Here is a 65385-nt window from a genome sequence, read left to right as displayed (position 1 = left end):
AATACAAGTCGTCTTGGAAATACCACTTTTAAATGTCTTATAACACATGGGCAAACACTCTTTGATATCACGAAGGTAGTTGAAATTTCACCATACGTAGAACCATCTAACAATAGTAAGATCAAAAAAAAAAAAAAAAAAAAAAAGAAGCAAACCTTTGGATAAATTCTTACAAAATTTTATTAAACCTTATACATGTGTAACAACACTCTAGTTCTCAACAAAATTTATAATTCTTTAATGATGGATATTCTCATCCCATTAATATTTGCATCCAGCTCCTTTTAGACTTCTTTTACAATTATTCACGTTCTGATTTGATGTCTTTGCAATTTGTATATTGGTGGATCGTGGATCCCATTCAGCCATTCTTCCAAAACCTTTTCAATTAAGAAATTAATTAAACACAAAGATGGAAAAATTAAAGTGCACATTTGTAACTTTTCTTGAAAAATTGGTTAAATATAAAGATACAAATCGTACAGAGGCAAGGAAAATACAAATGCAAATTGAGAAGGCCTCAGCTTTGCACCTTGCACTTTGCACCAATGGCCATTAATATGAATAACAGAAGAGATAAAAATAAAATAAAAATTGAATCTTGAATAATATAATTAGTTTATGTCTTGCTGGAGAAGCTGATTAGTCCTTCGTTATATAATTATAAATTTCATTATTTGTCATACTGCATGACCAATAATTCGTAATTAACAATTACAGAAAGAATTGGTGCTCCACCTTTGTGAGAATACGGATCACTATCAACCATCGTCGTTTCTTGCTAGCTAATTTCAAAATTCCCAGAATCCAGGATTTGCATACAGTACCAAGCTAGATATTCGATGTATTAATTAATTTGGTGAGTTCTTATGCACAAAACCACTTTAATTTAATTAATTAAATGATGCATATGTTCCACCGAAAAATTAAATAAACAAGAAGAGCCATTTGCATAACATCTTGATTGGCTATATCCAATTTAGATGAATCCGAAGGTCTGGACTACTTATTTTAAATCTTGCAGCCCTCATTAGATGACAGTTTCATTGGTTCACCTAACAGTACAAACCAATGGTCCAAATATTTCCTTCTCTCTTCAACGGCTCGAACCTCATTAGATGACAGGATTTGCATACAGTTTCATTTGCGGTAGAGACCTTATCATTCAGGGTGCCTGGTGGCAAGTCGGGAATGGTAATCTGGTTAATATTTGGCAAGATAAATGGATCTCCTCTACCCAAGCTGGGATTATCCACCCTATGGTACCCGTTACTAGTTCTGCCCCTTCCTTAGCTAAGGACATTATCAACCGCACTGATAGCTCGTGGAATCTTAACCTGGTTCGTTCCTTTATCTCCTCTGAAGAGTGTTCAGTTATTGAAAGATTTCCTTTGGGTGATCTTTCTTCACCTGATCGTCTTATTTGGCCTTGGACTCTCAATGGGGATTTTTCGGTTAAGTCAGGTTATGCTTTCCTAAGTCTGCCGAATCAGGCTGGGTCTATCTCCCGTCAAATGGCCCACCGGTCTCATTATGTTGATCCATCTTTTTGGAAGCTGATTTGGGGTCTACACACCTTGCCTAAGATAAAAATAAAAAAAATAAAAAAAATAAAAAAAAAAAAAATTTTAACGAAAAACCCGCAGTACTATTTATTTTAACGAAAAATCACATTTTTACACTAAAAAGTCAAACCTGATACTATTCATTTTACATTTTATTTTATCCTTATCGTTAAAACTCAAAGTTTTCAAACATTTTTCATTAGTTTTCTTTAAAAAAAAATTATGTGGCAGATTGCTAACAACTATCTTCCTACAATGTCCGGCCTTTCCCAAAGGCGTTCTTGTGCTTCCCTGCTGTGCCTGTTATGCTTGGAATTTACAGAAACTGCGGAGCATTCTATCTTATTGTGCCCTTGGACCAAGGCTGTTTGGTTTGCTTCTCCCTTGAACTATCAAATTGATATTCAGACTATCACCACATTTGACCAATGGTTTGTTGCTCTGGCTTCGCTAGGGGAGGGTATCACCCTTAATCAAGGTCGCATTCTCTCTACCGTTGATTTCATATGCTGGGAAATTTGGAAGGCCATGTGCCATATTTGTTTTAACGACTCTCCTCCCTCTCTTTCCTGTACTATCTTGAGGGCCATGACATCTATGGAGGAGTTCTATGCAGCCAACCCCTTTAAACCTCTCTAACAACCTCTGATCACCCCTGATGTTGTCTCTGTTCCCTGGCAACCTCCTCCTCCCTCCTTCATGAAAATTAATTGCGATGCTTCTTGATCTAAGGACTCCATCCGAACTGGTTTGGGGGTCGTCATCCACAGAAGGATGTGTCCAAAAGTTTGGGTTTCCAGACCCCCATCCGCTCTAGTCCATTGATACCATATTTGTTTTAATGACTCTCCTCCCTCTCCTTCCTGCACTATCTTGAGGGCCATGACATCCATGGAGGAGTTCTATGCAGCCAACCCCTTGAAACCTCTCCAGCAACCTTTGATCACCCCTGATGATGTCTCTGTTCCCTGGCAACCTCCTCATCCCTCCTTCATGAAAATTAATTGATTTGCTTCTTGGTCTAAGGACTCCATCTGAACTGGTTTGGGGGTCGTCATCCATAGAGGGATGTGTCCGAAAGTTTGGGCTTCCAGACCCCCATCCGCTCTAGTTCACATCCTGTCCATTGATGGCCTCTCCTGCCCACACTATTTTTTTGTGGATGCTTGGTTCTTAAGGTCAGCGACGCAGCAAGGCTGGTGGTCTTCTTTATCTGCCTTTAACTCCTTGCTTCTCCGTACTTTAGTTTCCTCTTTATATGGTCCTACTGTTTGAGAGATTTTTCTGATCGATACACGAGATGGTACCCCACGTGTCATTATGCAAATGGTAGGATATGTGTGCTAAAAAGTTAATAACTTAAAAAATAAAAGTTTTCACCACTCCTATTAAAACACGTAGTATACCACTTGTGTTCCCGTCGCAATTAAAAATTTCCCCTACAGTTGGCCGCTGATCTAGTCTTGTATTCCTTTTGGCTGTTAATGAAAAAAATATCTTTGATAAAAAATAAAAAATAAAATAACCAAGGTCATATTTACTTAATTATTGGCCACCTTCTTTAATTATTGGGGTGAGCCGCTATATATAGGAATAGTGTAATCTTTAATTTCTTACAAAATATTTCATACACTATGTTATTAAACAATCAAGGTCATATTTACTTACACAAAGTAAAGATTATAATTAAATACTTAAAAAATTATGATCAGATCAATTAGGAAAAAGGGGGCGAAGTTAGTTGATTTAATTCTCTTTCCTTATTTTTTTTTTATTTTTAAGTTTTTGGATTTCCGTTAAAGAAATTATATTGCCAAAATATATTATAGCAGTACTCCAAAGTGAATATATAGAAATGATTCCTTGCGTTGCTAAAAAAATAGTGCATGGATATAATTCTCTATGAATGAGGATTCTCTCCGGATCCTCTTTGTGAGGATTTTGATAATTTTTAAATTGTGTTCGTTCATCGTATATCGTGCGGTCAATTTTTGTCAGATACTATTCATATTTAATTTTAAATAAAAATGTTTAAAATAATTTTTGATCACATGATGTACGATGAACGGATACGATTTGAAGATTCTCAGGATCCTCATTCAATTTGTTGCATGTTTGGTAGGTGTCCTCTAGAAGATGATGTAGTACTCTAGCTAGCTACAATGCACAAAGAAAAATGCAAGAGATACCAAATTTTTGGAAAATAATTTTGTTCACCGCACCCTCAAGTGATGACGATACTCACCATCATGTTTATCATCGTTAAATGAGTTTAAATTTCGAAATCTATATAGTTGATAAACACAAATATCAAAATTTGAACTCATCCAATGATAAAATGTTGAACATTACCACCACCTGAGAGTAGTAAGTAAAAATATACCCAAACTTTTAGACCATATTTTAAAGACTACATGATGTGACGATTGATGATTGAGCTCATTTTTAATAATTACAAGAAGAAATTAAACTACCAATAGCCACACCATGTGATTTACAAATAATGATCTAAAAATTTGATCTCTTAGCATCACTCTTGCACAGATGGTTCCTGGCAACACTACTAGTCTTATGATCCTTGGAATTTAGAATCTGACAAGTGTGTGCTGCATGCATGGATATGGATTTTGCTCTAAACATCTCTAACTTTCTCCAACAAACACAACCAGTATGCTGGCCTAAATTCAGTAAACAAGAAATCAAATCAATAATATTTATCCTTCAGAAGAAGATATGATTTACAAAAAAGCTACGACGTGGTGGCAACGAAGCTAGCAACATTTAGAAACTTTAGAAATACTAATCACGAATATTTATAAAAGTCCAATTTGAGACTTTTTCTAGTTAAGTGAGACAAGTACAACGTAATAAGAAAATAGTTGGTATATATACTTTATATATTAAATTGTTTTGTGTCTGGATAAGAACACTTTTTACTTACTTTCAGGCTTCCCATTTAGGCATTAGTATATGGTTTGCTTAACTGTATTGGTAATAAGAAGGCAACAAGATAAACACCATGAATACGACCATTATTTCTCCAAATTAAGCTGCTAACACAATCAAGGATCCAAAACACGGGACCCGTTGGTATTCATAAACTCGATTAGGGAACTAATTATAATTCATACCAGTGTTTATTTAGGTAATTGTTGTATTTAGATGACAGTACAAAATAATCTACTCGTACTTTTTTTTTCTCTAGATAATTGCAAGTTAGCAACAAACCATGAACAACCAACTTTAAAAGACCAATCGAGTTTTTTTTTTTTTTCCATGACAAACTATATAATATATTACACATATATTTACAAGAGTGATGTTGTAGATATCATCTTTTTAGATCATATTTGACGGTTAAAGGTTGGATTTCCTTTTTAGGTCATTAAAAATAGAGTTGCAATATAGATGCACCATTGCAATAATGGTGTCACAACGCAACATGGTTGTACTATATATAGTCTCAAAAGATGATCTTTCTAACAGTAAGTTTACAATATAATCACATGAATAGTTTGGGGCACTATCATACAGCTGACATTCTTAATAATAATAGTCTGATCCAATATCTTAATGTATATGATGTTGGATTTCTATTTGTTCATCTCGGGTTCGAAACTCCTCATTCTCCTAACTTATTGTAATAGTTTCAAATCTTCATTCTTTCTTTAATAATAATAAATTAAAAATATTAATAAAAAATAAAGAAAAAAAAAACTGACGTTCTTATTTCATGCAAGTTTTCTCATTACAATGAAGGTAGTTGGTCAGAAACACACAATTCGGCGTCTTGTGTCTGTGAGCTGAATTTGACATCTACACCTAAATCAAATGCTAATTAATACTCATGCATGTATACGTTTTGGTTGATTGGTTTACCATTTTATGTCATGTCATTTTCTTAAGAAAAATTAATTAAGCTCAATTAAGAATGAAATTAATTTCAAAAAGGTCAGATGAGGTCGTTTTATTTTCTACCGACAATGGTTGGTGGAATCCAAAGATACAAGCCACAATGGAATAAACCCAAGAATCAAGTGAATTTTATCAGTGCACACCAAAAGTGCGTATTTAATATTACACAAATAAAAAAAACTGAGAGGTTTCAGGTTTGAAGTTCCAAGTTGACAAGTCTGCTTGGCTATGGTTAGGGAAATGTTAAAATGACTCTGTGAGTCTTCCTGACCTCTGAAAGGATTGGATAACTATGACTTGCTACCAGTTGTCTCATTTTTGAAGAAAAAAAAATATTACACAATTGAACAAAAATCGTTAAACTATTTAACCTAATAGGATTTAACGATTCTAATTTCGATGTATAACTTAAATGTGCATTTTTAATGTGCACAAAAGAACAAGGATCCTCTTTGTGGGGACACAGGAGATCAATCAACCATGTCCCTTCATCGTACATCATGCGGTTATAAATCATTTTAAATTTTAAATTTAAAAGTGAATATAAATAGTACCTAATGAAAACTGACCATACGATATATGATGAACGGATAAAATTGATTGATTTTCCGGATCCCCACAAAGAGGATCCTTGTTCAGCACAAAAAACCTAAAAAATCCAGACGGTCAAATTTATTTCCATTAAATTTAAGGAAAACTAATGAAAAGGGCTTGAAAACTTTGAGTTTTAATGATAAGGACAAAATAAAGGATAAAGTGAATAGTACCACGATTGACTTTTTAGTGTAAAAATGTGGTTTTTCGTTAAAGTGAACAGTACCGGGTGCTTTTCGTTAAAGTTCCTTTAAATTTAATGGTGCTTCACATCATGCACAAACCCATGACCCATATTTAATTTTTCTGGTCTGATCCATGACCCATCTTAATTTCTTCAAATAAATTACAACCCATGACCCGGTTTTTTTTTATATCCTCACGTGCAGGGGATGCAGCAGCTGACCTTCTCCTCTGTCCTCACACGTGCAGAGGATGCAGTAGCTGACCTACCACCCTCTACACAACCCCACTCTTTTTCTAGCGCGTGATCTGCACTATCGAATCTTGATATGCTCTTCCTTCGCGCTTTGCCGTTTCCAGCCAGAGAGCCAAGAATGCTCGCTGTGTGCTTTGAATCCCCACATGCATTTATGCCAATCAGAATTGTTTTTCAGTCGATAAAAGTAAATTTCATTAAGAGAGAAAGCTAGTATAAGGTAAGAGCAAGTCCACCGGAGTGGACTTTGTCCAGGACCCAACATAAAAACAGGGCCAACACCCTGTCAATCAAGTCCACCCCTTCATGTTGACTGGTACCCAGCCCGAGCTGGGCTCTGGACCAGCCCAAAAGAGACTGAGACAGAAGTCGGGGAGTTGGCCTGGCGCGTGCGCTTCACGCAGGCGTGGCGCGAGTGCCCAACAAGGTTTCAGAGCGCGGGCCCGCGTGCAGGCGCACTCAGTCCCCCCCCCCCCCGAGTTGGCGACGTGGCTTCCTTTATGCCGTTGGATTTCCAACGGCTAGTTTTCTAGACCGTTGGATTTCCAACGGTAAAAAAAATTTAAATTTTACTTTTAAAATAGACCGTTGGATCAAAGATCAACGGTCCAGGTTTTTTTTCACAAAAAGTAAATAAAAAAAAAACCCAACGGTCATAAATATGACTGTTGGCCACGTGGCAACTCCCTAGCTCTTGGATTTGAATACTTTTCAAATCTAACGGTCCAGATTAATTAACTATATTAAAATTCATTAAAAATTATTAAAAAATACAGAAATTTTTGAAAAATGTTAATTTTTTTCCTATAAATACCTAACCCTCATCTTCTACCTTTACACCACATTTCAATATTTTCTACACTTTCTATACTATCTACAGTTCAATATTTTCTACACTTTAAGAGAAAAAAATGTCTTCGTGGAAGCTCATTGAAGATGTTACGTTGTGTGAATGTTGGGTTCACACTACTCATGACCCGATTATGGGTAATGAGATGGATAAGCGAGAAATGTGGAGCAAAATTATGAAAGCGTTTTGCGATGTACATGGAGAAAACGCCAGAACTAGTCAAGGTCTTCAAGGTCGTTGGAAAAAACTCAACGCATCCTTTACTTGTTGGAAAAACGCCATCTCTCATGCTTCCGGTAACCTCCGTAGTGGGACAAGTTTAGCGGATCAGGTGACAATATTTTTATTTATTTATATGCATTCCACTCACATTAATATTTTGATTTATTTAATTTCGTATGTAATTTTTATGTTATTTCTTATGTAATTTTTATATGCATTCCACCCGCTTCAAAATTTTAATTTATTTAATTTCTTATGTAATTTTTATTTAATTTCTTATGTCATTTTTATGTAATTTATATGCATTCCACCCGTATCAATATTTTGAATTTATTTATTTGTGTTACACCTGCATTTTTTAACACTATGTTATCCCACATTTTTATAGACACTACAAGCTCAAGCATTCTACAATTCAAAGAACGGGAACAAATCATTCACTAGATGGGAATGTTGGCAAATTGTCAAAGATTGCCCTAAATACAAAATTGTGGCAATTGGTCCAGAAGTTGTCATGCACGGTATAGGTCTACATAGTTCTCCAGAACCAGACATGGCCGAACAAGAAGCCGACACATTTCAAGACACGGAAGGGACGCCTGAACAAGTGCCCGATACCCAACCGACTCGTCAGTCCCTCAGGCTTCCAGGTAAAAAGGCATCAAAGAAAAAAGGAAGTTCTTCCAAAAATGACTACACTAAATATATGGAGGAACTTGCTCGCCAAAGTGAACTGAACATGGCACGGGAAAAGGCTAGAGATGAGGAAAAAGTTGCTGCTATGGCAGCAATATTAGCAGCTACTGAGGCCCGTGAAGCGGCGGCTGAGAGACAAAGAGAAGTAGTTAATCGAGAGAACGAGCTGGTTAGAGAAGCACTTCATCGAGAAAATGAATTGCTTCGAGAAGAAAGGATGGCTCAAGCAGATCGTGACACTATGAGCAAGTCTCTAGTAGGATTGTCTCCGAATTCTAAATATTTTTGGACATCGGAAAAAAGAGATGTCATGCGAAGGAGGCGTGCAAGAGATGCGGAAACAAGTCAAGGGGGTTCTAGCTACACAAATCATGGCAACCAAGATCCTAGCATCACATATCCTAACTCGAGAGACTTTGTATAATTTTTATGTAATTTCTTATTTTTGTAAAACTTTATTTAATTTCTTATGTTTTTTCTTTTTTTAGGTTTGAACTTTATTTAATTTCTTATGTAATCTTTATGTTATTTCTTATTTATTTTTATTTAATTTATTATGCAATTTAATGTAATTATTTATTTTTAAACTTTATTTCTTTTGTACTTTATTTAAACTCATGAAATAAGATTACATAAACTCACCAAATAAATTTAAAAACAAAACACACTACATAGAATTACATAAACTCACCAAATAAATAGAATTACATAAACTCACCAAATAAACTTAAAAACAAAACACACTACATAGAATTACATAAACTTAAAAAAAAATACAATGTATTCTTCAACCACAAGCCTCATTCTAATTATCTTCGCCTTCATGCAATCCCCACTGGTGCTCAATCAAGTCATTCTGGCGGGTTACGTGCCAGTATGGCTCTTGCACATTAGTGTACTGCTGAACGATCAATTCATTGTAACGTCCATCGCGTTCCAACGGCTCGTGTTGCACTGGATCCTTGGTCCGGTCATGAGCACAATAGATACGTGTTCTTGAGTTGTTCATCAGATCCGGCTCATATCCATCGACGGCATCATAATCATACTCATCTTCAACAATCATGTTGTGGAGAATAATACACGTCATCATGATGGATCGAAGAGCCTCGACATCAAACATTCTAGCTGTAACCCTGATAATCGCCCAACGAGCTTGCAGGATACCAAAACAACGCTCGACATCCTTCCTACACCCTTCTTGACATTTTGCAAAGTGTTTTTCCTTTTCAGTCTGTGGATGTGGCACTGTTTTGACAAATGTTGACCACCTTGGGTAAATGCCATCTGCAAGGTAGTATGATCCCTCGTATTGGGTACCATTAACCCAATATGTGCATCTTGGCGAGTTTCCTTGCAGCAGTTCGTCGAACACTGGGGATTGGGCAAGGATATTTAGGTCATTCTGAGCTCCTGGAACACCAAAAAAAGCATGCCAAATCCATGTATCAAATGAAGCCACCGCTTCCAAAATTATGCTTTTGGCTCCTTTTCTGTCGCCATATGCTCATTGCCACGCACTTGGACAGTTTTTCCAAGTCCAGTGCATGCAGTCAATGCTTCCAATCATGCCAGGGAAGCCTCGCATCTCACCCTTCCTCAGAAGCCTGCGCATGTCCCTTGGCGTGGGTGTCCGGAGGTACTCATTGGTGTAGAGGGCTTCAATTGCAGAGCAAAACCGCATCAGGGACTCTGGAACAGTTGTTTTTCCCATCCTCGCGATCTCATCCACTTGATCTGCAGATGCTCCATATGCAAGTATTCGCAAGGATGCCGTAATTTTTTGCTCGGGAATAAGACATAGAACATGAAAAGCATCCTCTTTTTGCACAAAGTATGGATCATGGTTGCAAATATCACTCATGATTTTGTTGAACAAATTTCGTTGCATTCTAAAACGACGTCTGAAAATATGATCAAGGAATATGCTATTGGGAATAAAATAATCTTCCAATAGATTTTTACCTCGTTTTTCCCTTTTTCTATCGAGGTTTGCAACACGTCTTAGTTTGGCTATCTGACCCACGGCGGGAATGTGAGGCCTTCTGCCTTCTATGGTGATTATCCTCATCCTCCTTCATGAAGAAAGCCTCATCTCCACCTCCACCTTCCTCGAGATTGGCCAATTCTGCCTGTTGTGCCAACAATCTTTGTTGTTGCTCCTGCAACTGTTTATACACCCTTCTTGAAGAAGACATTGTAATAAGAACTCAAGATTTGAAAACGATGAACAAGGATTCTGAGCTAAAAAGAATGATTGAGCTTGGTGTGAGGATGGATGTAGGGATGTAGGGTTTATATGGACAAAAAAAGAAAGGATGAGGTTCTGGACAATGCCACGTGGCACTTCGTGATTGGTTGAAAATCTTATCGAAATCTTGGCTAAATTATTGTAAACCGGATATGACACGTGTCGTGTCGGGATTGGTCGAAAATATTATCGGAAATCTATCAACAAAATAGTACGTTCAGATAATGACACGTGGCATGACGTGATTGGTTGAAAATCTTATCGAAATCTTGGCTAAATTATTGTAAAACGGAAATGACACGTGGCGTGTCGGGATTGGTTAAAAATCTTAGCGGAAATCTATTCACAAAATAGTACGTTCAGATAATGACACGTGGCGTGACGAGATTGGTTAAAAATTCTATCCGAAATTAAAACTATTTTTTTTTTATTCTTTTAGAAAAAATTTAAAAATATTTTAAATGGGCTGGGTGCCAGCGCATTTTGTAGGGATAGAGATCGTTTGTGCCAGCGTATTTTTTCACTAGGTGCTAGCGCATTTTTTTAGGGGTGGAGATGTCTTGGCCTATTACTGTTCATTGGAGTCTGTTACTGTTCACTTGAGTGGATAAATGCGCTGGGTGCTGGCGCAAAGTCCTTAGGGGTGGACTTGCTCTAAGAACAACTCAAAAAGAGAGTCCAGAGAAGCCAAGCAAAAGCCCAACTCAATACAAGAAAATTACAATGAAATGGGCCCAGAAAAGCATAGACATGAAAATGTAAAGCAGCCACCTCCACCAAAACAGCACCACCGCCATCACAAATCTGTTGCCATCACCTGGAAGAAGGGCCGAAGAACCAAATGGATGAACAGAAAATGGGGGTAGCGCTGAGAGCGCTCCCATAATCCTACCAAATAGTGCAAAATGCACTTTAAATGCTACGAGCCACCAAAGTGCTAGGAAGAGACACCCAATGAAACGAACAGTAAGGGTGGATGGTTGTAAATTCATAATGAGGAGCGATATTTGGAGAGAAGCAAGGTATAGAAGCCAGATCTGAGATAAACTCAGGGACAACTGAGACCAAGCTCAGAGCAATATGAGATACAAAATACTTAGGGAGAAAAAAGCTGAAAACTAAATGCATAAAAAGTAAATCAAAATCACCAACCATGGTGGTTTGGAGAATTGAAAAACGGGATGAAGTAGGGGGAGGAAGGGGGGATGGGGAGGTAAGGGGAAAACGGAGGGAGATAAGGGGAGAAAGGGAAGAATCAGAGGGTGGAAGAAAGGGGAAGAGGGAGGAGGGCGAGGGGGGATAGGCACTGTTGCCGCCGACCCTAAGCAGGAACAAGGAGTCGATGGCTGAGAAGGTTTCAAAAGTTTAGGGGTTTCTGGGAGAGAATGAGGGGCACAAAGTCATAGGCTGAGCATCTGCTAATCAGAATTGGACGACTGCTTTCGAGCTCGCGAGACCCATCTCATTTATTAACAAATAACGATAATAGACAAGATTCGAGAGCTAAAGATAAAAATAACAAGAAAAATGTTAAGGGGATTCTCTCGGAAGTCAGACTCTTTATGAATTCTCAGCCGCCTTTTGTTTTTTAACATTATAATGTTAGTAAGGAAATTTACGTTAAATTATAAAGTATTAGAGAGTCCGTAGAGAGTTTCACTTTTGAAATAGACCACTTAGCATTTCTCAAATAATAAAGAAATAACCAATTAAACAAAACTTAAGAAATTGTAAGAGACTTTTTCAAAATTGGACTCTTCATGGATTATCTGCCACCTCATGCTTTTGTCACAATATTTTATAATGTTGGCACATAATTGATGTTAAATTGTGAGGCGACAAAAAGTGCTTAAAAAGTTCCACTTTTAAGATAATATCCTTAGCATTTCTCAAAAGACTTATGCAAGTAATAAAGAGTTAATACTACTTGGAAAAAAAATTAAGAGTTAATACTGCTCTTAAGGGTGCCTTGATTTTCAAGTCTTTGGTTGAGTTTCAATTACTCAAGAAAACAAAATGAAAATAATATTATTCCAAAGTCAATGTTAACTCATTTTGTAAATACAGATAATGTTATATCCGATAAATTAATGAATTTGTAATTCAAGTAATTGAAAACGTTTATGCATTCGAAATTTTATAATGGATTATTCGGTTCTTTTGTAAGTGCAATGAACATTGCGTTGTTTATTAAATTTCAGATTAATGGTCTTGGTTGGATTACAATATAAAATATATGGCTTAGTGTTAGGGTAAAATTGGCAATCCCTGACAAAATGCCTGAGTCTGTAATAGCTTAGACTTGTTACATATTTACAATTGTAATAGTTTTAGTCTAGGGAGGTTTCTCACACTTTCAATGCGAAGATGTTACTAAAACACGATACTCATCCAGGTACGTTTGCATGCATGCATCCAACTACATTCATCTGATATCTCATGTTATCGTATTTGGGTTAGGACTCTTACCCTTTGTGGGTTTTATCTCTTTAGAATGACTTACCCTTTCTACATTAATTATTAAAACATGATTTCAAAATAATCTGATTGCATGGGAGTTATCTAAATGGTTTGCCATCCTTATCAATTTAATTGGTGAGGTGCCGTGAGGTATACAGGAGGTTAGGGTTTTGTTTTGTTTAAAAGGCAGCCACACATGCATATATTTGGGCGTTCTTTGACAAACAAAAGATAGGCAGCAGCTTGGCGTTTTTGGGAATAAGAAAAAAAAATATTTTTGATATTGCTGCTGTCTTGTGGTTTCAATAGCATGTGTTTTTAAAGAGAAAATATTATTTTCATGCTGATTTTCATTTGGTTTTTTAAATTGAATATCAATTATGGAAATGAGCTTTGTGATTTTCGTAATTGATTGTTTTTCAAACAAACACTTCATCATATAAACATTCTGCATGATCGAGTTAGCATCCTGCAAAGTTCGAGGGAAAGGTGATTGACGGCTGCGTTAGTGTCGTGCCACTTCAACTCGAAGACTGAAGAAAGATCGAGTAGCAAAGCGCGGAGACAAAGCTGCCAACTGGTATGAGTGTCTAGTTGATGAGTTTTGTAAGTCTTTATGTATTCTTTCTTTCTTAGTGCTTCCTGGCTTGGTAGCCCGAGGATTTTCCCAGTGGTGGGTTTTGCCTCGTAAAATCCTACATCCCGTGTGCACATTTTATTTATCTTTATAATTGCATATGTGTAGGATAGTTTATATGTGATGTGAATGTGGATTAATTTGAGAACTGAAAATTAAATTGAAATTTGAATTGGACTTTTAAATTGGAACCTATTCAACCCCCTTTAGGTTAAACTAGTACCATCCTAGAACTTTCAATTGGCACCAGAGCAGGTCACTAAAAATACCTAGTGAGATCCGTGGGTAGTCTAGGATGAATCGTGCTATGGGTTCAGTTTCTCATCCACCACATTTTGATGGTGACAACTATGCTGCGTGGAAGTAAAAAATGAAATCGTTTTTATGGGCGCAAGATGACAAGGTGTGGCTTGCTGTTGAAGAAGGTTGGGAACCTCCAACGATTGAAGAAACTAATGATAAAGGAGAGTCCTCTGTGTCTATATCTAAGCTTAAGCCTAGGAAAGAATGGAGCAATGATGAGCGTATCTCTAGCACTTTTAACCAAAGGGCTTTGAATTCTTTATTCACAGCAGTTTCGCCTGAACAATTCAATTACATAAGTAAGTGTACAACGGCGAAAGAAGCTTGGGACATTCTTGAAGTTACTCATGAGGGTAACTCAACTGTTAAAGAATCCAAACTTCAACATCTCATCACAAAATTCGAAAATATCACAATGTCTGATGATGAAAGTTTCTCTGACTTTTATGCTAAGCTTAGCGTAATTGTCAATGGCTGTCACAATCTTGGTGACAGTATTCCTGAGCATAGGATTGTGAAAAAGATCTTAAGATCACTTCCTATGAGGTTTCATGCTAAGAGGACAGCGATTGAGGAATCGAAAGATCTAAACACCTACAAGCTTGAGCAATTGATTGGGTCTCTGCAAACGTACGAGTTAGAGCTTCCTGATTCCAAGAAGATGAAAAGTATTGCTCTCAAAGCTGTCAAAGAAGAAGAAAGTGATAGCTCAATTGAAGACTTGTCCGAAGATGAATTGGTTGAATTAACCATGCAAATTAGAAGGTTTCTCAAGTCTCAAAATTCCAAGGGTCGTGAGCAACGAACCAACTCAGGTTCGAACTCAAAAAACTTTCGTTCTCTAGATGTCTCACATGACAAAGCCTCTAGATCATCTAGAACTAGTGAACATAGGAGTTCTAACAATAGGGTTCAGTGCCATGAGTGTCAAGGCTATGGACACATTGCTTCTGAGTGTGCAAACACTATCAAGAGAAAAGAGAAAAAGAATAGGGCAATGAAGGTCACTTGGAGCGATAGTGATTCAGGGGATGCATCTACGTCGGAATCTGAGAAGGATACGATTGCGTTTATAGGAACTGTTGATGGATATGACACAGAAGGTTCATTTGTTGAAGAACCTGACCTGGAAGAAGTCTTGAGAAAATATTCTGATCTCTATGACATCAGTGTGCAAGTAAAAAAGGATAACTCTAACTTGAAGAAGAAACTTGTATTTGTTGAAAGTGAAAAGAAAGAAGCTGAAGTTGAGCATCAATCTCAGTTGGACAATGGAGAGAAACTGCGAGAGTCGTTGTTAGAGAAGATTCACATTCTACAAACCACAATTAACACTCTCTCGTATGATAAGAAAGCTCTTGAGGACGAAGTGGTTGAGATGAGAAGAAAAGTTCAGGAGTTGAGCATAGGTTCGGGGAAAATTGACAAGATGCTTAGCTATGGAAAAAGTTTTGGAGACAAAGGAGGTCTAGGATTCGAGTCTACAAAGACTACAAGTTCCTCTTCTGACACCAGATTTGTCAAAGCCTCTGATATTCCTAGTTTGAAAGTAGATGACGATAAATGTTTAGGTCTTACTCCCAAAACATCTACAATCTTTGCACATGTGTCAAATCCTGTCAAGACTTCAATTAATCCTAATAAACCCAAACAATCTAGGAAGTTCATTCCTATATGTCATTTTTGTGGGATCCCTGGTCACATCCGGCCTAAGTGCAATAAGCTTAGAAAGAAAAATTCTTCTCAAGAAAAAGTTTCAAGGAACTTTGAAAAAGAAAATCTTAAGGAACAATTTGTGACTTATTTGAAAGAGATTAATCGGATTGCAAGATTTATATCTGTTCCAAGTACGGTAGTTCCAAAAGTAAGACAAGTTTGGAGAAGAAAAGAGAATCAAAGTGGTGTACTTGTCAATTTATCTCCACTTTCAAGTTGTTTATATTGACTAAGCTCTCTCTTTGCAAATATTTTCATTAATGCATGCTTGCATGTTCATATAGCATAAATACTGCATTTTTTGTCCTTCTTCTTGTTAAAAAATAAAAATAAAAATAAAAATAAAAATTTTAAAAATGTATGAGGAAAAATGGAAAAGTATGATTTCATATGAATTCTAGCTTTGTTCACTTGATAACATGACCCTAGCATGATATGTTTGACTCTGTTGTGGACAATAGCCCCTTGTTGATAATATATCAATGTTAATGAGTTGAACATGTTTAACTTGAGTAAAACCCGCACCCATGTGAGCTTTTGTGCCTAAATATAGTGTGTGCATTTTTCATACACTCTTATTTTTTTCATGTGTGTGATCTTATGTGTTTTGCTTCTCTAGAACTTGCTTTGAGACCTCTCAAAACTTTGTATCATATATTATTCTATTTTGGAGACGATAGTAGGCATTAGGACTTACCATCATTGCCATATATGCCAGTGCCTTATATGTTTTCCCCCAGTTAACCCTTTTGAGCCTATATGTAAGCCTTTTGTTCTTAAACCTACATTTTCCTTACCTAGCCTCTTACATTAAAAATTCCCTACCCTACTAAGAAGCTAGTAGAGTACGTTTTTCAAAGGAGAGAGTTCAATGTTATTTAAAAGTTGAAGATGCAAAATTTTGTGAAGAAAGCCAACAACACATGAAAAGCAAAAGAAGAAAAGAGGAAAAGAAGTCACTATGAATCATAAGTGAGCTGCCAGCATTATAAGAAATCAAGTGTGTTGGTCTAAATGAAGAGCAAGAATCATCTGAAATGAATTGTGCGGTTGTATGTCGTTCATGTCTTAAATCCAACCGCTCAATTGAGTGCTAAGTTACCTGGTTCGTTGTTGTATTTCTCTCTTGGTTTCATTTCCAACTACTCTATTAGTTTCTTAGACTTTGTGTTTCCTATATCCTTCATTTCTTTAACCGAGTACCTGAAGCCCCATTACAACCCTTCACAAAGACCTACTTGATCCAAAGAAGGTAATTTTTGATGTGTGGAGATGAGATCAATCTGCAAGCCTATGGTAGAACATTCATGTAATGATCTTTTGAGCGTATACACTTACCCCCAAACACTTTGAATGAAAATTCGAGCGTATATCTTGTGAGCTTAAGGGTTAAAGTTAAGTTGGTCCTGTAAGACTTAATTACATTTGTGTAGTATCAACTTTCGGCTATACTTGCAACTACACTCATACATGTTATATTTTAGGGACAATGTTAGCTTGTGAATGAGGATTCATAACTACATGTGTTTTTGCACTCTTTCATTCTTGTTGGAACAATTATATGCTTCTCATAAAAAAAAAAAATATATATATATATATATATATATATACATATATATATATATATATCATATCATTTGCGTGCTGCATTTCATTATATTTTTTAAAGCATTTGTTTAGGGGGAGCTTAACAATATGAAAGATGTTCGTTTCTTTCCATGTTTATTCTTTTGATCATTACTTTGATATTCTTTTCCTCCCAATTTCGTCCCCACTTTTATTTTATCACATTTTGTTTTGTTCCACTTATCTTCCGCTGACTGCACCTGATGGTTAACTCTAAGGCCTTTGACCTTTCTAGACAAAAAGGGGGAGAAGTAGGAAGCCTATATTTAGGGGGAGAAGTAGAATTTCGAGAGCCTGGTTGTTTTTGGTTGCTTGCTATTATAGATAAATGCTTTCATTTACAGCAGCATATATCTTTTGTACGTCACAGGTTTTCTTGTTTGAGTGTGTGCAGGTTACAGACTTCAATGTTATGCATGGTCGTTAAGTTTATTAGTTGTCTGTAATACTGTGATAGAGGATTTTGTCTAGGAAATGCCAAAGGGGGAGATTGTTAGGGTAAAATTGGCAATCCCTGACAAAATGCCTGAGTCTGTAATAGCTTAGACTTGTTACATATTTACAATTGTAATAGTTTTAGTCTAGGGAGGTTTCTCACACTTTCAATGCGAAGATGTTACTAAAACACGATACTCATCCAGGTACGTTTGCATGCATGCATCCAACTACATTCATCTGATATCTCATGTTATCGTATTTGGGTTAGGACTCTTACCCTTTGTGGGTTTTATCTCTTTAGAATGACTTACCCTTTCTACATTAATTATTAAAACATGATTTCAAAATAATCTGATTGCATGGGAGTTATCTAAATGGTTTGCCATCCTTATCAATTTAATTGGTGAGGTGCCGTGAGGTATACAGGAGGTTAGGGTTTTGTTTTGTTTAAAAGGCAGCCACACATGCATATATTTGGGCGTTCTTTGACAAACAAAAGATAGGCAGCAGCTTGGCGTTTTTGGGAATAAGAAAAAAAAATATTTTTGATATTGCTGCTGTCTTGTGGTTTCAATAGCATGTGTTTTTAAAGAGAAAATATTATTTTCATGCTGATTTTCATTTGGTTTTTTAAATTGAATATCAATTATGGAAATGAGCTTTGTGATTTTCGTAATTGATTGTTTTTCAAACAAACACTTCATCATATAAACATTCTGCATGATCGAGTTAGCATCCTGCAAAGTTCGAGGGAAAGGTGATTGACGGCTGCGTTAGTGTCGTGCCACTTCAACTCGAAGACTGAAGAAAGATCGAGTAGCAAAGCGCGGAGACAAAGCTGCCAACTGGTATGAGTGTCTAGTTGATGAGTTTTGTAAGTCTTTATGTATTCTTTCTTTCTTAGTGCTTCCTGGCTTGGTAGCCCGAGGATTTTCCCAGTGGTGGGTTTTGCCTCGTAAAATCCTACATCCCGTGTGCACATTTTATTTATCTTTATAATTGCATATGTGTAGGATAGTTTATATGTGATGTGAATGTGGATTAATTTGAGAACTGAAAATTAAATTGAAATTTGAATTGGACTTTTAAATTGGAACCTATTCAACCCCCTTTAGGTTAAACTAGTACCATCTTAGAACTTTCACTTAGTACATAGGACCATTAGCTGTTATCCGTTATTCATTGAAGGCCATGTGACCCTAATTCTTTCGGGCATAGACCACCAGAAGGTAAACTAAACAATATACATTATTTATTGTAAGAAATAAACAAGTAAATGACCTTTAATTAATTATCAAATTAAATAGTTAATGTAGCTTAAGATAAATTGAATTGAGAGCATTTGTAAAATACTATTCTGCCTTTGGCATGGTCTACAAATTACAGTGGCTAGTGAAGAACGTCTCAAATTGAGTTTGGGAGTTTTCGGACAATACCTCTTATAACCAGATGGGTGAGAGAAAATGGATTTAGAGCCCCTCTAAGTACCGGTAAGAGAAGTATATAACTAGATTAATAACTAATTGGTATTAGGACAATAACTAACGACATAAGCTCAATAGCGGACTTCTCTTAAAGATTGCTTCATCAATTAGCGGCAAAAAAAGCAACAATTAGAGAATGACTTAACCTGCATCTAAGATGTTATTATGGTGATATTTTAAGTCAATCGAGTATTGTCACGTGAGGAAATTAAACACATAATAATACATGATTAGCTATATGTATTTAGAACCAATATAACATCGTGAGGAGATAAACCTTAGTAAAAGGAACTTGACCAGTTGAAGGCCACACTCACCAGAGCTGGGAGTCAAACCATCTACAGGGTGAGTTGTGCCCGCCTGGGCCTAGATAGTATCCAAATCCAAAAAGATCATGAGTTAAACCATCTAGCTGGTCAAGTTGCCATACCCAAACCCTTACGCAACCTTGAAGGACAATTAAGTCACAGAAAAACAAAATTCTCAGAACCAGACAAGAAGTCATGGCATGTTCACAGTTACCATCCAAAAGATGGAGGAGGATTCTCTCTCCTTCCCTCTCCTCCTATTTGAACGGTTACTGTTTAATCACGTCAACATCTTATATTAATTTTTTTTATAGAGATAATACGACGAAAAAACAATATGTAAGAAGAGGGGATGAGAATAAAACAAGGGGAGGAAAACTAATGAAAATGACTTGAAAACTTTGAGTTTTAATGATAAGAACAAAATAAAGGGTAAAATGAATAGTACCAAGATTGATTTTTTTAGTATAAAAATATGATTTTTCGTTAAAGTTCCCCTCTCCAAAAGAGAGGGCATTTGCAAGACAAGAAAAGTATAATCTAATGCAAATTGCGTTATCAGACAAAAGTAATTGCAAATTTAATTTAATTAACTAAAGTTGGAAATTATTGTTTTTTGGTTGGGGAGTTTAAAGTATTGATGTATTAAAAAGGGGTGGGATTGGTGATGGGATGATAGGGAGGCCTGAGGCGCTTCTTCTCTATCTATGGCGGTCACTCTCTTACCCTTCTCTCTCACCGGCTACCTAACTTCTTCCTTTCACACTCCCAGTCTTTGACCGAGAGCCACCGAGTCGAACCGGGTTGACTCTCTCTCTCTTTCTCTCAATCGGTATTGGTTTTGTAGACGGAAAGTTTAGAGCTTGAAGGTGGAAGATAAGGCTGCGTTAGGTGAGTTTGTGAATGTTTGGTTGGTTGGTTTATTGAGAAAGGTGATTTATTTTTGTTGGTTTTAATAGAAAGTGTTTGATTGGTTTAGAGGAAGATGATGAATGGGAATAAGAATGGAGGCGGAGGGGGCGGAGGGGGCGGAGGAGGCGGCGGAGGAGGAGTGGGGTTTGGCGGGATAGTGAGCGACTACATTCGGAGGCACCACAGGCACGACCTTAACGACCATCAGTGTACATCTACTCTCGTCCGGTACATCAAAGCCCCTGTCCATCTTGTACATCTCTCTCTCTCTCTCTCTCTCTGTATCTATCTATGAAGCTGTAGGATTTTTATTTATTTGATTAGTTTTGATCTGGGGTTTGTCTATTGGAGATGTAAATATCATGCATGTCACAAATAGGTAGGTGGGTGTTCATGTTACAATTGGATTTGGAGTTTAATGTAGGAGTTGTGGCATCAGTTTGTGAAGATGGGGTTACTGGGATTCGACATTTCGGATTGTTTTTGCTCTATAAAGTTTTGTTCTTTTTCCTTAGGACATGTGTGATCGCATTTCTGGAGAGCATCTGAGCTTTAATCTGTGGAGTTTGTATTGGATTCCTTAATGTTTTTGCCTACATTGATGTGGGGTGTTGATCGATTAGATCATTGTAGCTCTTTAATCACGGTGTCTCTGCGTGTGTAGTTGTTAAGAAAATTGGGGAGAAATAGAAAAAAGAAAGGAAATTTTGATTGCTTTTCTGGTATTTTTTTATGTTCGATTGTTTCCAATGGAAGATTAAGGTGTGTTTGAGAGAGATTCTCAATGAGTATGAGCAGTTATCCCTTTTTGGTAATGTGAATTGTTTTGTTTCTCTTCAGGTTTGGTCGTTGGTAAGACGATTTGATCAGCCACAAAAGTATAAACCATTTGTCAGCAGGTGTGTGGTGCAGGGGAACCTTGAGATTGGAAGTCTCAGAGAAGTTGATGTTAAGTCTGGGCTTCCTGCCACTACAAGTACTGAAAGATTGGAACTTCTTGACGACGAGGAGCATATTCTTAGCATTAAAATAATTGGTGGGGATCACAGACTTAGGGTATGGAGACCCTTTCCTTTTATAATTCAGCACATTCTTCTCTTTTCCTTTTATTTGGTTGCACATTTCTCAGCATGCAAGCTAAAAGGTTAACTAGTTCGCAAGATTTTAATATGAAGTTCTGTGTTCATCGGAGTCTCTGCATATTAGTCTGAAGTTTTTGGGCCCGTTGAACGTGATCACATCAAAATTTAATGGAAACAGTAAAAGATTTCCTGAAACAGGTTTCAGCTTTGGCTGCTCAAATTTAAATTTACGGTGTTGATTCTTTTTTCCTTTTAATCAGTGACCACTGGCATCGGTCTCTAAGTTTAATATTGGTACTTGATGGCATATATATGGTTGAATTTGGATGATGTTATCGACTTGAATCTGACTGATAATGTAAGATACATATGAACGATTACACATATATCAATCCTTAGGGTTAACCATAAAACTCTCACGCTATCTGCACTAAGCAGCAACGAGGCCTCTGTTGACTACAGTAGGCCTGTATACAAGCCTCTGAGCCGAAAACTGATCCTCATATAATTTCTGGATCAGTGAGTGGATCTCGTGAACGGAAAATGTGGAGCCCTTGTTTTTTGGTGGATCCTTTTGTTCTGCTATTATGCAACCAGCCTATATATACTTAACTTGTTCTTATTATTTTTTCCTCAGAACTACTCTTCAATCATCTCCCTCCATCCAGAGATCATTGATGGAAGACCGGGGACTCTGGTGATTGAGTCATTTGTAGTTGACATTCCTGAAGGGAACACCAAGGATGAGACCTGCTACTTTGTCGAAGCCTTGATCCAGTGCAATCTCAAATCACTTTCAGACGTCTCAGAGCGACTTGCGGTACAGGACCGAACTGAGCCAATTGATCGGCTCTGAAAATTGGAACCGATAACACGTGTTGGAGGCGAGAGAGACTGCCAGGGATGAAGCTTCCGAGGCTTTCGTAACTTGGAGGTTTGGGAGACGGACAGGCAGTTGTACACTTCGATTTCACACACACGAAACGCCCTCGTATTTTTGCTTGCGTCGGTACAAAATTAAATTGTTAAACTTCCTGTGTGTAGGATCGTAAGAACCACAGCTGATAAAGGTTTCTGTAACCCTTTCGCAAATGAAAAGTACAGGAAGAAAAAAGGGACGGGGTTCTGTTTTGGTGATATGATTTTGGTCGTGTACATATATGCCGAGAGACGGCGTCTGTACACTGCTTTTGGATGCTTTCAGCTTCTGCTTCTTGCTTTTCTTAACCTCTTGCTTCTCTTCTCTAATAATGTTACCAAAGGTGGAATCCATTGCGGAGGCGGCGGCGGCGGCTTGTCGGAATCGGAACAATTCCTCCTGAATATGCTTACGTTTACGTATGAAAAACCACAACCCAAAAAATTATGTTACGATCATATGAAACATGAAAAAAAACAAGACAAACTCGAAAAACCGAAAACGAATAATCAAGATAAATTGAAATCTGGTTACGGATCTTTTTCCAATTGAGAACAACTTCAACTGGGAAATGTAATTTCTACTAGACTTAACAGCGAGTTTCCTTAAAGAGTCACGTCATTGCACATGACCACGGTGGTAGGGCGGAGGCGGCGGACCGCTCTGCATCATCCCAGGGCCCATTTGAGGAGAAGATATAGGCATAGTTCCGGGTGGCATGTACGGTTGATTATGCATCTGAATGGGCATGGACTGAGGAACTGCCGGAACAGTTGGTCCCCACCCTGCAGAAGGCTGAGGCATCACGGCCTGATCAGTTGGAGCATATTGAGCCCCGTTGTATGGAGGCACCGCGGGACTCATCTGATGAACCGGCTGTTGTCCTAGAATTGATGGTTGTGCGGTCACAATTGGAATGGTAGGGATCGTATAGTCTCTGCTCCGGTCATTGTTCACCTGTAATCAGCATGGTAGGGGCAGAACATTAGGCGCAGCTTGTCTGCCGATCTCATGGGGAAGTTGAAAAACAAAAATGAACTCCAAAGAGAAGGGCAAATGACTAGTCCAGGAGAGAACTTCAGGGAGTACGGATATTTAGGTTACCTTTATGCTAAGATCGGTATGGCGTGAATATGAGATGTGGAGCTTGCAAAACCCTCCATCGTAAATGCAATGCCCTTCTAAGGCTTCCTTGGCAACAACAGCTGTCTGAACATCTGAAAGCCGTAACATAATTAGCACCGTGTAAAATCAGCAGTTACTTCAACAGGAATTGTAAAAAGCAGCACCCGTGTACACCGGTAATAACAAAATAACATTCAACGAGCAAGGCTAAGGTGGTTCAATCAAAGTCAGTAAGCCCTAGGTTCAAGAATCAAAATCTGTGAGGGTTAGGTTCAACCATAGACATGTCAGCTGGCTGGTTCCCAATTAATCAGGTCAGACCAAACCCTTCCAGTTTTGAAAACCATGAAAGAGAGGAAGTAGAAAGGTACCTGGATACTGAATCAAAGCCTGAACCCCTCCGTTCTTATCAAACATGGCGATCTTTTGAATAGGCCCGAAAGCAGAAAAGACCTAGTGGCAGGAAAAGGAAAAGATCAGTTTCTGACTGAATCCACATGGTTAAAAAAATACAATCATATTTATAAATTAATCAGACATACCATGTGTAAAACGTCCAAGGTGACAGCATACTGCATGTTTTCGATGGATGCAAGAAGGACGTTACTCTCCGATTCTAGCTTTTTCCCATCCAATCCCACAATTAGCTGTATTGATTAAACAGTGAACTCTATTAATAGAGGTACGATATAACATGCCCCAAGATACAAGTTTACATCACAATTTTGAACTAGTCTCAAGTATTTCCTAGAAAGAGCAACAGCAGTCGAATTTAATTCTTCCTTTCCCCAATTTATAGATATGTACCTAAAATGCCTCGTAAATATATAAAACATTTTTATGTGACATGCATGCCAAGGTTGCGGAATGGATACTCTATGAACAAGGGCCTTCGTACAGAAATGTATGCCTGCTTCATGATATAATCTAATAAGAGATTTTTCCCCCATCAATGCATTACCTGACCACTTCCATCTATGGCTGATGGAGCAACTGGAAGGTTAGGATTAGTGTAGTCCCTGAATCAGGAAAACGGTTAAAGTGAGAACAGTGGTCACCAACATAGAGATAAAGATGGTCCAAATAATAGAAAACATTTATTATTTCATAAATAATTACAAGAAAAGGAAACATCATAAAGACAACAATGTAGGAGGGTGCAACATAAAATTAGGAATTATTTCCAAGGAACAGGAAAAACAAAAAACAAACGTGAATACCTGCTTCGGTGACTTTGAAATTTCACACTCAAATCAGTGTGTCCAGAATATGTTATCCTGAGAGTACATGGTCCCACATACTCGGGGAGCAGATACCTGTACCAAATGAAAGACGGACAACACAAATTAGAAAGAATACAGGCAGAAATGAGCCATCATCACCGAATATCATCTAAAAGCAACATTTATGACAACTAACTAATAGAGATTATAGCACTAGAACACGCCCAAAAGTTCAAAAATCTGTTTTCCTACATAACAGTTGTGCCCTACAGGGTGTCTAATAGCCAACAGGTGACTAGATCATATACGTGTGAACCAATTTAGAATCTCATACTTGATACCACGTAAAACAACTAACACAACTGTCACCTAGGGATGATTCTTGAATCCAGTGCAGTTTTGGCAGAAGTGGCAGTTTCTGCATCTGAAAATTGCACCAGTGCCTGAAAAGAAGAATACAAAATGAGATAGATAGAGAGGGAAATGGGAAGCCGGTTAGAAATTTAAAAGAAAATTAACTCGTATAGACCTGGAATCCTGCAGTCTTCTCAAATGTAGTTATCTTGTGCACAAACCCAAAAGCTGAAAATACCTGCATCACTAGAATAATATTCAGAATAATATACATAGGGAAATACACTTTAAAACAAACTTTCAGAGATAAGCCCTTGAAAAATTATTGTCAATTAGTAAATAACACACATTTTATTTTCCAGGTACTGTAAAACATCTAAGAAACAGATTATACTATCTTCAAAAAACAGCTTCACATATGAACCATAAAAAATGAAAGCAACAAATTAACAAAAAAGATGCAGGAAACTAAAGGATTATCTATTAACTAAATCTTTTAATATGAATTCAACTAACACCAGGGAGACCTTCTTGCTAGTGGTGCACCACAATTGTATCAAGTTTAATGTGATGTATTCCCACTCAATAAAATTATAGAAAAAAAAAACAAAGTGATGAAAAATATTCCTAAAATATTCAACGACCACTTCCTATTGGGGTGAAAAAGATAAGATGATTAGAAACTTATTCTTAATGTGGTAAGCAAAATTTTTTTTTCCCAACTTTAAAAAGCTTACAATTATTATTCTTTTCTTTATGAGCAAAACTTCTTTTAAAGCCTATTAAAAAACAAAAGCGACATTGATTTTATTTTTAGGGAGTATTCTTAATCTTTCAACTAACATATTTGAAAATCATTATCCTATCTACAAATTATAACAGAACTTTACAACTTAGGAATGGTCTACAGAACTATGGGGCCACGGAATTCCAGTTTAGTTAAGGAGAATAAGAGCAATGTCATTAACCTTTTAATTGACATCGTTAAAGCATATAGCCAGTTTTTGTATAACATGCTCCTAAATTTACACTTGGGGTGCAATTAAACACTTGAGACATACTATAACATAAAAGTGTGAGACAATCATGCTGACGAAACAAAGCAAAAGAAACAAATTCTACAAAACGAGCATGTATAAATAAAAAAAGGGGATATGCACGGTGCACAAGAGAAGAAATGAAAGCATTCCACGCTATTAGAGTGGTAGGATTAGGATCATGAGGAGGAAGAGTAGGGAAGAAAGAGGCAGTGTTAAGAGAAGGAGAAAGGAGACAAACACTCATGTGCTCTTTCTCCCGATGCACTAAGCTGCCATTGAAGATTTTCTCTTGAAATGGGCCTGCTGATCCATTCACATTCATGTCAAACAAAAGCACCCCAGAACAAGAGGATTTACAACCCAAACACAATACCTTAATGCTAACATATTTGTACTGAAATGTTTACCTGTTTAACTATAACATGGAAGCAGGCAAAATTGCTTACCAGGTGGAAAATATCTATGCTGACAAGGCGTGCATCCGCACCTTCTATTGTTACCAACAGTACATTTCCTGCAACATCTGCGGCTGTTTTGTTGTTCACTATCTCTTGCCTATTGGAGTACTGTAGGTAAACAGTTTTCCCCCTTACTTGAGCGGGTTCTGAAGATGACGCATAATATGATATCATCGCAATAGCTTGATTTAAATCTGCCTAAAAAGTTCATGAAATATTAAAGGAAAATGTTAATCAGTAAAACTTATATTAAAAGCAGAATGATCTACAACCAAAAACTGAAATTACACTCACAAATTCAATAAATGCCTGATTACGGTTTGCTCCAACATTGCACTTTGTGTTGACAACTTTACCAAATGGCTTTCCCAGTTCTATCAGTTCCTCCTCCGTACACTCCCACGGCAAGTTCCTTAAATGAAGGACCTTAGATGGTGGCTGAGTGTACCGGAACTGTGGCTGACTGGACACAGAAGCCATTCTGTATACCAACCCGTCACCTACAAAACAACACCAGATAAATACTCAGTTCTTCTGATCACCACACGCAGATGCATTTCACAATTAGATTCTCCGTCACTAGAAAATGAACTCATTACTCTTCAACTTAACTACACACAATGAAAAACGACACTTCATTCCCATAATAACAACCTAATGTTTTGAAAATTAGACATCCATTAGCTCACCAACATTAAGTGATTACATCACAAGCATTAAGTGATGACGCGGAAAAGTGAAGCGCGTTTTTGCTCTCATGTCATCACTGGAGCTCTGGATTCCCCAAATCGACTCCTTTTAGTCAAGTTAAACCCTTAGTTTGATTGGGTAAAGGGGCTGATTTGGATATCCAGAGCTACATAAATGACATGGGAGTGAAAACCCAGTTCAATATTTGTCCACGTCACCACTTATCGCGGGTGACCTAACAGATGTCCAATTTTCAAAACATCAGACAGCTATTTGGAATGCTTTAAAAGATAGTTATCCGTACGTAAGCCGTACATATACATAGGGGGAGTAACTATGAATGTACATATTTGATTGTGAACATTTGTAAATGCATATGCAAATCAAATTAACGAAATTTTCAGGACAAGAAAAACATCAATGTCCTCAAAATTCTACCTTGTTTACAATAATAATTCAAAGTGACGAGAAAAACATCAAATTATTCAAACCATTAAACATGAAAAGAAATGCAAATAATAATTCCAATATCCTAATTAAGCTAGCAATAGCAAACACATGCGAGTAGCGAGGGAAAAATAAAAAAACGCAATAGCAAAATTTGAGACGAATGAAACAAAACTAACAGATGGAAATTGCGAACTGAAAATTAAAAGTGGTGAAAAATCGAAAGGATTAAAGGAGGGAAATTGGGTACCCGAAGAACGAAACAGGAACCAGAACCTCGATAGATTGTCAGCAAAATTAGGGTTCTTCCACCTGCTTAAATTAGCACAGCAATGTTTATGTTTTCAGGGGAAGAAGGAAAAGATAGATATATGCAGAAATTGAAATGTCGATATATATAACCTCGAAAATTGAGCGTCGAAAAAAAGAAAATGGGCTTCGAGCCCATTTCAATAAACGAAAATAATATTTTCGAACCCATTTGGTAATGTTTTTTCATTTGTTTTTCATTTCTGGAAAGTATCTGTACTATTTAAACTACGTCGAAATTTTGAATAAAATCAAATTTATTTCTTAAAAAACACAAGCGCTTCTTTCAGAAAATATTCCTTAAAAAACACTAATGCTACTTTCAAAAAGTATTTTCAGGTACGAAACGTTTTTGCAAATATATGGTATTTTCTTAATTGCTTGCTATAATGTAGCGCGCACACATTATCTGTGTGTGTGTGTGAATAAAAGAAATTAAAAAGATGTCGTAGAGTATTTTAGAAAATTATGAATCATATTATTAGTTTATGACCTACATTGAACCACTTCGATTGTGATGCAAGGTTATTCACCACCCATACCTAATCCTTCATATCCCGTTTCTTTTCATGACAAGTAAACATGAATAGATTTGATTCATTCGTATCGAAAATTCTATAGTGCTTTAAGAATATCTTATACTCTGAGAATTTTAAGTATTAGATGTTGATCATTGCATCTTTGACTCAAAATCTAACGGTTAAAAATCACATAATACAAAACGACTTTTGAAGTCCACTTAAAAATTCTAGTTCTCGGAAGTCCTTTACCCGAGGGCTCCACATTTGAGTTCTACTCGCAGCTGTGGCTTCCGGACACCGTTTCTTTGTATGCAATATGCATGCAACTTATGCTTCTCAAAATCCCTTTTGTTCTTCCTTAAACGCGAAATATAATACAATATCACTCACTCAGAGTGTACAAATGGCGGCCCCTTAATAAGTTAGTGACTTTCTAATGGTCTTGATTCTGCTGTTGCAGCACACCATATTATATAGTTTTGATTTAATTAACCACGAGACCAATCAAGCTAATATATTCAACTTGTCTGACCAACAAGAACGTCCTTGTAAGGAGTAGGAACTGGTTCTGCAGCTGCGTTTGGATTAGGTTCTACATGATGTAAATGATGTTCATCATCGTGACGAACTGATGATCTTTGTGATGATCTCCTCCGGTGATCTTCGAGGATAAGCGGAACCTGGCCTTCCCTTTCGTGAACAAGCCTCTCCTGCGCGCCTCCCCGAAGTTTCTCGAGCCTCAGTCCATCGCCCATTTGTTGCATCTTGAACACCTTCACGACATTTGCTAGTCCTCCAATCAGGAAGAACAGGCTTCCTCCCATCCCCAGCCACACCCAATTCCTACCCTGCACACATTAACCAATACATTAATTATGTAAACAATTTATGATAATCACAATTATACGAACTTAATAAAGTTAAGGAGTAATGACTAATGACCAGTAGCTGTAGGCCATGAAGGAACAATCCATGTTGCTCACGGCTGTTGAGAATTGCACCAACTGTGAACAAGACACTCCCAATCAGAAAAGGGATGTGGATACTTTGTTGCAGTATTTGGACATGCCCGTCTGCCCTCTCGTAGATTTGGCATGAATTGTGGATCGATCCGAGCAGCCACAAAACAGGACCAGCAATGAGCATGTTCTTCGCATGCCTTTCAAGCTTAGAGTATCCATATCCTTTCTCCGCCTACAATTGCGACAATACGTAGCACTCACAAAGTCACAAACAAATGAATACATTGCAATGTACACAAGATATGTCCAACAATATCAAAGAGTCTGTCTAAATAATATGAACATGTACTCAATACGAACACTTGAAAATTCCACACTCATTAGATCATCTTGCCCCCATTCAGTGGTAGATGTTGGCCTATTGAGTGGTGTAGTCCACTCCAAGGTTCTATTGCACCATTTGAATGGTCATTTTTCGCTATCCTATGGGTCATCTGTAGGTGTTCGTATTAAGTACGAGTTTGAACATGGAAAATGGTATATGATCAATTTGATTAGTTGGGTTTATATAAGGGAGTAAAATTTTCATTCCATCAATTAATAATCAATTAACAAGCTTGTATATATGCTATCTCGATTGGTGAAACACATATGGGTCTTCTAAAAAATAGGTTCTCTAACAATGATTTATGTAAGTGCCATTTATTCAATTCAAATGTGTGATCAAATACCTGAATTAGGAGGAAAAGAATTCCCAAGAACGAAAGAACCGTTCCCAAAGCCTGAACCACCGGGACAGCAAACTCGACGAGGGCGAGCTGCAAGTCGAACTCCATCAACGGCATCCGGTAATCGAACATGGCAAGATGTGCCACCAGATCATGCAAATTCACCACCAAAATTAACGCCAAGGCTATTAGCATCAGGACTAGGCCTGACTTGGGTTCTTTCGACAGCTGAGCCACGAACCCGCCAAGCAGCACCACGGTGGCAAACACGTAGAGCCCCGCGTTCATGTACTCGGCCCGGTTCCGGCTCAGCCGTGGGCCGTACATTCGGAATTCCCTTGCCGACGCCAGCTTCACCATTGTGTAACAATATCTACTGAGAAAAACGAATGATTGTCTGTGTTTATTGGGAACCAATAAAGTTATGCAGAGGACTTTCCAGTTTTGTTCTTCTTTCTGGTTTTCTGGTTTGAGAGTGGGAGAATGAGTCGAGAGAACAAGACCCTAACTCATCAGAATTGAAGTGGTACGTGGCTTCGTGCATGGAGGGCGCTTGTATTTGGGGGAAAGGGATCCTCTCCGGATCCTTTCCTCCTAATCCACCACGTCTGAAGATCTGGACCATTGAAATTTAATCGAACGGTTAAAATTATTATAACTTTTAAAGTAGACTCTTATTTGTAGCCGTTAGATCAAATTTCAACTTCAAATTTGATGGATTTGGAAGAATGATCCCTTTCCGTATTTGGGAGTTTAATAGTCGGTTGACGACACGTGGCAGCTCGGGACTGAGCTTGGATTAACACGAAGTGTCTCCTATGAATCATTGGAAGATTTGATAAAACTTCGAAAATGCAAAAGTTCTAACCTGTTGTTCGAATCATCTGTTTACAAGCTGAAATCAAATTTTCATTACTTCAGAAAAAAAATTAGGAATCTCCTATTCAGGCTTCGAAGCAAAATTGGAAAATGGTTATCCGTGAAGTTCTCTTTCATACGAGCCTTTAGATTGATATTGTGGTAGATAAATTTACGAGCATAAATTATTTTTATTACACTAAAACAAAATATTTCCCACGAACTATATAAATTCAAAACAAAAAAGAATAAAAAGAGGTTAAGGCGTGATATCTCTTTCGGTTGGCAGAAAGGTGTTTCTCCAGATTCCGAACGAGCGGCCTTGCGGACATTATATCAGAAGCCCTAAATTTGTTTGGAGGCAGTAGTCCCATATTTTGCAGTCCATTTGCACCTACTGCTGTGCCTCTTCTAATTCAAATGGGAATATTTTTTATCACCATTCTCTAATTCAAATGAAAGCCTCTCTGTGTTATGTAGTTTACAATCTTGCATTTGTCCCTCTTAACGTCTTACGGTCTTACCTTCCACCACCATATTGGTTCTAAATTTTTAAATGTTAGAAAATTTTTGGTCTGACTATATAACCATATATAATAATTCTTATATTGAATGATATCAAGTTTCAAGTTTTTGTAAAAAGCGGTTTTTAGATAACGTTGTCAGACACTTTTACTCAAGTTTTTCTCTCGAGACTTGCAACCAAACACTAATTGGGGGCTCTAGGAATTAAACTAGGCTCAAGTTTTTGTAATTACCATAATACCTAAATATGTTGCAGCCATTACCCTCAACCTCCGTGTTTTCTTTTCTTTTCCGCTTTTATCTCCCCTCCCACCTCCAAATCCACTGCTATCAGCTATGGTTGATGTCGCCCCGGCTCCAAATAAAAAAACTGAACTATCCCCGGTGCCGGTGAACGAAATTTTGGATTGTTACTCGTTGGCTAATGTTTGGATTTTGAATTTCAATGGAGAATTTTGGATTGTTACTCAAGTGTCATAATGTAAGTTTGTAACCATTCGGTACAATATTTCTTTGTGTTATAATTCCTTTCTCCAGTAGGACAGTGAATTATTGAAGAAGAGATGATTCAATCCATGCATGTGATCCAAACAACATAATGAAGAAGAACCCTTCAAATAAGGACCACGGTACGATGATGATATACAGGGCCAGTATAATAATGAGTAAATGCACGAGGTCCCATTTCGAATCTTTCTCCCCATAATTTAACATAGATTTCTTATCGTTTGTAAAAAAAAAAAAAAAAAAAAAAAAAAAAAAAAAAAAAAAAAAAAAAAAAAAAGAAGCTTTATCATGGATTACTATGACTCATTACAGGAAACAACTTTCATATCATGATTGCAGTGCAAGTAAAGTTGAGCGTTTAAATCAGAAACCGGTGAATCGGACCAAATAGAGCTCAACTAACCGAATCAAACCAAATGTTCTTGAATTAGTGCAGTTTGGTTCGGTGGATATGATTGATCTCATGCAAAATTGAATTGAACCAAACCAAACCGATTGTATAATTACTCCTTTATTTCAAGAAAAATAGGATTGAATCAAACCGTGTCTAACCCTACTTACAAGTCAGATCATGGGTGATGCAAGTAGAATGCACCCGTAACATTGAAATTCCTATCTGAAACAAGGGAACAAGAATTGTGACCCATGTTATATTAGTAAATGCTCCCTATCATTTCTCCCTCTCCTTTTTATTCTAAAACTAGTCAAATTATGCAGATCACCCGTGTATAGGGGATAAAAGTCATTCACCAAACATACAATTTTCGTTTGAAAGTAATTTAAAATTTCACGTGAAACTTAGACACGAGCAAATTTACTCATGAAATATTTTTAGATCAGATAAAATGACAATTTTTGTTACGCATATAAGCCTCACGTGTAACTTTTGGATGAAAATTTTAATTTTGACTGAGATTGGTAAGAGATACCATGTGATGAAAAAGGCCTTGAGATAAAGTACTATACTGTTGGATTCCATGCATGCTCACAAAGGCTAAGAGGCGACAAGCCTTTTGGGGATAAAGCAGTTATAGCTAGGCAACTTACTGACATATGAATATGATATGGAAAGGGATCCTTTTCCTTTCTCCAAATCCACCAAGTCTGGAGATCCGGACTATTTAAATTTGATTAAACGGTTAAAGTTATTATAATTTTTACAATAGATCCCTGTTTGTAGCAATTAAATCAAATTTCAATGGTCTGGATCACCGAATTTGGTGGATTAGGAGAAAGGGATCCCATATAATATATATCGATACAGCTTTTGCCGATTGCCATATCTTCTTTCCTTACTTTCTTCCTCCCTTCTGCGCTCTCTGTGTTGTCAACTATAAGTCTACAACCGCAAGGCCTACGAGTCAACAAACAAGCAAACTCTCACATAAACGCATTTTCTTGTTGTTTGCTGGGCATCTTAACCTAGCATTATATATATATATATATATATAACATATATATTCTATCATTCCTGATCTCATTCTCTAGCTCATTCCAAGTGCAAACCCTATTTATCTACCACATTTCTCCCATACCTTCATTCATTCTTTCCTTCTCCTCCAAAACATTTGCTTGCTTCTTATCGTATAAGAATTAACGCAGACGATGGACCGATGTCGTCGGAAGCGACCCCAAATCACCATTAGTGATCAATCTGAAGGTCTGTGTGTGTTTCAGTTTCACTATTTTTATGTTCCTTCCCAACAGACTTTTACTTAATAGTCAAGTCGGAGTTTTTAGTAAACTAAATTTTCTATATTTATTTGGGCAGAGGTTATTAGCAATGAATGGGAATTCATAAACATGACTGAACAAGAAGAAGATATCCTCTGTCGAATGTATAGGCTCGTTGGACCCAGGTATGCTGTTTTTTTTTTTTTTTTTTTGCCAAATCAAAACCCAAATGTTTTTTTTTTCTTTCTAATTTTTTTTTTTTAAATCTTGCACATTAGGAGACACTCCAAAATCCAACTGGTGTCATTAGATAGCTAGGCTCATAGGAATACCAATGTAAATGTTTTAAATGTTTAGAAACTATGTTAAGATAAGATTTGGGTAATTCTATTAACACCCGCACAATCCTATTAATACACCCCATAATTTTATTTTATTTTCAGTTAAATTTTCGTTTTTACCCTAACGAATCAAGTTTTGAAGTCTAAAATAAACCCCCATCGACCCCTTATCCCGGCTGCCAACCACCACAGTGTCTTGGTAAAAAATCCCAGTCACTCGCCATGCTCTCTCTCTCTCTCTCCATATATATATATATATATATATAGATATCCAATCATCAGCCACTCGCCGGTAGGTAATAGGGAATTGGGAGATGGGGTGTGTGAATCAAGAACATTGGGCAATTCTTGGTTTGTTAGAGAGTCGGTCTTGGCTGTCAACTTCCACGACGTAGAGGAATTTTGGTTGTGCTGATATCAATGACGGATACCTCTTATATGGGTGGCCCGTGGTCGTCGAGCTAGCTTTTTGCTGTCATTTGTTTATGGGGATGGCTTGGCTTCAGAAAAATGAAGGACAAAGCTGGAATTTTAGAGACACATTTTAGATGTGGAGTGTTAATAAATACATGGTAATAGAATAATTAAAATACGAATGACTCTGTGTTTTTGAATATTTAATAAATGCATGGTAATAGTAAGTTTTCCCACCTCAACCATTTCATTTCGATTTTAACCCCGAGAAGGTCTTGGGTGCAACCCTCGTTGGTGGTGGGACCTTCCGTGTTGTGTGAGAGAGAGGGGGGACACAATGAGGCCGGATGAACATGAAAAAAATCAGAATGTGTAGAGTAAGGATGATTTTGTGCCTGAAAGCCGTATGGCCATCTGGTGTGGTCTCTGGACTAAAGAATTTCTCCTAACCCCCTCACAACAAAGCATGCATGCACGCACATGGTACTTTACTGTAAAAAGTGAAAGTAAGAAACCAAATGCACTTTGCATCCACCATTAAAACACACAGCAATTTGCTCCAGTTCCAAATAAACGCGTGAGAAAATAGTGCCTTCTAACGAGTGAGAAAATAAAGAATAGACACGTCTGGTACTCGCACTCTGAACTTGTAAGCTGTCTTTTCTACTGTCTGGTTTATAAAAGTTACTGCTCCTAAGGATTATTGTACTCTAAAACTCACAACTGCCTTCACGGCTGTACTCGGTTTCAGGTGGGATTTAATAGCCGGTCGGATTCCAGGTCGAAAAGCAGAAGAACTAGAGAGGTTTTGGATCATGAAGCATTGTGATACGTTTGCTGACAAACGAAATCAGCATAAGAAAGAGGACGCTAAAATTGTTCGTCGAATGTTTAATGGATTTAAGTAGTTTCCTCTTTGATTGTTTTTTTTCCTTTTTGGCTTTCTGTTCTTGTGCAGTGATTCAGTTCTTGCAGTTCATCTCTCTATAGATAACCTCTAACGAAATAAAAAGGTAAAAACTTGGCAAGGTAAATTTCAAGATTTCACACAGTAGCGAAGCAAAGCAAGCCCGATATCACCAGAGTGCATGTAGTACTTATGTGTAAATCAGGATCATAAGTGTATGTTTCAGTGTGCTAAACACATTTGGTACCCATATGGAACATTATTGTATGAACGGGGTGAAAAATATTACATTTCATGTATACACGGGGTACATGTATGGAAACTCGAAGTCTATATATCATCCGTAGAACTGGATAGTATGAGATCTCTATTTTACTGACCTTTATAAATTTCTTCTATGGTACAAACGTGAGTGGTATACAACATTGAGATGGCAATCAGTAGTAATCCGAAGGTGGAAGATCTTTCAAAGACGATATGCATATGTGTCGATCACTTTAGACTATGTATCTGCGAAGATAATCTACTCGAGCTGGATGTTTGAGCTTCATGAGAGCCTTGACTTCATGCTTTCGAACCATTTCTCGTGAAATATTTAAGTTTCCAGCAATCTCCCCCAATGTTCTATCCCCCTTACCATCAAGCCCGTATCTCTGTCTGATCACCAGGCTTTCTTTCGGCTTCAGGGAATCAAGCTGGGAGAGAATATTTAGAGAAAGGATTAGCTACTTGAAACTTTGAGAGCTCTCGAATTGAGAGGTACTAGACCAAATCAACTCAGCAAGTCAGTTAGCTTAATTGAAAAAAAATGAAGCTTAATAATCCTGTGTCTATCTAGCAATCAATTTCAAGTGGAGAAGGCAATGACATATTAATCTGAGGTTAACGGAGAGAATAAGTACCACATCATCAATAGCAAGCCTGAGAAGAGCAGGTTTCCGCCGGTTATCACCTTCAACACCATCGACGTCAGTAATACCGTTGATATACTCCTCTTGTGTGGTTGCATGCCTTGAATGAAGAGAGGAAACAGGTTTTGAGGCCCTCATTACTTCATGGTACCTCTCTGGAGAAATTCCAACTTTTTCGATTATCTCTTCGTCAGTTGGAATCCTTTTGAGCGAAAATATCATCTCAAGCTTGGCCTTTTGAATTTCCGCCCTAACCTGCATAAATATAACAGCGAAAACCGTAAGTTTTCATTACTTGCAACTTGGATTCTGTAACGCTGCCATTCGCTTAAGCGAGTAAAGTTCCTAGAAACATAACGCTGCCATTCATTTCCTCTTCTATCATAAAAACTGAAAGAGTCCAACATTATAGACGAAGTCTAAAACCCTTGTCTATGTGAACTAAGACCGCCATTTTGCATGCTTATGTACTTATCGTTGTCAAGAGTGTCATGTCAACGATTCTACTATTCTGAAAACATGCATCCCTGACCTAGCTTAGGTTCAAAAAATGCTTACCGACTCAAGGCCAAATGAAACACGAGTAAAGCTTGAGACTGTCATGGAACGTATGATGGCATGCCTGATCCAGAACAGACCATATGTGGAAAGCCGAAAACTTCTTTTTGGTTCAAAGCGATCAATTGCCGTAATAAGCCCCCTTACTCCTGCCTGGCAGAGGTCTTGAAATTTTGGACCATTTGCAAAGTCTTGAAAATATTTATTAATGACGAATAACACAAGTCGGAGATTGTGCTGCAAGAAACATCAGCATTACCAGTTAGTTTCTCTGTTTCACATTTAAAACCATGTTTAATTAATTTAATGCAAGACTTAAGGCAGAAAATGCTTGCCTTGATGAGCTTGTTTCGTGCAGCTCGACCAACTTCGAAATGTTTTTTCACTTGAACCACACTCATGTTTGTCGCCTCAGCCAATTCGCCGTTGGTTGGTTCTGTCCCCAAATCTTTTTGTAATTGCTCTCTCGCTTCATGGAGACCCTGGATCATGACAAACATAATTATTTCACAGCAAAATACATCCCACACAGCACAACACGGGAACAATTCCGAAAACACAAGACAGTTTTCAAGACTACAGCCAGAAAACGGAAATTTGAGAAGGCTCACCTTCATAGGTTGCATTAGCTTGAACAACCAAGCATGTTCTGAAGAAGTGAGAACCGGAGGAATCTTCATCTTTTTCCAGTCCAAACTGACCAGATCAGTTGAAGCCGAATACTCCCTAACCAGCTCCTCAATCTTCTCCATTTCGTTCTTTTGATCTTTCCTCTTTTGAACTGAAGAAACCACTTTCTCGTCCTTGTTCCATTTCAATGAAACCCTTTTATCAAGATTCAATCTTTTCGCCTTCTTTGTCTTGCTTCTAACCACAATATCACTTGTTCTCTTCTCTTCTTTCTCATGATTGCTTTCGCTAGTCTTCTTCCTCCTTTTGCGACCCCTCCTCATCAAGCCATCTGCATCTTCCACATCCACATCAGCTTCAATCTCGGGGCTACGCTTGTACAAGTTTTCCAGCTTGGCAGCGGCTTCATTGTAATCCACTTCCAAAGTAGTACACGGAGCAGCTACATCAGTAGCAGTAGATTTCACACTTTTTGCGAGTTTTCTAGCTTTCCCTATTCTCTTTTGGTGCTTCTTTCGTGTTTCTATAGGCAAAGGTATTTTCCCCTGGGGTGCAACCAATGCCGTCTTATTGGATTCATCTGTTTTAAATGCAACTATCAACGGCTTTCTGAATGTAGATCTCTGGCTTGTTGATTTTGCGCTCAATCCTAACGGAGTCCTTGCCGCTGAGGTCGAAACTGTCACAACTCCCATGCCAAGTTGCCTCAGGAATAGTCCAAGCGATGAGTGAGAAAGCTTTATTTGTGCACAAACTCTGCAACCATACATAAAGAAATGCAGCCATAGTTTTAAGCTCTTCCCCTGTCTAGTACAAACAACACAACAACAACAACAACAAAGCCTTTTCCCACTAAGTGGGGTATGTATAATTATTTCAAACTGTACAAATATGCAAAATTATCTCAAATGCTCCATATCCTTTATACAAGCGATATTCTACTTCAAGTTAACCTATAGTACCGGGAGGAAAATTCGAACTCATGTGCATAGAAGGGGCTCATTTGTGCTCTATCCAATGTGACTACACACACGTCTACCATTTTTTATCTCTCTAAATTCTGAAGCTTATAAGTTATGATCAAAATAAAACTACACATGAACTAAAGCAGTCTGATTTGCCTCCACCAATCCCAAATCTCTAACCCTATTGATTCTGTATGATTAAAATTTAACGCCCTCCAAAATTTATAAAAAGGCGACTCTGAGCCAACAAGACTTCATCCTGCTTTGCATGGATTAAGAGCATATTTATTATATGCATCCTTATCCTTACTTTGCAAAGAGGATGTTTCTATGACAGAAAAAATTAACATTTTTGTTGCGCCGAGACTCACCTCTAAAATTTATAGAAAATTAGAAATTAGGAACTAAGAAGCATGTAAATTATCAGCAGAGCAATAAAATAATTCTTCCTCAATGGAAAAAAAAAAAGGGAAATTAGACAACTAAAACTTCAGAGCATTACTGATCGTGTAGCACAATTCTTTACAGATAACTTTCTCGGGAAACAAACACAACCCAACTGCTATGGAGAGATGAGTTGCAGAGAATCGTACCTCTTTTGCAGAAACAATGCTCGACTGATCCGATGACAAGAACTTCGGAGACTCTCGGGAGTAAGAGTTTAAGAAAGTTCGAGACTTTTTTTCCAGAATTTTTTTCCAGAATTTTTTTCCGGTCACGTAAAAGTTCGAAGCTTTAATAGTAATAACGTATATGCGGGGAAAACGGTGTCCACAAATTATTATTCCACAGAATCGACAGTCGGGAATTGGTTGGTTTTCGAACATCGACGGCAGACAAGTACACACGTAGGCCGTAGAATCCAGTGTTGTATTTAACTACGGTGACGTGGTTGTTTTGGAGCGGGGGATGGTGTTTGTGAAGCTCCGGCGTGGCTGGTTATGATTGGCCGACAGGATATTTGTGGATGACGTTGGTGACACACGGGCTTTGTAGTTTGTGGGACCTACATAACCCTGGGTGGTTTTTGTTATGTCTACGTTGCTTAATAACAGCCAGTTTTGGTACACATTTTCTTTATTTTTTTAATTACACTTTCTGATTTTCATAGGGAAAAGAGTGAAATCAATTTGCTGCTTGTTTCCATAAAGAATGTGAACGTGCTAATTTTTATGGAACTTTATCACTTATCAGATTATTTTGGTATATATATATATATATTTTTTTTTTACTAGTGCGTAATATAGTTTGGTTGACGATAATTAGTTTACTAATTGTTCGATGAAATGCTTCAGTTAACAAACTGAAAATTTTTTTGTGCGCTTCGTTCTGTTTCTATCTAAAAAAATTTGTACTTTAACACAGGGACTTCTAAAGTTCGAAACTTTTATGCGCATCGCGTTCTATTTCTATCTAATTAACTTGTATTTTAACACTAAAAATCTCAAAGTTCGAATCTTATATCCACCTCTTATGGCTTAGCTGTGCGACTTATTTTTCCTTGAAGTTAATTTAGTTCTTGATGAAGTGACATTGATTGAATATCCCAAGATGAATAAACCATAGCCTTACCCTCGACTACTTTCTAAACTCTACTTACAAAACGTTGAAGAAAGTATGAGCTTAGAGCAACTCCACTAGGACAATTAGCCTGATGGACCAGCGACTTCACCAACCCAATAGCCAGAACTGCAAGCTCCAGCCCATAGGGCAATTGGGCAGGCCTCCGGGGGGGGGGAGTGAAAGGCCCAACTGAAATCGATGACCAGAGAGTTCGAGGGCCAAGTGATATCAGCCACGTTATAAAATTAATATAAAATAAAAAATATTAATAAAAAATGTAAAAAATTAATAAAAATCCAAAAAAAAAAAACTAATAAAAAAATAAATAAAATCAATTCGGGCGTTTCATTCCCTAGCTTCGTTTCCACTGCCACCCCGCCACACTCGATCCCCGACCTTCGACCACTCCACTTCCCGCGCGCCTTCTTCTTTCTCTCCGACTTCTCTATCACTGAAAAACCCACACGCCGGGGAACCCCCACACGCCGCCACCTCAGCTCTACTGTAACAACGGCACTATGTCTCACAGTGCACCGATGGTGCATGCAAGACCATAGTCGCATTCCACATGCTCCATAGATTCAAGATATAAGGTTTTGAGGTTAAATTACTCAAGGAAATGGTGGTGATGGTGGCTAGTTTGCCACTGTGCTAGAGAGAAAGAGAGAGAGTTTGCGGAAGTGAGGGAACTCCCTGGAACCAATGCATGTTAGGTGGCTTATTCACAAGTATAGCCATCTTGCATGTATGACAGGCGGAATATATATATATATATATATATATATATATATATATGTTTTCTTTCCAACGAGTTCACCCAAGGAAAATGATAGGTGATATGTAACATCCTACATCGTCCGGGAAGTGATCCGTCCCAGGTCGGGATGTGACATTATATAAGCTCAATCTTTAGGGTACAAAGTCAATCTCAACTCCTATATTGTTTCCCTTTATTGAATTTCATAACCATTCATTGATCTGTCTTTCAAATTCTTCTATAAAAATAAAAATAAAAAAATTGCATAACTAAAGGACACGTGGTACAACAAGACCGATTAAAAATTTCATCCGAAATTACAAATAAAATTATTTTTTTATTATTTTATAAAATAAAAAATACTAATATTTTATTACCTATTGCCATGGCTATTTAGTTAGGGGTGAAGATGTAAAAGGCAGTTACGGTTCATTAAGACCAGTTACTATTCACTGAAGGCTATTCAATAGTGAGTTGCCCTAAAAGGCCTTTACAACGCTGAAGTTGCTCTTACACTGGCAGGAGTAATCCAAATCAAAGAAGGAAATGGTGCTTTCATATATGTTGGGGACATGGAAAGAGTTTAGTTATAGAGGTGAGTGAAGATTAAGATGCCCAAAAAGGAAGAGGGGAGTGAATAGGGCTAATCATCTACACAAAGGGTAAATCGTCAAAATGGTCCCTGAGATTTGCATAACTCATCACTTTGGTCCCTGAGATTCCAAATCGATAAAAGTGGTCCCTGAGATTGTCCACCATCCATCATTTTGGTCATTCCGTTTCGTGTCCCGGAACTCTTGGCCGGAAGTTTGGGCAATTTTCAAAACTTCGTAACTCAATTGTTTCTTAACCAAATTCGACCCATAATATATCAAAATGAAGATAGAAAATTGTAGAATAAGATTATACCTATTTCGAAGTCCAATGGTTTCCGGATATTGCCGAAAAATAGCCTCAAAGTTGACTGGTCCAAGTGAAAACTTGAAAACTCGCCGGAAATTAGGAAAACTTTAAACGTTCATAACTTCTTCAATACTCAACGAAATCAAGTGATTCAAAAATAAAAATCATACTTCTCGACGAGACAAAGAGAATGATACCTTTTTTATGGCTAAATCGCCGTGGTTTGGCCGAAAAACTGCTTGAAAGTGGCTATCTTGGTCTCGAGTTAGCCACTTTTGAGTCGTTTTCCAGCCAAACCACGGCGAGTTAGCCATCTAAAAAGGTATTACTCTCTTCGTCTCGTCGAGAAGTATGATTTTCATTTTTGAATCACTTGATTTCGTTGAGTATTGAAGAAGTTATGAACGTTTAACGTTTACCCAGTTTCCGGCAAGTTTTCAAGTTTTCACTCGGACCAGTCAACTTTGAGGCTATTTTCCGGAAATATTCGGCAACCATTGGGCTTTGAAATAAGTATAATCTTATTCTACACTTCCCATCTTCATTTTGATATATTATGGGTCGAATTTGGTTAAGAAACGATTGAGTTACGAAACTTTGAAAATTGCCCAAACTTCCGGCCAAGAGCTCCGGGACACTTAACAGAGTTTTTAACAGAATGACCAAAATGATGGATGGTGGACAATCTCAGTGACCACTTTTATCGATTTGGAATCTTAGGGACCAAAGTGATGAGTTATGCAAATCTCAATGACCATTTTGACGATTTACCCTCTACACAAACCCACATATATATTGAACTAAAACTCTTCATTACCTTAGCGTTAAAAATACACTTGCACTTTGTTAATCTCTTATATTAAGTAATTTATTGTAATTATCTTGTTGTAAGTTGTAGGAGGATGCTATAGGTGAGCTGAAATGCCTTTAAACTATCCGAGCCCTATTGGGGATTAGTCATATCCTTCATGGTGTAAGATACAATAGGCTTCGGAAAAAAATATCAAGTAATTTATTGTAACCATAATAAATTAGAACTTTGACAAATTAATCCATATGCATAACGAGATGTAATACCTGGGTTATTTGTTAGTTACTCTAGTGTAAATCATTCAAGAAAGTAAAACAATGATGGACCGAAAAAGAGGTGCAGATTTTCATATTTAAGTTTAACCAATCACCAATCTTCAAGAGGCAAACTTTTAACACTTGGAAGGGGAGAGCAGAAGTGCTTTATCAAATGCCAGGCCAAGAAAAATCCACCTCTGTCTATCTTTATGATATTTTTAGGGTTTGCGTCACTTCACTTTCGACTCCTTCCTTTGAATTGAGCTGTATGAGCTGTTCAGTTTCATCTTATTTACTTGTGTTTCTTTTACAGCATCATCGTAAATATATGTCATATTATTGTACTCATTTATATGGTGCAGATTGCCCTGCAGGCTTGTTACTCATTCAAATCTGGGAATTAGTTATGCGACATATAATAAAATGGATCAAGTTGTATCCTGTGGAATCGTCGTAGTACTTAGACCATATATATACATATATGTATAATATTTTTGCAAGATCCTGTGATGGCTCATTAGTATTGGTCGATATTATATGGCTAGTCTGCTATTTTTACATCTTCGGATTAAAATTTGGCTCTCGTTTACTAAAAATTATGTAATATTGCCATGATTACAGACGAACTTCTTATTATACTAAGCATAAATCCCCCTTGGACACAAATTTTGTAGAAAGGTATTGGAAAAGTCACATTGCGGTTCTACTATTTCCACACTGCTAAACCCTTTGGATTTTGGTCAACAACTTGGCCAAATGAAGTGAACATAATAACCATCACCATTCATGTACATATTGCGGCTACATGTACCAACCAGAAACACCAATATATTTGACCATAAAAAATAAAAAAAAACACCAATATATAATGTATACCCTGCAATTTCTCTCCATTTTCGCGGCATCACATTCTATTTGCTTCACTTTTCGAGTATTTTTATGCCAATCATTGAACCTTTGGATTTGGTCCAATTTTTGTTTTGAATGAATAGTGTGCCTATTGAAGAATGACCCAGCAACTCATAGGCAGTGACTTTATTAAAGGAATCTTCCGGAGCTGTAGCGAAAACAAATCATTAGAGAGCAATTGCAACTGCTTATGGACCCAAACCTAGGTGATCTATCCATGATCAGCATAAAGCTTGAGTGAAACTAAGTGGAGGTCCCAACCGACTAATGTTGAAGAATCATCGGATGAGTTGTGGTTAAGGGTGAATTGCCACTCGACCTAGAGTTAGCTGGTTCTCCTTGAAATGCGTTGAGGCGCAATAGTTGATTAGAAATCTAGGGGTAAAGCACTATTTTGGTTTGGGCCGTGAGAGCGAAACTAAATCCAAGCAAACTCTGAATACTAGATATGATCTCAAAATAGCAGGGGTCATTTATAAGCAAATATACATAGAAATGGAGTTTCAATTCGAGAGATTTTTCAGTGTATCGGAAATACAGTTCAGTACACTAAGTATCATAATACAAATGGTTGGATATTTAAAAAAAAAATGTCAACCACTTATATTATAACATCTAGTCTACCAAACAGTACTTCAGATACACAAAAAAATTTCTCTTTCAGTTCAAAGGTACTAATTATAACTATGAGGATATAATAATGTTTGGCATGGTCAAGTACTAATTAATGAACAATATTGCTAATCTAATCAGCATAGTGGTCATGTATATTAGGTATATAAAGGTAATGGGTTTATTCTTCTCGTCCTTATCAGTTGAAGAAAAATCAGACACACCACGAGTGGAATATATATTGGATATTAAATAAGAAGTTTAAGGTCTTATGTTTAATGATTTTTTACTATTATTGTCATACTCATTATACCATCAAGTCAAAATAACTTGAAATTGGATTTTAACTACCAAATGAGAAGTCTTTCCAGCGTTGGGAAATCGCACGATGATGATCAGGAGGAGGCTGGAATGCTTTTATGAGTCTTCTCGACCCACGAAAGAGTGAACTATCGTGACGAAGCCACTAGTTAGTCTATTTTCAAAGAAAAAAAAAACAAAACAAAAGAAGTCGTTAGGTACAAGTTTTATACCAACATGCATGTTCTTAAATACTATTACTGATTTTAACTATCATGTGGTATTTTTGTTCAAAAAAAAAAAAAACTATCATACAATATTTGACATTATACAGTTTAATTTCTTGCAGTTTAACGACCATAAGTTATTGTTTTACTCTCTTAAGAAGCATAAACGTTAGGCCATCTCTAACCGAGGGCTGGTCAGATGGCTCGTTTTAGCCCTCTGGCCCTCCAAGATTCCTCAAGATATTAATATTTTAATGAACAATACAGGGCCATATTTGCCTCTGTCTCCAACCGAGGGCCAGAGGGCCAGATGACTTGTTTTAGCCCTGTCACAAAAAACCATCTCCAACCGAAGGCCAAACATAATTTATTATTTAAATTTAAAAACAACAACTTATATTTAAAAACTACAAATTAAATTTAAAAACTACAAATTAAAATTTAAAAATTACAACGACTTAAATTTAATATCCATAATCAACATCATCTTCATCATCCGCCATTGTAAGAGGATAGTCAGAGGTAAACAATTGTCACCGAGACATAATTTCCTTTTTTTTCCTATCAAAATAGGCCTTACTCATTGGAGTGTAATTCGAAGTGTTCATTTCCACATTCTTATCATCCATCTCTTCTTGTATTTGTTTGGTCCGTTCTTCATGTCTGCACTTCCTTTCTTCCGCCTTAAGGGCATTTTGCTCCGCCAGTAATCGCAATGAGGCCGCCACTTCATGTTGAGCGGCGTAATCAGCATTTGCCTTGCCTTTTTCCCTCAACCTTCGGGCCTTGTTTCGTCCCACAGCCCTAGGTAAAGAACTTTCGGACGGAGTCGGATTTTCTACCCTTGTTTGTTGAATGGTAGGAGATCCATCTTCATTCATATCTACAGATGGGGATGCAGCTCCCAAAGGATCCACTCTATGTTGAGGTGGATCTTCAAATAACACCCACCCTTTACAAATTTCCCAACAACCGTGAAATTGAAAGGGTTTTGAGCTGCCCTCCATATACAATTCCTCCGCTTGGCGTACCTAGAAAATATAATTACAAAAATTTTAGTAAATAAATTCATGAAATTAAATGTAATATAATGACATATAATTACAAAAATTAAATGTAATATAATTAAACATTTAAAATAAACTGTGAAAACACTAACTTCGTCATAATAATTGGCGCCGCTTTCATGTCTACTTGCTGCTGCTAATAGTGCTTGATGCCATTTATTCAAACTTGGATGAAGATGTTTCTTCCATCTTGAAGAACAACTTTCGTGGTTTCGGGTATTCGGTGGAATTGTGCATTCGTAGAACTCTAAGTATTTTTTGGACACACGAGTCCAAACACCTTCACTTGTTTGAGAAATCCCCCTCACACTATCTTCTGAGACCCATCTATAAGCCTTGCAAAGAGCTTCATCTTCTTTTCGGGTCCAATCCCTACCTTTCATTGCAGATGAGGCCATTTTTTTTTTTTAAATGAAGGAAATATTGAAGGAAATTATTGAAAAATTGAAACAAATATTATAGATGAAGGAAATATTGCAAATGAAGTGAAGAAATATTATAGATGAAGGAAATATTGAAAAATTGAAACAAATATTATAGATGAAGGAAATTATTGAAAAAATATTAAAGGAAATTATTGAAAAATTGAAACAAATATTATAGATGAAGGAAATATTGGAAAATATATTGAAGGAAATATTGAGAAATATATTGAAGGAAATATTGAGAAATATATTGAAGGAAATATTGAAAAATATTGAAGAAGGAAATATTGCAAATGAAGTGAAGAATTGAGAGAACTTCACCATATTTATAGAAGAAAAGAAATGTTTAAAATTTAAAAAAAAAAAAAAAAACCCAAACGCTAGCTGAGTCAGCTAGTCGTTATATTAAAAAAAATTCAAAATATTAGTGTCGGTTATAATCGACACTAATAGTAAAACTATAAAAAAAAAAGAATTTCTCTTTAATGTTGTCGGTTATAACCGACAGCAATAGGAAACTATAAAAAAAAAAAAAATAGCCAGCCTGGGGCTGGCTGGCTGGCCGAAAGCAGCCAGCCCTTTGGCCCTTTGGCCTTTTGAAATTTCGTGGGGCCCTCCCAAATTCCCAAGCCCTCTGGCCTAGCCCTTGGTTGGAGACGGTTTAAGGGCTATTTTCGGCCCTCTGGCCCTCTGGACCATTTGGTTGGAAATGGCCTTATGTTCTCTAAATTCTGCGCAAATTGTAGTATACGCGTCTCAATTACTTGGAAATTGAGAAAATAGAAGTGGAAAAGCTGTCAAATAATACTATAACTATATCAATGATCTCAAACAACCTTACTATGTTGTAGCAATGTTATAGAAAATTCATCAATTTGATCTTTGAAAATTGTTCTCACAAATCCATTTTGTCCTTCGTTAGCTTTCTGTCAAATTTTCTGTTATTGTGCTGATGTGACACATGAGTAAGTAACATATCCAATCACAAGGTGCCATGTGGATTAGCCATAAAAACTAATTTTGTTAAAACTTGCTAATTCTTTTTGCAAACTATTCAGCGTTCTTTCTCTCTATGGAAGAAAGCTCGAGAGCTTCAAAATTGCTGCAAATCCAATAACAAATTTCCATCCTATAACCAATCTTCAACTGGAAAAATCTGAAAAATGTTTCAATTTCAACCTTATTTTTTCTAAGTTTCAATTTCAACCTAAAAAACCTTATTTTGACTTTTTCTCTTCCAAAAGGGAATATGGAGTTTGATGGTGATGTAAGAATATTTGATAAAAAAACATGGCAATTCCTCCTCAAAATTAAGAGTTTGAATTGGTTGCCTAGTCCACAGATTTCGACCGAGCGTAGAAGATAGTGCGGAGTTTCTAACTTTATTTTTTTCGCCCAAAAAAAAAAAAAGATTCTCTCCTCTCATTTTCCTCTTTTCTTCCCTCATTTTCGATTTGAACGGTTAAAATTAAGTCACGTCAACATTTTATATGAATTTTGTAGAGAAAAAAAGACAAAGTGAAAAATATGAGAGGAGAAAAGAAAAGAAGAATGGAGAGAATTCTACTCCCAAAAACTAGGTTGAGCTACAATCAATCTCACGAGTACCTCTGTGCCTCGGTGGAGCCTATGCAAATGGATGGGAAAGGGATCATCTCATGATCTCTTCCTCCTAATCCACAAAATCGGGAAATTTGTGCCGTTGAAATTTAATCTAATAACTAAAGTTATTATAACTTTTAAAGTAGATCTCTATTTGTAACCGTTAGATCAAATTTCAACGACACAGATCCCCTAATTTGATGAATTAAGATGAAGGGATCCGGAGAGGATCCCTTTCCGAATGGATGTACCTCTTCAAGGAGATGCTGCTCATTAAAGACAAGGAGCATGATGCTTTATGTTTTTAATTTTTTTTACTTATTTATTTTTAGTTTTGTCAATTTTAATTTCTAAATCTTTAAAAATATGAATAATTATTCCATGTGGCATCACACAATTAAATAAATAGAATCTATTCGTTTGCCATATCAACATACTAATAGAAAGTTAACGGATAGTTAGTGGAATGACTAAATTATTATGCAAGACCCATTTTAAGGAATTGATCAATTTTCTATTTCAATTACCATTTTAATTGGAAGGTGCAATTTCAACAACCTATCACGATACAACCTTATTCTTAAATATTACTATTGTTTATCAAATCAACTATTGATATGATGAGATGATTTGTATATAATATATGTATACTACTATTTTGACTATTAACTATGGATATGATGAGACGATTTGTCGGTAAAAATCTAGGGGGGATACTTTGTTAGTTTCCAACTTTCAATATCCATAATACAAGGAAACAAAACAAAAGTTTAAAAGTTGTTCTTTGTTTTTCAATCTTTTGGGTAACAATATCCATAAAACAAGGAAACAAAACAAAAGTTTAAAAGTTGTTCTTTGTTTTTCAATCTTTTGGGTTGGTACCTCACCTTACAAAACGTGTTGGCTGAACTAGAAGTTCCAATTTCCAAACCTTAAAATAATGTCACACTAGCTTAAACATAACAATAAAAGAAGTTTTGCGTATCTGACCTAGAACCGATCGATCAGATCCCACATAAAATATTCCATAAAAACAGATTCTACTTGAACTTAATTAATGATTATATCCCATGTGTAATCTTGATTATCTTAAACGTTCCCTGTTTATTTTTTTTTAAAGGGATTAGTTCATTACTTCGTCAAGCCAATCTACTATTTTGGAGACCGAAAAGACTCACGGTGACATTTCAGTCTTTTTCTGATCACCATCGTATGATTTACCGATGTTAGGAATTTAACCTAAAACAGGCCGTGTGAAATACAAACCTGGAATTCATTCTCAACCATCGGGGCACTCCGTAGTGATTAAAAGTTCCCTATTTATCAAATACTAAACAAAATTAGTGCTCTTGTTTGTTACAAAACATGTTCAAATTAACCATGCATGCATCCATGTTTCAACTGTCAACACGCTCGCTTGCTCAACGTGTGAGGACGGGAGACTACATTATTTGCTTTTTCTTAGTTGGGAAAATTGCCTAGTTTCTAACTTTCCGTAAATCTTATGAATATCAACACAATTAAAGGAAAGAAAGATTATTATACTAAGCTTAAGTATGTTACGCGACCGACCGTTCTTCACTAATAATAAGGCACTAAAAATACGCTAGCTAGTAGCTGGTTCTTGGCAATTTGACTGTTTTTAACACTTAATTAATCAAATTATCAACCATTAAATTATTGAGAGCTTTAACGAAAAGCTTCCGGTACTATTTATTTTAACGAAAAATCATATTTTTACACTAAAAAGTCAACCCTGATAATATTCACTTTACCTTTTATTTTGTTCTTATCGTTAAAACTTAAAGTTTTCAAATATTTTTCATTAATTTTTCTTAAATTATTAGATTATCGAGTTTTGTGTTGGGTTTTGGGTCTAAGCCTCTTGTCTCTTCCAATATTGGAGATCTTAAACAATTTGCATGGTTAACGTAAGCAAAGTTTTGAAGCTGATGTCATGTGTATTTCACTTTTTTTTTTCTTATTTGCCCCCTAAACTCTCGAGTTTTCGGCTTTGGTCCTTTTATTTTGTCTCAAATTAGCTCATAAACTTTTGAAAAGTGTGATTGTTAAGGATAGAAAGTGTATTGTTATAAACGTTAATAGAGTAGCACGTGACGACTAGAATGCTCTTCATCTCTTGGCACGCGTCCACTTATGTTTGAGAGTAGGCATATATGCTAAAAAATGGGCCAAACAAACAAATCTAATCTATCATTTTGGTTGGCTTAGTCTCTTTTAACGAGAACATGTGGTCTAATATCATAATGGATAAAATGTTAGCTTTTTATTTATGTGTTCTGGATTCGAAACTCTTTCTTCTAAATTATTGTTATAGTTTAGAACCATTTTCTCAATTATAATAAATTTTGAAAAATTATTTGAAAAAAGTGAGGACGATTTAAACTGACTAAACCATAAAAAAGTTTCACTACAGGAAAATCGACAATAAGCAACATGATATAATAAATATTATTTTTAACATGTGTTTTTTTAGTAGTTTTTGGGTCAAAAAACAATTCATTCTACTAAAAATAAATAATCAAAGAATACCTGACCATAGCTATACCTCTCCTGTTTAACAGAGCGTAAGGAAGGGGCAAAATAACCTACTAAAATTCAAGGGTAATTTTGTAATTAACTTAGTAGAATGGTTGTAGTAGTAACAACGCGGAACTAGGTTTGAAGATTCTCTGGTCTTCCTCCTACCTCTTTTGCTTAGTCGTTGACTCTCTTTCATTTCCCTCCTATTCAAAATCATCAAATCACAAAGTGAGATGTTGAGATATATAATTTTGGTGTTTAGCTGTAGCTTATGGGAAGGGAAAAGCACATGAAGGCTGAAACGGTCAGCAACTCGACTTCCTCCTCTTGCTCTAAACTTTGAACCCCCTAATTCCTATGACCAAAGACTGGTCTCCCATGAAGAAATTCCACTCGGATCTTCTCAGTCAAACTTCTCGATTTCTTTCCCTCACTTTCTTTTGATTCAAAAACAACCTTCCCTTAAATCCCCATAACCATCTCTCCCTCTCCTTCCTCATCAATTTTCCACCATCAGATTCTTCCCATCTCACTAATCGGTCATTACACACACGAATCCAAAACACGAAAACTCAGCTTAGTTACGCAGTTACGCTTCACACAAATCTGTCTCCCCCTTCTTGTTTTGGTTGTTTCCGTCTCCGATTGGAAACCCAGTTCTTGTTTTTGTTATATTTCCCGTTGGCCCGACCCCGAAATCTTGACAGATAACTTTGTTCCTGTATCTCTCATGTGCTACTGTTAACAGATGGAGAACTGCAATATACATTGGGAGCAAAGGAGTCTTGTAAATGAGCTAGCACAAGGGAGGGAGCTGGCTAGGCAGCTACAGATCGATCTCAACGCTCCATCTTCCTCTCATGGAACCCGGGAACTGCTTGTTCAAAAGATCGTACTATCGTACGAAAAGGCGCTCTCCATTCTGAACTCTATCGGCTCACCCTCAGGGTGTGAGCAACAACAGCCCACAGGTCATGTCGCAACTCGAATGGTTGAGTCTCCGCCCCATTCACTAAATGGAAGCCCCTGGAGTGAGGACTCCGACCACGACAACAAAGATTCCTCTAGGAAGAGGTTAATATAGAAAGAGATTTTCGTGATTATGTTTTCGTACTTAAGGTGACGTTCATTGGTGGTCATTTTGAATTTTCGTGAATGTTGCAGGAAAACTCTGCCAAGGTGGACACAACAAATAAGAGTTTCATCTGGTATGAGGCTTGAGGGGCCTCTTGATGATGGATTTAGTTGGAGAAAGTATGGCCAGAAGGACATACTTGGAGCCAGATATCCAAGGTATAGGACTTTACATTTTCTTCATACATTTCTTCAAATTAACTACAATTATATACTTCAATTGCTATGACATTAACAAGTCTCTTTGTGGCAAGGAAAACTTAGTTATCTCTATTGTATATTCCAGATCTCTATGTCATTTTCATCATATCTTTCTCATCAAATGACTGTCATGTGATGAGACAGACAGATAGAAAAATGATATTCAACAATTTCACGAGTATTCTTCTTTCTTATACAATCATGTAAGATAATGACGACTAAAATTGTCCACACAAGTTAAATTACAAGAAGCTCTATATAGTAAATATAAGATAGCATGACTTGATCATTTGAACAATTTGTTACCCTTTATGACTGGTCAACTGAACCGTCGACCAAAAAACTTCATGCAAGTGCATAACATTAGATTTGTTCACCTTGGCAGAGGCTACTACCGGTGCACTCACCGAAACGTCCAGGACTGTTTTGCCACAAAGCAAGTCCAACGTTCCGACGAAGACCCAACGATCTTCGAAATTACATACAGAGGAAGGCACACATGTACACAAGCCTCTCCCGGCACAAGTACTCCCCCTTCACCGTCACCGTTGCCGCCCGAAAGGACGGAACCGCAGAATAACCTAGTGGAATCTCAACAAAATCAGCAACATTCGCAACAAAACATGCTCTTAAACATACCGGAAGGCCTCAGAGTCATTAGTGAAGGGTTAGACATTAGCGAGGAACTGTTCCCCTCCTTCAACAATCCCTCACCACTGAACAACAATTATCTGGGAAGTTTTTCTCCTCCCTTTGCGGGACCTACAACTTCAGGAACAAACTATTTCTCAATGTCTCAGCAGGGTTTTGGAGCTGAACAAAATTTTCAGAGTGGAGATATAATCTCGCCTGCAACTTCAGCTGCCAACTCTCCAAGTGTTGGTTTGGATTTCCCATTTGGTCAGGATGATCACTTGTTCCCCAACTTCTCATTTGACGGTCCAGGGTTCTTTTCCTAATTTCATAGGCTCCCACAATACAGAAAGTGAGGGAAATTAATTAGCATATAAAATTTGAAATAAGCATTTTGAATTTTAGGTATATTTTCTTCGTAGCATCAGTGAGAAACATTAGAAGGTTGTGTAGTGTAACATCTGTTAAGCTGTTTGATATATGTTCCATTTAGGGAAAAAAGAAAACAGATGTAACTTTTCCAATTTTATTCAGATAAACAAACTGAATAAATTTTTTTTCTATATCTTTTTTATTAAGGGCCGAATCAGGAGTGATATCTAAATCGACTCATGCAGAGGCCCATTGCAGAGTAGCTAGGTTTGGCCCAGTATCTCTTTTCCTTTTATTTGAAGGATATTTTATTCTAAACCAAACTACAGGGAGATTCGAACTTTGCATATAGAAGGACGAATAATGTATGCATACAAATATATACTTCCCAGCCTCAAAACATGTTGTTAACCAAAAGAGGCATCTCAGATGAAAAAAACCAATGGAACTTGTAACAATTTGCCCCACTTTATTGATGTGTGTTACAATGTTCTTGTATACATGTCTATTCTTTTAGGGTTTGGTAATCATGAGCCACCTAGCGCTACAAACTAGAATTTAGTTTGATTTGGAGGGAAAACGATGTCCAACTTATAGGCAAAGATCTTTATATGGATACATAACATAAGGGTCTCACATCTTCGTCTTCGTTGCATTTGATTTTGACCTACTCTCAACAAATGGTTATAGTACTAGAAGTCTAGTACCCATCATTTAATTTCAAAAAAATGAAGTTGAAAGAAAGGGGTAAACACGATGTAAATTAATTTGCGTTTTACAATAATATGTGTGACAGTGAGTTTATACTTTATGGAACATTAAAACTAATTCATGTTTTATAGCACAAGTGAATTGGTTATGCCAGATGATAATGTTTAAGACTTAGCTATATAGGAGAATGTCAAGTCTCATTATATAACATTAGTAATTAAATACTTTCCATAAGTAGAAGCAAGAAGAAGTTATATAACTTCCTTCTTTCTTGTTTGGAAATTAATTATCAGATCCAAGGAGTAGTATCCATGCATGGACAATATATTCACATCCACATGTAGCTTTTTCGTTCATTAATAAAAAAGAAATGTGAAATTAAAATTCATGCATGTATGTATACATGAAATAAGACCTTGAGATTGCTTAATTGAAAATTACAAAGGGTTACCCTAGCTAGGCTAGCTAAAAGTAAAACAAAGTTATTACTGATCTACAATTACATTGGTTAATAAGAATATGGCAAAATGCATGGCTTTCCACATTCTATTTAGTAGCACCATTTCGGAGATGAGAGACAAATAGAGAGTTGGAGTTAGGGCAATTTTGATCGACTGATGAAATATGATATCTACCGTGGGATATTTTAGTGTACTCCGGGATATTCTATATTTTGGAACTTTTAATTGTTAGATCGTTGATTAAAAATATAATAATTAAAGATCTAACGATTAAAATTTTCAATGTATAAAATACTTCGAAGCACTATAAAATTCTCAAGCTAGGAGACTCAATTAGCAGAATGTTTGCTGGATTTGGTGAGCGAGTTCCTCGGCACTAAGTTGGCATTCAATTCCAATCTAGCAAGAAAGCAAGAAAGCACATACCAATCATTAGCAGCTAGCTTCAATAAAATCACAATTTAGTCACCCCATTATTCAAACAATCCCTTTTTTAATATATACATCTGTACTTGGTAGCTAGAAAATCAATGTCTGAAAGTGAAAGATGCCCTAGTTTTCAACACTTTTTAAAATCATACACGTACGGTCCAACGGAGTACACATATATCGCTGATTTATCTGTAAAACATGAAATGAAATTACTGCAAGTATAGTACAATGTGAGATGATGTCCATGGCAACTAGCTAGCTAGCAAACATATATTTACGTATCATATGATCTGGTAAAAGTGATAATACCCTCTATGCATTTAACATTTTACTATTTCAAGGTTTAGATATGTCGATTGCTTTAGTTTTTATATTGTATTTCCAGGTAGTTAACACACATTACGATGTTGTTGGTGTCTATTAGCCACTAATATCATGTTGGGGGTGATTGTCAACTACTAATAGAAGTGGATATATCACAATGCATCAATGGCTGACATCACCCGCAACCAATGTAGCACATCTCTTTAATACAAAAGTCTGACAGGGTTGGTTTGCTAAGCAAATATTTTTAAACCAAATCTAAAACTAGTAACTTATTAACGAAAGTAAAAAAGTTAATCAATCATGTATTTAAGTAAAATGAAAATAAAATACCTTGATGGTGAAGGAATTAAGCATGGTTTCGTCAACGGTGGTGACACTGACATGGAGAATTTCAAGCGAAAGGTCTTCAAGAGCGGAAATGATTTTGAGAGCCTGTCCGGGTATCGGAGGAGACACTGTTTTCAAAAGAACATTTGGACCGGAAAATTTCACCTCCACGTCCGCAATGGCGGACTTGGAGTTGGCAAAAAGCTCGTTCAGATTGTCGACACTATTATTAATAGAGGAAGTAGCACTTGAAGAAGTAGGGGATGGCTCAAGTGATGAGCTAGCAGCCATTGTTGGATTAGAAATCAGATAATTACTAATAATATTAGCAGCTGCAGGTAATATTTGTGGTTGTTGCAATATTGTCCTGGCTGCCGTGGACTTATAAGGGCTGGTGGGTTGTGGAGTTCTTGGGCTGATGGGTGGTAAGCTGCTGCCGCCGAGCCTAGGGCTGAGAGGTGGCTTTCTAGGGCTGAGAACTGGTGGTGAGGGACCAGGTGGCCTTGGACTTGAAACCTGCTGCAACCTAGGGCTGCTTAACACTTCACAGCTGTATGCTTTTCGTTGCTTTTTGGCTTCAAGTGATTGAAGAACTTGCTGCAGCTCATTGATGTAATCAACCACCCCTCCAATGATTGATGCTTGATCTCCCTGAGGAATCAATTAAGCCAAAAAATTAGGTACAATATATATATACATACATACAATTGCACTAAACAATTCATATATATATATATATATATATCATACGCATTTGAAAAAGGATGGAAAAAAGAAGAATAATTTGTTTGTTCTTTTTTTTTTAAGAATACATCGACGGTGCAAGGAAAATTTTATTAAATAAGATGAATCACTTCATGCTTAGTTAATAACTTAATACTCAATAGTGCTGTGTTTCTACTTTTTTCTTTTAAGTTTGAGGTTGATGGTGAAGGTACGAAACATATGCCGGAAAAAAAGAAGAAAAAGAAAATGGGAGCTGTTATTGTTTATTGGCAGTTTGTCACTGCAAAAATATCACCCAAATAAAATAGAAGGCAGGATACTGACTCGTTTAACATAGAAACAAGGCATAAGAGAGCGCAAGACAGTCAAGTGGTCGTTCATTTGCTTTCTGCGGTTGCGCTCCACCGTTATATGAGACATCCGCCCTCCATCCTGATCTGAAGAATTTGTGGTTGTTGTGGTGGCAGTGGCGGTGGGGGTGGCAGCTGATGAGAGCTTGAGTCTCTTGGTTTTGGGTGGAGAGTTAGTTTCATCAAACTCGGTTTTATCAGCTGAGGAGGAGAGGTCTTTTGGTGATGAGCTAAAAACAGCAAGTAGTTGGTCATCATCGAATGGTGCTGAAGCTAACGGGGAAGGAAAGTCTACGACTCCGCCGCCTCCTCCTCCAAACCCATGATCATCTAAGCTCTGTAATATGCTAAAAAGATCATCCCCCGGAGTTCCCAAGTTACAATTGGTATCGCTGTAGCAGTACTGCTCATGTTCTTCGAGAAAATCAGATGAACGGTCGTGATCTTCCATGGCCATCTATGGTGGCTGGATATATAGCTTTGGTTGGCCAAAAAAAAAACAAAAGAAAAGGAACAAGAAGCTAACAAAAGGCAAAAAGACGAAAAGTGAGGGGGGGAGGGATTGTCAAGATCAAGAGAAAGTATGTATGGAATATGTAGTGGTAGCTAAGTATACGAAAAGAAGTAAATAAGAGAGGCTCAGGTGAAAGGGACTAAACCATCACCATCATCTCTCTGTTTTTCATTTTTATCATGCATGGGCTTTGGCTTTTGGCTCTGGCTTGCTTGGTTGCAGTACTGTGCATGAGAGAGAGAGAGAGAGAGAGAGAGAGGTTAATTCCTATTCAATTTTCTTGGTTCTGATTCAACCGTTAGATTTATGTCTGCGTGGATCTTGTACAGAAATCAAGGAGGCACCAATGGAACACAGAATCCCAAGAAATTATATGAATACATAATATTAAAAAAAAAAAACAGATTAAATAATTGTCGACTAGGGTAAAATTGGGATTTTCCCTGTTAGTAATGTGGATTCTTCAGTTTAACTTGCTATAAATGGAAGATGACAAAAATCGTGGTGTATATATGTCATTCATTAGGGTTACTACAAAACCATTGATGTTGTATAATTACACAGTAACTTGTCAGGTAGCTAGGGTTTCTCAATTTATAATCAAATGTATCAATTAATTAATCAATGTTCCGAACGTTGGAAAACCTAGGCCTTGGGGGTATGTGAAGTTATAAGCTAGGGTTTCGGTGCAAGCTGCATTAGGGTTTAGGTTTTTTTTTCTTTTCAGATTGTTTCAATTTTTGTAGAAATATGTTTCAGAGTCGAATGAATATGGTCTATAGTAATTTATGGCACTGGTAGGGTTGCATAATACGTATTTGAAAATAATGACATAATAATATTGTGAATTTACCAGAGGTGGCAGCAGAAAATTCTAAAAAGTCAGGAATCAATTTAAGGACTTTGATTCTTTCATTATCGGGAGGGGAGAAAGAAAAGAAGTGTGAATATTGTTCTAGTTATCTATGCTGAATGTTCCTCTGAGAACTATTGACCTCTCCGCCCAAAAGCAATAGTACTATATATCCCAGTGTTGGTCAGAGAGGCAGCGATGAATTGATCATCATCATTAGTCAATTGTTCATCGTTCATTAATATTTCTAACATTGACTTGAAACTAAATAAATACTGATGGAATTAGTTCTTGAAATAAATATAGACAACAGTGATATAAATTAGTTATGATCCGTACTTCAGAAAACGTACCAACATTAACCAATTTAAAAAGAAAATTAGATATAAACTGAAACAAATTAGGATTAATTAGGGTTTAAGAATCACGGTTTAAGACATACAGTAATATAAGTAGCTTAATTGGTCTTCTTGGGTTCTTTTTCGGTGCATGATGGGGTCTGCATTAAACTACTGTTTTATATAGCTAGGCAAAAGTTCATACCCAACATTTTGTACGAATATATCGATCTATAATATTACAGAAATTATAGGAATCTGTAAAATGGGACAAATTGAACAAATACATGTGTTTGAGAAAGAAAAGAGCGGAAATAAATGAATAAAGGACAGGCCTGCAGGCTCACAACAACAGGCCACAGCAGCCAGCAGGCAGCCATAGAGAGACCGGTCCAGTTTCAGATGATGGTGATGAGGACATATATTTGAGAGAATCGATCTGCAACTTGTTTTCCTAATTATATTAATATTATATGGGCGAATTGAAATGTAGGCTTTCAATGTACGTTCAGACACGGCATCTCCGTGCCTACGATGAAATCCAAATCAATTTCAACCATTCTTAGATATTGACATATTGTACACCTTCTTCTTCTTCTCTTTAACTCTGCACGCGGCAATATGTTTTTTTATTTCAGAGACAAAACGATAAAATAAAGGATTACAACCAAGGAGGAGAAATCTTAAGTCATGTCATAAGGAATTAAATAAGTTAGGTTAAACATTAGGATTTAAACTTCGAGTACTGCTAATGCAATTAACCTGCCCATCCTGCTCCAAGCAATTGGAAAGTTCGAACATGCTGCTATATGTTAAAACTAATTAGTTCAATAAAGTTCATCTTAAATCAGTACATAATGTCTAAGTTGTCTGAAAAAGTTCACAAAAGTAAAATACAATACGTCACTCGTCAGTGTGAAACTGCAAGTTTGTGCAAATTGCAATGCATGGTGGCCGGGAAGGGTGAGTGACATAGGGGAAGGGAAGTAATTGCAAGTTATAGCATGGGAGTGTGCGCGTTTCATTTATGTGGTTCTGTGTGTACCCTATAATTTGATTTATCACATTTACTTCCCTCCTCCATATGAGTCCAATTGTAGGTTATCACCCATCAATTTTCACATTTACCACCCTCAACAACCTCTCTCTCTCTCTCTCTCTCTCTCTCTCTCTCTCTCTCTCTCTCTCTGTAATTAGGGGAATGAGTTCACCATGTTCACGACGTTTCATACCTTTAATATAAAACTATGTAGAGAGAGTCTAACATATGACCTTGTACTAGTAGTTTTGGATAAACCTTTTCTCTCTCTCTCTCTCTCTCTCTCTCTCTCTCTCTATATATATATATATATTACTGTGTTTAAGTCAGAACAAGTTAAGCCATAGAATCTTTCTTCTTGTTACATACTCTCTATATATGTGTGTGTGTGTATTCCATCCTTCCTCTTTTCATTTCCTTTACTTACAATTCACCCATGGAATCTTGATATTGATGTAAAACAGTAAAATATGTGTACATAGTAATGGTATCTGTAGAACACTGCATACCTATCTGACCGTAGAATTTGGAACCGCACTACTTTAAATAGCATGTTCTGCATACCTGTTTGGACAAATCTATATGAAGCTGGTTCTTAGGTTGGCCTTAGAAGAAAACGAAATCTTTACTCATTCTTGTAGATGTGCTTGTTTATATGGATTGGTCTTATTTCATGCGTTTTAGTAATTAACCTTTATATGTCTTATTTTCCTGACTTGATAATGAGGGAAATGTATAGTCAATTACCTATAGGCATTTGATATCAAGAATGGAGAATAAACAATGTGCTTTTAATGTTTTAATTTTAATCTTTGGTATAAACGTGAGTGACCGTAAATCTATGGTCACCTGGTGACCAAAAAAACGAAACTATACAAATTAAACTTGTTTTCTAATTTCAACAAAATTATAATTCAACTTCTTGTTTGGTGGGCATTTATATACTGAAACCAACATAACAATGCATAATGCTAGGACACTCAGCAGTTCCCGATGTATTCAAAGTTCAATCAAATTACTTTTCAGAATCTTTGTTTTGTTGTTGGGCATTTATAAAAATAACTGTACAACATAACAATTACACAATGCTAGTACACTTGTATATTTCTAATTTCATAGCAAGGGAGGTTAGCTAGGTCAGACAGCCTGCTTCGTATGAGTTCAAATCTTAGGTACCCAAAATTCGATGTAGCCTCACTTATCTCATTTGTTGACATCTTGATTTTTCATTTGAATCCCATGTATTAAAAATAAATTAAGTAAAAAAAAAAACATATCATTTAAGTAGATAAATCACAAAGAAGTCACATATTTTGAATGCAAAAGATTTAAACTCGTTGCATGTGATATAGATTTACCCAGATCTAGTAAGTTCTGCATGACGCAGCATCTTTTTAAATTGATGTAAATGAATTGGAACGTACCACTGTTCATCATTTATATCTTCCTAAAGAGAAAAGTGAATGAGAATGTGGGACAAAATTTTGAAACAAAGTTTGCAAGAGTCAATACATTGGGACCCCCCTCCCTCCCTTTCCCTCAAACTTCATTCACTTCCAAATCTGCAAGCTCATTCAATACGTACCCTCCAAATACAATTTATAACACCCACGCAATGTATGAGAGAAACATTACTACCCGCACTGCCCACAGTACACCCTTATTATATATAATTAGGGGTGTATTTATTTGAAATTTTGAAGAATTTTAAAAAAGTTTAAAATCTATAGAGTTTGATAAAATTTTAGGGTGAGAATGCAAATATCTCACTTCTTGTGAATAACGTATTCATAATCAGAATGGTTCAATTTCTTAATCTTTATTTAAAGATTGTCTATATAAAAAAAATCACTCGAATTAGTAGTTATTTAATCATCTGAATGTATCAAATAAATGAGCGATTGATCATGAATATGTTACTTGATACTCATTTATTTGTTCTATATTGCATGCAAAAAAAAAAAAAAAGATCTCCATTTGGAATGATTTTTTGCTGCTATGATCTTCAAATGGAGATTAAGAAATTGAATAGTTTCAATTATAAAAATTGAAAGGTGATGATACGTCGTTTGCAAAGAGTGAGATATATGCATTTTCCGATGAGGGATACAAGTATTGTCCTTCCTCAAAATCTTGGTGGGAGGGACATAATTTTTTTTTTAGTATAACGATATATTTTACACTAAGAGGAGGGAGGAGTTTGGCAAAGCCACACAATGGGCAACCTAATTTGGTATCGAATTCCCCATTCATGAGATTCGAACATAAAACCCCTCACTCACAAGTGTACTGAGTGGCTAAAAATTAATTCGCGCCAAAAGTCTTAAAGTATGGTAAATCTCTCCAAATCCACTAAAATCCATCCCCTTCAAAAAACTTCAAAAACTTTTATAAACTCTTTTAAAACAATGCGTAAAAACACCCGAATGAATACCTGAATTTCTATAAACTTTTATAAACTCGTTAAAACTACTAAGTAAATAAACTCCGAATTTCCATAGACTTGTATAAACTCCCTTAAAATATAGGAAAACTAATTAAAAGGTTTTCAAAATTTTACATTATAATAAAAAATCATCTACAAACTTTATTTAATGATAAGGAACAAAGCAATAAATAAATAAATAAATAACATAAAAAAAAACACCACATGCACTGGCGCACATACACCCCACCCCACCCCCCATTTCCACTCTATTTTCTCCCCATTGTCAGCTATCATTAAGACATTATTATTATTATTATTATTATTATTATTATTATTATTATTATTGCTTAGAATAAGAGAAAGACTTCAAATTGAATTACATTTTCCCAGTTTTATTTTTGTGGGTTGTTTCCCAATAGTAGTCAAGATGACGAGACACTTTTCAATGTGGCAGGAACATGGAGAGATACACCATGTCTCTATAAAAGTGGTGATATTCTTGTGTTAAAAAAAAAAAAAAATTCTCACCACTTACATAATAACACATGGTGTAGAAAGTTAAGATTGTAGGGGGTGAAGAAGAGGAAGCTGCAGATGGGCGGATAATAGAAGAAAAGTAAGTAGATGGTGTAGAAAGTTAAGAAATTGAAGAGATACAAAGAAAATTTGATGAGTATTGAAGAAAATTAGAAGAAGAAAACGTGTTTGGAAGATGAGAATGTGCCAAGAAAATTCAAGAAGAGGAGAGAGAAGAATGTAGTACCGTTAAGTTTCATAAACAGTGTAGTAGCATTAAATTTCATAAACAGTGTAGTATTGTTAAGTTTCATAAACAGTGTAGCACCGTTAAATTTCATAAACAATGTAGTATCGTTAAGTTTTATAAACAGTGTTGTAAGTTTTCATAAACAGTGTAGTAAGTTTCATAAACAGTGTAGTTCCGTTAAGTTTCATAAATAATTTGTGGGAGGACGCGTGGGTCTACGCATTAGATTTTTAAATTTTTTTTAAACATATTAAAATTATGTCTTTTTCATTAAAATTTAAGTTTTTTTTGTCTTTTTATTAAAATTGAAAGATTTTTCATTAAAATTTAAGTTTTTTTAATTAAATAAAGTTATAGCATGATTTTTTTTATTAAAATAAACTTAACCCAAACTTTTTTCATGAAAGTATTCTTAAAATGTTAGTACACCTCCTGACCTTTTGTAGACTCATTAATAATCCTACTTAAATACCCTTGAATTTTTAAAAGTCATTAAAAAAAACTTTTAAAATCTCAATTTAATATAGTCACCTCTAAGCTGATTTTCTTTCCTTTTCTGACTGAACTCATCTCATCATGAAATTGTTGTAGTATTCAGGGATTTTCTCAAGTATATATCCCCCATTTTCTCCCGTCTTCCAGGCAGGTAAAGGGTCTAGATCTCTGGGAGTTGTTGGGAATTGTGGGTCACGTTGATATGGATATGTCGGACAATTCAATTAGGGGCGACAACCATCTTAAAATCTTGATTTTTGATTGCATGTACTTCTGAATATTAATATATTTATGTTAGATTTTGTGTGTCCCATATTTTATATTTTGGAGCGTCATGTCTCCATCCCCTCTGCTACCATTACCGTTGGGAGCTCAATTTTGGTGCACCTCTCCCTTCGTCCACTCTCATTTGAGCTAATATCATATTTTATTAGTTCTGCAATATTGTGTTCATCCGCGCCTGTTTCTCTTTGATGGATAAATTAACCAAACTTCATATTTCTCTCTCTCTCTCTCTCTCTCTCTCTCTCTCTCCCCTACCTTTGCAGCAAACTGACACTACTTAATTACACGTGTCATGCATTTTGCAATTAGGGTTTCAAATTTGGGAGAAATTTTTAGTTGTGATGAGAACGCAGATGGTAGGAACACGTGATATATTACCTCGTATGACGATAACAGAAAAATCTCTCCAAATTTGGATAAACATGACTGTTTATGTTTTGGATGAACAAGTACAAATAATTTTTCGACAATGGACAGAGATCAACACAGCAACAAAGTTCAGAGTAGGCCCCTTTAGATTCCAAGCTGATGAGAGCGAATATATATATAAAAGTAAATTAAAAAGAAATCATTGCCCCTCCATATGAAGAAGTACTTGATGTGCACAAGGATCGTTAAATGACTACCACTTTACATAATGGAGTTTCTGCCGGTATATAGCAAAATAATTACACCAACCTTTTTCTCTCCTTAAATAGTTAAACTTAGAAACAAAATGACAAACTAAGAAAGGTGTTGCTGAAGTAGAGGATCACCATAAAAATGTCTTACATAATGGGCGACATCTTCACTTTATGTAGTGGATCTAACTTAGCTTCACATGGGTGAACAACAAAAAGGAAAGAACATACTCACGTAGTAAGACTTTTGAAAAGAAAAGTTAAAGAATTACCATGTCTAGCCTTAGTTAACCCAGAAACCTTTAAGATTGTTGAAACATATACTTCTGATGATGATAATGGGTATGGTGAAGTTCATTTTTTTTTTTTTTGGTCAATGGTATGGTGAAGTTCTAAAACAAAGAACTCAATATGTTAGTATATATAATTGGACAAACTAATATGCATGCACTTGTGGAGATTCCTTGTTTGTTGTAGAAAATATTGCGCCCTAAAGTGAGCCTTGGATGCCATTGTTAGCTCTGCGCCTCTGTTTTCTGTCCAAAAGAAAAAGAAAAAGAAAAAAAAAATTGAATGAGCATTTTAAGTATGTGCCGATGGCTGAAGTCTGATGGCGACCAGTGGAATGTACGGGTTGTTGTTCATTTTATTAAGCGCTTAGGTCCAAACCCCAAACTGTTCTACGAGAATGTCTCAAGCACAAAAAGCATGAGTGTCATTGTTGATTAATCAATTATATAACATTTTATTCCAAAAACAAAAACGTTTATACACGTAATTAGTTGTAACGAGCTTACAAATCAATTGGTTAAAAAGCATTCACATTTGCATACAAGATTGGGTGTTCGATTTTTCTCTCCTAATATCACTTGTGTGAAAGAAAAAAAAATAGTTTTCCCAACTTTTTTCTGTTCTATATGTGTCAGAAATATTTGAGATTGAATTTGGTGTGGACCGTATGTATGGTCATTATTATCCTCAAAACTTACCATGCATGATTAAATTTCTTTGATATTTGTGTTGAAATCTGAAAGCTCGTAATCTTTGCATTGTATGCATATGTCTTGAACAGGCATGGAGGACTAGAGCCTACAGGAAGAACATTAGGTTGCTGGAAAAAGTATTTGGACAGACAGAAAGAGAGGTACCACATTGTATTAAAGGGGACCAATATTAGTTGGATAAGCCAAATGGGATCAACGTTCTCTCATGCTTTCCCTGCAGTGCAGGTCTAGAGTAAAAAATGTTGGAGCATGCATGCAAAAGGGATTCAAGATATAACATTATTATATATTTACGAAAAGATCAGTAACATGGCCTGATCACTGGTCCTTATGAATGTGCATGCCATTGCCACATTAACATATATAAGACAACAAAATGGATATTAGATGACTCCTTATACCGCAGAAATAAGTTAACGGTTAATCATGAAGATATAATTACTTAACAATTGATTTGTTTGACATATAAGAATGGATAGTTGAACGGTTTTTAAATTAAACGAGTTTTTCTAGATAAATGATAAGGAGAACGGTCGCTTTGGATTATGATGTCTACCATCGTCTAGTCGCAACTTTCATGTTACGCTGCCTTACATACATGTATACCATCCCTATCTAAAACCTATCAACAGATCTGGCAAAGTAGAATAGCTGAGCAAGGAAGGGGAAGGCAAATCATAACTAGTAGCTTAGCTGTATAGCTATAAGCACTCGAGAACAAAGAGCACGTTGCAGATCCTTGCAGTTGCACCACACACATATGAATCCTCCCCTATATGCCTATTTCCCTATGTATAGATGTGTCCCAAAATTGGATAAGCTTTGCAC

General features: G+C 36.6%; 7 protein-coding genes across 7 annotated transcripts; 3 read left to right on the top strand and 4 right to left on the bottom strand.

Moving 5' to 3' along the window:
• Nucleotides 1–9086: 9086 nt before the first annotated feature.
• LOC139197841 (uncharacterized) lies at nucleotides 9087–10145 on the bottom strand. Its single transcript, XM_070825836.1, has 2 exons — nucleotides 9803–10145; nucleotides 9087–9694 (listed from the first exon to the last, which is right to left on the bottom strand). The coding sequence occupies exons 1-2, from the start codon at nucleotides 10143–10145 to the stop codon at nucleotides 9087–9089; spliced, it is 951 nt and encodes a 316-aa protein (XP_070681937.1).
• Nucleotides 10146–20160: 10015 nt separating this feature from the next.
• LOC103439853 (abscisic acid receptor PYL8) lies at nucleotides 20161–22725 on the top strand. Its single transcript, XM_008378475.4, has 4 exons — nucleotides 20161–20395; nucleotides 20484–20669; nucleotides 21257–21472; nucleotides 22136–22725. The coding sequence occupies exons 2-4, from the start codon at nucleotides 20490–20492 to the stop codon at nucleotides 22352–22354; spliced, it is 615 nt and encodes a 204-aa protein (XP_008376697.2). The 5' UTR covers nucleotides 20161–20395; nucleotides 20484–20489; the 3' UTR covers nucleotides 22355–22725.
• Nucleotides 22726–22910: 185 nt separating this feature from the next.
• LOC103439852 (polypyrimidine tract-binding protein homolog 2) lies at nucleotides 22911–30793 on the bottom strand. The gene is given in 14 exon segments (XM_070824999.1): nucleotides 22911–23374; nucleotides 23522–23634; nucleotides 23914–23995; nucleotides 24085–24189; nucleotides 24504–24561; nucleotides 24763–24858; nucleotides 25135–25208; nucleotides 25295–25357; nucleotides 26606–26815; nucleotides 26912–27151; nucleotides 29121–29152; nucleotides 29210–29432; nucleotides 29527–29778; nucleotides 30278–30793. Coding segments are annotated over 14 exon segments (2244 nt in total). The 5' UTR covers nucleotides 30635–30793; the 3' UTR covers nucleotides 22911–23035.
• A 2647-nt stretch (nucleotides 30794–33440) lies between these two features.
• LOC103439851 (MYB-like transcription factor ETC3) lies at nucleotides 33441–35525 on the top strand. Its single transcript, XM_008378473.4, has 3 exons — nucleotides 33441–33824; nucleotides 33936–34023; nucleotides 35345–35525. Exons 1-3 carry the CDS (start codon nucleotides 33770–33772, stop codon nucleotides 35499–35501), a joined length of 300 nt encoding a protein of 99 aa, XP_008376695.1. The 5' UTR covers nucleotides 33441–33769; the 3' UTR covers nucleotides 35502–35525.
• A 144-nt stretch (nucleotides 35526–35669) lies between these two features.
• LOC103439850 (RNA polymerase sigma factor sigE, chloroplastic/mitochondrial) lies at nucleotides 35670–39393 on the bottom strand. The gene is made up of 6 exons (XM_008378472.4): nucleotides 39158–39393; nucleotides 37581–38355; nucleotides 37305–37451; nucleotides 36970–37206; nucleotides 36403–36666; nucleotides 35670–36195 (listed from the first exon to the last, which is right to left on the bottom strand). The coding sequence occupies exons 2-6, from the start codon at nucleotides 38292–38294 to the stop codon at nucleotides 35998–36000; spliced, it is 1560 nt and encodes a 519-aa protein (XP_008376694.1). The 5' UTR covers nucleotides 38295–38355; nucleotides 39158–39393; the 3' UTR covers nucleotides 35670–35997.
• Nucleotides 39394–50983: 11590 nt separating this feature from the next.
• On the top strand, nucleotides 50984–53083 carry LOC114826178 (probable WRKY transcription factor 53). Its single transcript, XM_029106198.2, has 3 exons — nucleotides 50984–51615; nucleotides 51706–51834; nucleotides 52262–53083. The coding sequence occupies exons 1-3, from the start codon at nucleotides 51290–51292 to the stop codon at nucleotides 52833–52835; spliced, it is 1029 nt and encodes a 342-aa protein (XP_028962031.1). The 5' UTR covers nucleotides 50984–51289; the 3' UTR covers nucleotides 52836–53083.
• Nucleotides 53084–53965: 882 nt separating this feature from the next.
• On the bottom strand, nucleotides 53966–57007 carry LOC103439848 (transcription factor SPEECHLESS). Its single transcript, XM_008378469.4, has 3 exons — nucleotides 56190–57007; nucleotides 55143–55790; nucleotides 53966–54452 (listed from the first exon to the last, which is right to left on the bottom strand). The coding sequence occupies exons 1-3, from the start codon at nucleotides 56670–56672 to the stop codon at nucleotides 54387–54389; spliced, it is 1197 nt and encodes a 398-aa protein (XP_008376691.1). The 5' UTR covers nucleotides 56673–57007; the 3' UTR covers nucleotides 53966–54386.
• Nucleotides 57008–65385: the final 8378 nt, after the last annotated feature.

This window comes from Malus domestica, chromosome 07 (genome assembly GCF_042453785.1).
Source record: "Malus domestica chromosome 07, GDT2T_hap1".
Lineage (NCBI taxonomy): Eukaryota > Viridiplantae > Streptophyta > Magnoliopsida > Rosales > Rosaceae > Malus > Malus domestica.
Note: the sequence above shows the minus strand (reverse complement) of the source record. Positions and strands in the feature narration are given on the sequence as shown.

Bases quoted from the DNA above. Each gene is read 5' to 3' on its own strand.
- LOC114826178 (XM_029106198.2), top strand. From the start codon at position 51,290: ATGGAGAACTGCAATATACATTGGGAGCAAAGGAGTCTTGTAAATGAG. The intron at 51,616-51,705 runs GTTAATATAGAA...TGAATGTTGCAG, and splicing joins AAAGATTCCTCTAGGAAGAG to GAAAACTCTGCCAAGGTGGA. The intron at 51,835-52,261 runs GTATAGGACTTT...TCACCTTGGCAG, and splicing joins CTTGGAGCCAGATATCCAAG to AGGCTACTACCGGTGCACTC.
- LOC139197841 (XM_070825836.1), bottom strand. From the start codon at position 10,145: ATGAGTGATATTTGCAACCATGATCCATACTTTGTGCAAAAAGAGGAT. The intron at 9,695-9,802 runs GTGCGTGGCAAT...TTGGTGTTCCAG, and splicing joins GACTTGGAAAAACTGTCCAA to GAGCTCAGAATGACCTAAAT.
- LOC103439848 (XM_008378469.4), bottom strand. From the start codon at position 56,672: ATGGCCATGGAAGATCACGACCGTTCATCTGATTTTCTCGAAGAACAT. The intron at 55,791-56,189 runs GTCAGTATCCTG...TTGATTCCTCAG, and splicing joins CTTGTTTCTATGTTAAACGA to GGAGATCAAGCATCAATCAT. The intron at 54,453-55,142 runs GTATTTTATTTT...CTTTCTTGCTAG, and splicing joins TTAATTCCTTCACCATCAAG to ATTGGAATTGAATGCCAACT.
- LOC103439851 (XM_008378473.4), top strand. From the start codon at position 33,770: ATGGACCGATGTCGTCGGAAGCGACCCCAAATCACCATTAGTGATCAA. The intron at 33,825-33,935 runs GTCTGTGTGTGT...TTATTTGGGCAG, and splicing joins CATTAGTGATCAATCTGAAG to AGGTTATTAGCAATGAATGG. The intron at 34,024-35,344 runs GTATGCTGTTTT...ACTCGGTTTCAG, and splicing joins TATAGGCTCGTTGGACCCAG to GTGGGATTTAATAGCCGGTC.
- LOC103439850 (XM_008378472.4), bottom strand. From the start codon at position 38,294: ATGGGAGTTGTGACAGTTTCGACCTCAGCGGCAAGGACTCCGTTAGGA. The intron at 37,207-37,304 runs GCAAGCATTTTC...TGTTTCTTGCAG, and splicing joins CACGAAACAAGCTCATCAAG to CACAATCTCCGACTTGTGTT. The intron at 36,667-36,969 runs GTAAGCATTTTT...ATATTTATGCAG, and splicing joins TTTCATTTGGCCTTGAGTCG to GTTAGGGCGGAAATTCAAAA.
- LOC103439853 (XM_008378475.4), top strand. From the start codon at position 20,490: ATGATGAATGGGAATAAGAATGGAGGCGGAGGGGGCGGAGGGGGCGGA. The intron at 20,670-21,256 runs GTACATCTCTCT...GTTTCTCTTCAG, and splicing joins TCAAAGCCCCTGTCCATCTT to GTTTGGTCGTTGGTAAGACG. The intron at 21,473-22,135 runs GTATGGAGACCC...TTTTTTCCTCAG, and splicing joins GTGGGGATCACAGACTTAGG to AACTACTCTTCAATCATCTC.